General features: G+C 36.8%; 2 protein-coding genes and 1 long non-coding RNA gene across 4 annotated transcripts in view; 2 read left to right on the top strand and 1 right to left on the bottom strand.

Annotated features, from left to right (window-relative positions):
• The window catches only part of LOC115918233 (glutathione S-transferase theta-1-like), a 10,187-nt gene extending 7,163 nt beyond the window's left edge, over window positions 1-3,024 (top strand). Inside the window, exons 3-5 of the mRNA XM_030991987.1 lie at window positions 1-108; window positions 1,361-1,528; window positions 2,806-3,024. The exon at window positions 1-108 is cut by the window's left edge and continues 49 nt beyond it. Coding sequence (XP_030847847.1) covers window positions 1-108; window positions 1,361-1,528; window positions 2,806-2,955 — 426 coding nt within the window. The 3' untranslated portion in view covers window positions 2,956-3,024. The remainder of the gene's footprint in view (window positions 109-1,360; window positions 1,529-2,805) is intronic.
• A 9,649-nt stretch (window positions 3,025-12,673) lies between these two features.
• Window positions 12,674-57,094, top strand: LOC100890906 (deleted in malignant brain tumors 1 protein). 2 transcript variants are annotated; one of them, XM_030991988.1, is made up of 9 exons: window positions 12,674-12,811; window positions 17,170-17,478; window positions 23,897-24,205; window positions 27,881-28,192; window positions 42,570-42,878; window positions 49,076-49,384; window positions 51,699-52,064; window positions 53,948-54,304; window positions 55,049-57,094. In XM_030991988.1, exons 1-9 carry the CDS (start codon window positions 12,730-12,732, stop codon window positions 55,195-55,197), a joined length of 2,502 nt encoding a protein of 833 aa, XP_030847848.1. In that variant the 5' UTR covers window positions 12,674-12,729; the 3' UTR covers window positions 55,198-57,094. The 2 variants fall into 2 exon arrangements, with proteins under 2 accessions (XP_030847848.1, XP_030847849.1); XM_030991989.1 differs by lacking the exon at window positions 42,570-42,878 and having other exon boundaries at window positions 53,948-54,305; window positions 55,047-57,094.
• LOC115926745 lies at window positions 35,774-36,648 on the bottom strand. The gene is made up of 2 exons (XR_004065246.1): window positions 36,488-36,648; window positions 35,774-35,836 (listed from the first exon to the last, which is right to left on the bottom strand). It is a non-coding gene; the product is annotated as an uncharacterized LOC115926745 (long non-coding RNA).
• Window positions 57,095-60,948: the final 3,854 nt, after the last annotated feature.

The following is a 60,948-nucleotide window of genomic DNA, read 5'->3' on the forward strand; positions in this document are numbered from 1 at the left end:
GATCATTGGTACCCTAAGGACATGAAGTCTCGTGCACGTGTGGATGAGTACATCGCCTTTCATCATACAGGCACTAGGGGCAAGTGTGTTGCTATCTTCGTGGCTGAGGTATATAGAAACTATACGTTGTGACGTATCAAGTATCAAGTATCAAGTTTATTTGTCTTCCAGAAATCACATGTTAATACATGGCTCACATATAATACAGTATAAAAGTACAATTTAGAGGGGGGAAAAGACGAGGAGGCATTGGTTGAAGCACAGCTTGTTAGGTTGAGGCAAGTCAAATGCCCAATAGTTCATTGCCGGTTAATCGCTGGGAAATTAAGTTTTTCGAGCAAAAGCTCTGCATATTTATTGATGAGCTTACTTGATCGTGATAAACATTGATTTTTTGCAAGAAAAAACTTTTTTTATCGGCGATAAACTGCGTTTTTTCGATTTAATGGTCATTTTGGCCTTGGATGAACGTCCTCAGAGGTTATGTTTTCTTTACAATGCCATATTTCCCGTCTTTCCCTGCCGAACCATTTCCACCCCCGGCCATGAACCATACCTTCATTCCGGCCGGCCGGCCACTACCCTTGTCTCCCCTCTCTCTCTCTCTCTCTCTCTCTCTATCTTTCTTTCCACCTCACTCCACCTCTCTTTTTCTCTCTTATCTCTCTCTCTCTGTCTTCTTCCCGGTCCCCCTTAATTTATCTTTATCTGTCTCTCTGTCTGTCTCTCTCTCTCTCTTTCTCTCTTTCTCTCTTTTCATTCTTTCTGCCGAATACATTATATCTTCTCAAACAATCCGAACTTCTCTGTAGTAAAAAAAAACTTGTACTCAGTACTACTGACATCCTGTACCCCCCTTTTTAGCGAAAACTCTGTGTTTGATCAACCTATTGAAGCAATTGTTGTGTTTTCACTGCCCCTCTCCCCGCCCCTCCTCCACCTTCATTTGCCAAATACACTGTCAATGACTGTATATAATGAAAAATATTTTTTTTCAAATCGTTAAACAATGTTAAATCTGAGATGCATGGCCATAGGTGTTTTCAGTGTCTGTGATATGGAGTAATAATGAAGCCCTAAAAGAATTGCGCTTCAAAATGATCCTGAAGTGACTCAAAACAGTAAAAATCTTTGAGTGACCGGTTTTACCATCAGCCAGGCGATCGGCTTGTAAAAGTCATGGGGTTTCTGACTAACCTAAAAGTTTATAATCGTCATTGCAGCATGAGCTAAATCCAGAATTATGTTTTAGAATCCGAGAAAATGTTACCGAGTCACTTTAAGGAAAGTGTTTTGCCACGCTATAGAAATATTGGATATAAATTAACAAATTGTAATGTTTTTATTTCTTGGTTGGTAGGTACTGGCTCCTGCTTTTAGTGGGAAGCCAGTGGATCAGGAAAAAGTCAAGACTGACGCAGAGAATCTCAAGCAGAGTCTCGACAAGATCGAGAGGAGTTTCCTTAAAGATAATGACTTCCTCTGCGGCAAGGAAATATCAATCGCCGATATCATGGCTGTGTGTGAGGTAATGTATACCTTTGTAATTTAAAGGCCTTTCTTGAAGTGTGTAGTAGTCTAGTGGATACGTCACGAAATTATGGATCTGACACTTACTTTCCGGTTCGAGTCCCGCCGCAGCACTAGCTTCCTTTGAAAAGACAGTAATCTACATTTGCTACCCGCTACTCAGGTGTAGTAAATGGTTACCTGGTGTCTCAATTAGGGCAGTTGGGCTAAAGCAATATATGTTTGGTATGGGGTCATGAATTTGATTCAAATGAACGTATTGGAAGCACACGCGATTTTACAATATTTAATGACCGTTGAGCAGTTGAAATCGAGTCTGTGATGAAATTATAAATAATAAACTCTTTATGTTGTGTAGCTCCCTCTCAATACTGATATTACTTTAGCTTTAAAACAATATTCCTTGACTACAATCGACTGATTTGCAAGTCCCGTTTGGAAAGTATATATCAGAACTGCATATTCTGATATCGATCTGGTCGCAGCTACCATGGAATGGTCTTTTAGGCGCTATTTTAAATTTACCGGTGCTATATTCAATTTCAATCTCAATTATTAGTATTAGTATTAGTATAAACATCATCATCATCATCATCATCATCATTAATAATTTACCTGATATTGCAATCAAAAGGATCGCCAGTGATTGTTTAGGAATTAGGGATAAAACCCCCTCCCTTCAACTTACATATCAACAACTCTGGAACAACCTGCAATTATTAGTCGGCAAGACAGATTTCCAAATTATACTAGTAAATGTTTTCTACCCGACATTTTCTCGCAAATTAGTTTTTCATTAAATAAATCGAATTGTTTTAGCACATAGTTCATTCAAAAAGTGATAACCAATGAATGCATCGAAAACGGCGTAAAAGCCAAAGTTCGCCAGTGGGGGTGGTGGCTGAAATGACTTGACCAATTATCAATTTTCCAACTTCTAATCTGTATTGTAAATTGAAATAGTAATTTTGTCATTAAAATATGCTAGATCTGTATTTGTAATTCAAATAAAGCACCTCACTGGTAGCGGTTGCCCAAATACGAGGGGGTGGGTGCCTTGTGTCAGGTGGCGGTTAATATGGTTAATTTTAAATATTCGGGGCAGCAAACCCCCCCCCCCCCCCCCGATATCCCGCCCTCCACGTACGCCTGTAATGATAGACCTGTCAGAAACTCACACTTGGCAGAAGATTCACAATCGTGTTTTTTGTTTTAGTATTTTGTCTGTCATATAACATCTTCTTTCTTTTTCTTGTTGTCAAACTTTGTCTACAGTTTATGCAGTTCACTGTGAATGGTCGTGACATCTTTAAAGACAACCCCAAGATGAAGGGATACATGGATAGAGTGAAGGCTCGTCTCCAACCAGCTTTAGATGAGATCAATGCTAAGTTATATGCGTGGAGGGATTCGCACGCGAAGTAGACTTTCCGAAGATTGAGATTATGACCCGTTCTCCTTCTGAAAACAAAACTTCATTTCGTACTGCCATCATTAAGACCCAATTCGCACAACGATCCTGACATCAGGTTTCAGCCAACATCGCAATTGTATAAATGGCGAAGTTGCAAAGCTAAGCCCTGCACCGTAAGGGCTCATTCAGACATGACGCAAAGAGCACCCGCAAACAAAAACCGCCGTTGTTTTTTGAGTTTACAAGAATGGCAACTTATAGTACGCACAACAAAAGATTTGCGCCTATTCACTGAACTCCGTGTTATAACCTGCAGGAATGTGCTGCGTATATAGGCATGATTAGGCATCATATACCTTATCGTGTCATATCTGGATAGGGTCTAACAGTGTATTTATAATACTATTGAATTGCGACGTTCAGATTGTAGTGCAACTGGTTCTATTTGTGGTTAGATCAGGGGGTGTTTCACAAAGACCAAGGTTGACTTTAAGTTGGACTTAAATATGGCAGGCCGCTCATGCCACTGTTTTCTCTCACCAGTATAATCGTAAGATACGATTATTTCCTTCAATAATGAATCATCAAAAAATTCAAATTCTTTAGATTTGTAACCATGATTTGTACGCCCCTTGAGATACCAATACCAGTAAAGGATGAGAGCAAACAGTGGCATGAACGGCCTGCCATAGTTAAGTCCAACGTATTTAAGTGGATCTTAGTCTTTGTGAAACACCCCCTGGGTGTATTCATATACTACTATTTTCATAATGGCATTAGATTTATTCAGTCTGTTCCTAGCTTCACTCATACAATGCGATCTTAGTTTCTTGGAGGTTTTATTTTTCATTTTCTACTTCCCTTAAACACTGTAAAATACATGTAGAATGAAATAAAAATGTAATAAACTTGACTATAATACCAACGAACATAGCATGTTGTTACAATTTAATATTGGCGTCATTTCGATTGTGCTATCCCCCACACTTACAAAGCCTGTGAAGACAAATAGCGCATGAGCCAGTAATTCAACTAAATGGATCCGGCTGACGCATCAAATGACAGATCGTGTGCAGCATGCATTACCCAGTACACAGTCAAACACCTCTAAATACATGTTCATTTTCACTGAATTTGGTAGACAATCTTGAGTTTATAGTATTAATCCTTATTCTTTAATAAAGTCTATACTTGAGAAAACAAAAGATGCGTATTACTTTATTATTTACATGTCTTTCCCATGTGAACAATATTTGTCTAAAGCTTTGGAAGGAGAAAAGCCGATTGCATCTAGCGTGCCACTTCGAGACTTGCTTGCCCAGTGTATTTGGCTGACTAGAGTCACAATTGTATCCCGTTCAATTTTTTTTGTTTTGTTATTAGGCCTTTGATCGAGGTCTAAAGATATGCATAGACCTTTGTATTTTGTGTATAAAAAATCAACCAACATTTTTGTCCAAAGTATAAGGTAGGAAAGCTTGGAGAATATTGGGAGCTCTAGAGACTCGATGAGAAAGATTTCTAAGGGGAAAATGGAGTGGGGTATGGGGAGCGAGAGAGACTTAGAAAGTGATGTTAATAGAACTGGTGATTTTGTAAGACAGCAAGAGAGAGAAAGAGATTGAGAGAAATGAGAAATAGACAGCGAGAGAGAGAGAGATATCGATGGGAAAGAAAAATAGAGAGAGAGACAGACAGAGTAAAGTGATGTGAGATTCAACGAGAGCCGTAACGGGTTCTCCTATACGAACCGAAAACACATCATTCCATCAATACCAAGCTTGAACTGTATGGTATACAATTTCGTCAACGTAGTCGACTTATTTACATTGTAATATTTTCAGTGACCTATAACCTGGTTTCGATGGGTGCGTTATGGCATAGGCATAATAATACTGAACCAACAAAAGCCGTTGCTTCGAGGACGTAGCGATCATAGATTGGGTAACCTTTAGTCTGGGAGCCTGTCCTGAAATAGTCTCTACATCAGACAATAAGATTCTACCCCTAAAAGTAATACTTAAATGATTCTTAACTTTACCGTTGCCCGTTGGATTTAGCCCCAAGATGACCTGAACAAAGTGGCAATGCCGAACGATTTCACCCCCATGATCTGAAGCCCACGCAACTATGCCCAAAAGGGAGTGACTGTACATTACTATACTCGAAAAACTGACAATTTTCTGTTTGGATATTGAGCAAAAAGGATTGGCAAACCCTTACAAAAAAAAACCATGGTAGTACCATGGTAGTACCATGGTAGTGCCATGGTATGGTACTGTACCATGGTAGACGGTATATTGGCCACGGTACATAACCATGGTACTACCATGGTAGTACCATGACAATTATTACGGTAGTACCACGGTATAGTATACTACCACGGTACTGTACCATGGTACTGGACCACAATACCGTGGTATATACCATGGTACTGTTCCACGGTAGTATACCACGGTACTGTACCATGGTACTGGACCACAATAATACCGTGGTATACCATGGTACTGTACCACGGTAGTATACCACGGTACTGTACCACGGTACTGTACCACAATAATACCGTGGTATACCATGGTACAGTACCATGGTATACCACGGTATATATTGTGTTCCAGTACCATGGTACAGTACCGTGGTATACTACCATGGTACAGTACCATGGTATACCACGGTATATATTGTGTTCCAGTACCATGGTACAGTACCGCGGTATACTACCGTGGTACAGTACCATGGTATACCACGGTATTATTGTGGTCCAGTACCATGGTATAATTTACAAATCTACTACATAATTAAAGCACTTTCAACACAGTATTCCTCATAATATTTGCCAGCCCTTGTTAATTTAATTTTGAAATAGCATGCTAGTGGTCTGCAAAATAGATGCAAAAATGACAGGAGCTGGCATGTCCACTTTCAACTCAATTATCCATTCAGCCGCTTATCTCGCAAACACGATCTGTTAACAAAAGACATCACAATAATGTTGATCATTATTGTTGAATGATCATATGACGTATCAAACATCAAACAATGGAAACAATATGTTTACTTTAAAAAAACGTTTATTCAAACGAGCTAAAATCTAGCTCGCGTAAAATATATAAAACAATTTACAGTCGAAAACTGAAGTCTATTTCTATAGCGAAGACTGCCGCTTGTAACATCATTATACAGGACACTAAACATTTTCAGCACACAACAATATTTTAAAGTGGTAAGTCTATTTCTATAGCGGAAGACTGCCGCTCATATTCAAATTACATAGTACATTATAAAAAAACTGTCCTTCCAGCGGAGGTGCGAGATTCGTTGACGATGTCGTACTCGAATTCAGTCGAAAGATGAAATTTGAAGAAACAATTGGTGACTAGGCCTTCTTGGCAGATCGTAGATGATGTCGGTGATCAATGATCATAGTACAGTTCCAAAATGAATGATGAACGACAGTCAAGAGTCGGCGATGTCGATCGGATGTGGAGTCCGTGTTCGGCGATGGTGAAACGCGGTATAGAGTTTGACGTCGAGGGTGATTGAAGACAGAACGATAGGTTAGGTCATCATTAATCGGAGTCAGGATCAGACCTGCAAACGACGAAACGCAAATCGAAGAAGGTTAAAAGGAGGTTCTTACCTTTAATCAAAGTTTGATGAGACTAGTGTTCAAAGACAGAAAAAACGTCGATAATGCCAATATCCAATTGATTATTAGAGTTCGCAACAATCTTCAAAGTTCAAACGCGAAAACGGAGGTCGACGTCAAAGACATGGTGATGGTGGCGTTGATGTATATTGGTGAAGATGATGATAAAGAACGAGGTCGATATGGAAACTACTCATTTGTCATGTTGCGTCTATATCTGTAATTTAAAAAAGACAATTTTGAATTAGAGTCTATAAAAAATTTAAAAAATTAATATCAACAACTGTCAACATAAAATCACACAGTCACAGACGCAGACATGACATCGATTAAGCGTAATTCGTTAATATGCTGGGTTTTTATGCAGTATGTTCTAAAAAGAATAAAACATTAAATCCTGCGAGCAATGATACTATAATCACAGCAGAGTTAATGTGTATGTAAATGGACAAATTTTGCTTCGAATGATATCTGCCCCATAAACCCATCAAGATCCTACATCAAATTACGTACATGGGATCATACATGTTCAGTCTTAATATCCTGTCGGAATGTGTTTTAAGTCCCAGTTAACACTGTCATAAATAACTATCTAGACATCGAGTAGATCTATGTACATAAAGTAAATAAGGTAGATGATTCTTAAACTTACCCATACTGTTGTAGATTAGCAGGAAAACTCAGTATTCAGCATTATTTTGCAGAGAAAACACCAAGATTCAGTCTAGCTCCTGTCTAGGCAAAGCTACATTGTGAATTTATAATGCACACAGATATAGTGTAGCTTGTGCGTGCACTATTCCCAATGCAAGCTTTGTACAGCGATCCTTTGACACGTACACAGTACACATAGCTAGCCATTCAAAATATGCGGGGTTATATTGCACAACGGTTCCACAGGATTGGCTGTGTGTAGTACGTGGTGTGTGTGTGTGTGTGTATGTGTGTATATGTATATGGGGCCTGTAGGTATGACCTTCTTTATGATATTTCAAGCTGTTGCACAATTTCTAATGTACACACCATTGATAAATGGCCAAATGAAAATAAGTTTTCAACTCCTGCTTTCCCCTAATAATAATTGCAGACGTTTTAACTACATTAATGAATTTGTTAAAATAATAAACTTAAGTCAGATTGCTAGATGTATTTTTTAATTGTCAGTTTTTCATTTCAACTAAAATCTTAGAAAACTTAAGGACTATGAAATTACATAATTGTACTGGATTCACGCGATATCATTTTTTTAAATACATTTTTTTCTTTCTACAATTCTTATATTTTTGTTTGAATATTTTTTTATATTCATAACAATTTTGTTTTTAATGATACTTATGAGTTTTTTTTTTTTTTTTTTTTTTTTTTTTTTTTTTATAATTCTTTTCAAATATTTTTGAACAATAATTATTATAATTGTTTTGATTTTTCTTCATGATTCTGAAATATTTTTATTTTCATTTTGTTATTAATTCTTATGTTTTTTTTTTGGTTTCATGCGTCCGCTAATTTGTTGTTGTTTTTGTTTTCAAAATTTAAAGTCCATTCTTTGAAACAGATTTTGTGGGTCGGTGGAATTGTGTGCACGAGGTAACTTTGAGTAGGTCTGTAACACACTCGGTTATACTTCGTGTGTTTAAACCATGCCAACAGTTACCTTGAGCAAACGATTCGGTATATCAATAAGTTATAAGGAAACTGAAAAAGAGCAAAAACAAATGACAAACTAGTGTCAAACACAGAATCATGTTAACCATGGTAGTACCAAGGTTAGTACCATGGTAGTACCGTGGAAGTCCGGTAGTACCATGGTAGTACCATGGTAGTTCCATGGTAGAATCATGCGTACCATGATAGTACCACGGTTATTATGGTAATACCATGGTAATACCATGGAAGTACGGTAGTACCATGGTAGTACCATGGTAGTATGGTAGCACCATGGTAGTACCATGGTAGTACCATGGTTATTATGGTAATACCATGGTAATATCATGGAAGTACGGTAGTACCATGGTAATACCATGGAAGTACGGTAGTACCATGGTAGTACCATGGTAGTACCATGGCAGTATGGTAGTACCATGGTAGTACCATGGTATAATTATGCCTACCATGGTAGTACCATGGTTATTATGGTAATACCATGGTAATACCATAACAACCATGGTAGTACCATGGTATACCATGGGTTTTTTTGTAAGGGAACGCCCCTTGAGTTCAGAAGGAACCTCACAAAATATTCCTTTAGGAAGGGGGCTGTCCTGCCAAAACCACCTCAAGAAGTGTACACCCCCACGCACACATCCTTTTTTTAATTGTTTTTTTCTTTAAGGCATTAAAACATTACTTAGCGATAAACTTCCTCAAAATTATTGTATTTACATGTTCACCAGGGCCCTGTCTTACAAACTTACAATTAATTTGCGATTGATATAAATCGCAACTATGTACATAAGAGATAGGAGACTGCAAACTTGCGATTGACTGGAGGACTTGCGATTGATTTGGATCATTCGCAACTCTTTGTAAGACGGGGCCATCGAAACTAGATAAGGGAATGTGTGCTTATTATTGATTCTATGTTAATCGTACCGTGTTCACTTTTTTTAACCATATTGATATGTGCCCCTGTGATACCAGCGTGTGTGTGAAAGGTCGCCCTCTTTTATCATTTTTCAAATAAGTACAATAAATAGATAACATTTTCGAAGTGTCTTCCTTTGCCGATGTTTATCAAACAGTAGGGAAATTTGTAAATGTGACTTTCTGCTTGTGTACCTGCATATGTTCACTCGGAAAATCTTATGCAAACATTCAAATTAAAATATAAAAAAGGGTTTAGATTATCATCGGGAAGTTAACATGACCCAACACATAGATTATGGCACATGAATATATGAAATTAATATTAAGTATAAGTAGTGTTACTCCTTTTACTCATTATTCATACACTTATCATTTGTTGTGAACTGAATGAGTTTCGTCAAATTTGTAAGAATTGAAAGAATAGCAACACGTGACACTTCAAGACATACCCAATTTCAGGGGTATATTATTCGGGGATTTGTATTTTAAAAAAGCCATGTTTAAAACCATTCATACCCTAGGTTCATAGTACTCTTTATCACTGTCTATGTTTACCTAACGGTGTGTCCCTCTCTTTCTCTCTTGCCTGTCCTCCTTTCACATTGCTTTCACGCTCTTCGTCTCTCTCCACCCCCCCCCCCTCTTCTCTCTCTCTCTCTCTCTTTCTCTCTCCTGCCTATTTTAGTTTTTTTCTTCTCTATCTCTATCTATCCTATATCTCTCCTTCTCCAACTCCCTCTCTCATTATTTTTCTTCAATCCATATGTTTCCAAAACAACTAGTGTTTCAAACGGACAAACTGATGTCAATAGAAGAAAAATGTTGAACAATAAGATAACAGAAACATAATTTTAGTAGACACAATAGATCTCAAAATCTATTTTACGTGTCTTTTCAACACACCATGCAATGTAAAATATTTCTTGGAAAATATTTTAATATAGGCCTACAACAAAATTTGGCAAATTCCTTTAGAAAACAAGTAACAACATACGAAAGATAATCAATAGTCGTACTATCAAAAAACAGTAAAATAATTAAGGGAAATCTGATTTGTTCGACAACATTATATTTTAATCATACTCCTCTTTTTCAGAAAAATGTAATAAAACTACTGTTAAAACAACCCAACAATTCACATTTTTTAATGAAGAATTAAAGAAGTATTATGCATAACAAAGTTTATGAAATTAATGTAAGTAAATATAATTTGGAATAATTATATGTAGGAGTGTGTGTGTGTGTGTGTGTGTGTGTGTGTGTGTAATTGGGTTTTTACAGACGTGTATCAATCAGATATGATTATTTACGTCTGGGACCGACCTTTAACGTCTCTATCCGAAAGACGTACGAATGTTGATCACTACGTTTATGTCTGTTTTTTTCACATTGTCATGTAAGACTCTATCTCGAAATGATTTCCCTAATTTATTTACAATAAATTGGATATCATTCAGATTTGTACAATGTTTTTAACTGTTGATAGTTATTTAATTTCATAATTTATTTTTTTTTTCCTTTTTTTTTTCTACAAAATGTATTTCCTTTCCCGTAAGATGTTACTGTACTGTAGTAACATGTTTGATATCATCGAGATGTAGTTTTAATCTTATGCACAAGTGGGTCGGGGTTTAACTTTTCATCATACCTTCGTATTTCGTGTTCCAATAGAAACGTAATACTTAACAATGGAGGGGGCGATAGATAGTTGTCTTCTTACCTTTTTTTGTATCTGCTTCTGTTTAGACGATTTAACATGGCTTGAAGTTATGCAAAAATAAAGAAATTAAAAAAAGGACTACCTAATCGTTTATTCGTTATACTTTTAGACCCATATATATTGTACACACGCAGATACAAACCTATATGTACCTACAGCGTCATAAGACGGACATATGTAGTGGGAAAAAAAAGTCATTAAGTAGACATGGTCATTAGCAGGACATTTTCATGTCCTGTTAACGATTGGAAATTAGAATTACTGCCCTTAACGTACCTTGCAGGCAGAGGAAAGGTATAGACCTCCCAAGAAACAATATGTTTATTCATTAGTCATTAGTTTAATCAGTTATATCGTTTTGAATCGTTAGGGTATACCTCTTTTTTATGATATCCTGTTAAAGTACCAGTTAGGGTTATATATAGATTTCCTGCTAATACAATTTTACCAAAACATGACAACGAATTTTGAATATTGATGTATATCAAAATTATTAAACCGTGTAACATCATCAGGTAACCTAGTTCTACCTACTGGTGCTATAGGTTATTCATATTTCAATTTTATTTTTAATTTTTTATAACCGTTCTCTGTCACTATTCAGTGTCTTTTTTTAATCAAACATACCCATATCTTCCTTCGTTCCATATGGAAAATGATGAATTTCTGTTTGTGCGTTGAGTAGTTAAGTAAATATTATGATTTCGATGAGACGTTACGAAGAGAAGGACCCGCTACTTCGGTATTTTATGTTGCATTCCATCATGTCTGACTATAAGCTTGGCAAACTTGACCGAAATTGATAAAAGTGGACGAATTATGAAAATAATTCAGATTTGTCATGCTCATATTCGCCCTATAATAATAATAATGAAAATTTATAATGCGCCATGTCTGTCGAAATTGACACTCCTGGCGCAGTTGTGAGAACATTGTATAATTGTGAGCAAACGTCTATCCAGTAATTTAAGAAAGAAAGCAAAGAATACATTAGTTTAAGTTTAACACACTTCAGGGCATAATTTTGCGACAATAGAATTACAACATCAATTTTAACATACAAAGCAAGGTTACCCCCGCTAAAATATTGATTGATTGATTGATTGCTCGATCGATTTTATTTATTTACCTACAGCAACAGCAATACATTTTAAACAATAATTTACATATACAAGAAGAGAAACTATTGGTTGGTAAAAGGGGCCAGATAATAGCACATGTCCTAGTCGAGTCTAACCCCTTAAACAGCTATACAATGTATTTTGGTACAAATCAGTTAAGAGAACGTAACAAAACAAAATATAATGAATTTACTTTTACAATCAATACTTTAAAAAAAACACGAATCAGTACTCGACAATGTCTTACAATATACAAACTAATAATGTAAATTACAGGTAAGAATTGAAAAATATTGGAGATATTGTTGTTAATATCCAATACAAAGTATATTACACTAATAAAAAGTTATATAAGGGTAGTACAGAGTAAGAAATAATCAAACAAACTAATATGTTGAAGTAGAAATGTTTTTAAATGATATTTGAAATGTGGGTGGGGTTCTCATTTCAGTGTTAAGGAAAGAGTGTGTTCCACAATTCGAGTCCAGAACTACACATACACATACGTAAATATCCACAATGAAATACGACATTCTTCTGTTTGACGTACCACTGCGAATATTTACATTATGACGCATTATAACGGCCATTTATGATTACAGACTTATGCGAAAAAGAAGGTATTATACATATACGCGTATGTGCTCGTTTGAGCTTGTTTGGGGCGTGCATTGATGCAGGTTCATTCCATAACATTCTCTGTATCACAATGGCGCCGGTTGGGTGTGTGCGATTTGCTTCATGGTTAACATGTCTTCTTGCAGTCTTGCAGTTGAATAGCTGCTACGGTCGTAAGCCATTTTCAATAGGTTTCATATCTTATGAATTTGTACAGTTTCATTTGAATATTTTTTATTTGCTATAGTAATCATATATTACTTGACCTTACAACAATCCTTGTTTTCAATTTTGATTTTGAATATTTGCAGTATCTTGACCAGCCACATTTGATTATTCATAATTTCATATATCATTTCCGGCAGTTTATTTGAACTAGTAACAATTTTTACTACCAATTTTAATATTTAGTATATTTACAGTACTCTTGTCCAGCCACTTATGATTATTTGTATTCATATACATATTATTTTCCGGCAGTACTATTCTATTGCTTGCTTTTTTTTTTAATATTTATCTTGATCCTGTTATTTCTTGTTTGTTTTTAAATATGTCTTTTGGTGTAACAATGTCATTTTATGTCACAAATTATATGATTATTTAATGTTTTTACATTGTTTCACACGGCCCCAATGGAAATCAATCTTGTTACTGTTTGGGCTTTTTTAACCGTGTATAAATAAAGATTTCAGTTCAATTCTAATAAAGGGACTCGGTAACATTTTTAAGATGAGAGATAGCAGTGCTAAGGTAGTGACTTCAATGCTAGATGTACATTTAAAGATAATCTGAAAATTTGAGTGAAAACGGACCATTATTCATGGTACAAATAGGGAAAAACTGATCTGATCGATTACTTAATTCTCCTAACTATATTATTACAATTTAATTACATTTTAGGTGAATGGAAATCGTCACAAAGCAATAAAATGGCTCTACATTCCATTCCAGACATTTAAGTGTTGACAGATTGTTTATAGCCTGTTTTATGTCCTTTTTTCATGGAAAAACGGTCGGGCAAATTCAAAAAAGGTTGGGAGAATTTACTGTTAATCACTGTTAGAGGGTGTCATACATCGACCTTTTCAAAGAAAACCATAGATATCTTCGTGGTTTGAGAATTTTTTCAGGATTTTTTGCATGTCAGAGGGTTAGTACAGTAGAAGGAATATAATAACATTATATACAAAAATTAAGCAATTTTTTCATCAACCTTCAACAATGTTACCAAGTCACTTTAACATGTGAAATGTTATTTGATTTGCAAATACAATTTATTTTGGCCGTCGTCTTAAGCCAGGAGATATATTTCGAACGTAACATTTGTTTATGATGAAACGTCTGATTTAAAAACATGTTTAAGAGAATGAAATGTCTCTTTTATAATTTGTGGTACTTATTACGCAATACATATAAAAACCTGTTAAGAAGAAGGAAACAAATCAATGAGTGCTATGACAATTCAAATCTTCAAAATAAATTACAAACACTATTTTATTTGTTCTATTTTATTTCTGAAACCCGTCATCGTGAAGAAAAGAACTCTCAATAAATTTTTATTTCGATTATTTGTATTATTATTTGTATATTGCCGTGACGGAGGAATATCAACATTAAATTATTTGCTCTATAATTATATATATATATATATATATATATATATATATATATATATTACCAAAACACCACAACGAATTCCAATATTAATGTATATCATAATAATTAAATCTTTTTACATCATCAGGTAACCTAGTTCTACCTACTGTTGGTACGTTGTACCTATACAACGAACATATCGGTTATTCATATTTTCGTTTTATTTTAAATTTATAATTCCATTCGTTATCATTCTACAGAGTCTCTTTTTTTTAATCAAACAGATCTCAAACAGATATTTAGAATTATCTGATATATTACAAAAAGAAGGATTCGTTACTCCGAAATTATACATTACATGTCATTCTGTCTGACTACAAACATGACGATCTTGATCGAAATTGACAGCAAATTGACAAATCCATAAAAATAATGCAACTTTTGGATGCTCATATTTACCCTATTCACTCCCTAAACTTAAGTAAATATCGAAAATGAAATAACAAATTCTTCTGTTTGACGAACGACTGCAAAAGTTTACATTATGACGCATGACAACGGCCATATTTGATTGTATGGATTGATGGAAGAGTGCTCAAGAACTTTAAGCCTGTTCGAAAATTTCCCCGTCCTGCAATTAGACGGAGTGACAACGTACTTTAACCGAGGAGAACGTACTACAAACGAACTGATTACCGTACTATGAACGGAATTGCCGTACTTCGATCCTACTTCAAACGTGTTACAACGTGCTGTGGTCGACTATCAATTAGGCCTACTAGCAGCATAAGCCCCCCCCCCCCCTTCACACCAAACTAGTACTCACTACGCTCTGGAACCGTCCTAGAAAATCGTAAAAACAGGTTATAGTCGGGGTAGAATGTGTAAATAATGTCTACAATCCGGTCCTAGATTGCAGGACGGGGAAATTTTGAACAGGCTCCAAGTTCTAGAGCACCCTTCCCGTCCAAGCCAGTCCGAGCGCGTCCATGAAGTTATTAAACAGATCGTAAATAGTTGCTACTTCGTTCACTCCGTTCCCACACAGTTTGAGCCAGTTTGGCAACATTTTAAAGAACGTAGTGAGAACTAGTTTGGTGTCGTGGGGGCTTCACTTGAATGTCTTGATCTGCAGAGCTTGATCGTATTGGGAACGAGGTAGAACTAGTTAATAACGAGTTTAAACTGACAACGGACTGGCTTGGACTGCCTGGAAGTGGCAAATTTACCCGATCTGAACTTGATATGAAATGACTGTGGACGGGGCACGGACGAGATGGACGTTTTGAGGACTGTTTATGAACGAACTAGGATCGTATTATAGACATGATTAACGCATTTTACCCCGACCACAACCGATTTTACGATTTTCCAGGACGGTTACAGAATGTAGTGTGAACTAAGTTTTTCAATAGCTTTCATATCTCGTAAATTTATATCCTTTCAATTGATTATTTTTTTATTTTTGTTTTGAATATTTGTAGTATCTTGACCAGCCACATTTGATTATTCATAATTTTAAATACAATTGTCGACAGTTTTTTTTTTAACTGGTAACACTTCTTATAACCAATTTGAATTTGCAGTATATTTACAGTACTCTTGTTCACCCACTCATTATTTTTTGTATTCATATTAACTTTCTTTTCCGGCAGTACTATTCTATTTTTATTTTTGTTATATATGTTGATCGTGTAATTTCTTGTTTGTTTGTTTTGTTTTGTTTTGTTTGTTTGTTTGTTTGTTTATCACACATGATATGTTAATTTGATGTATTTACATTGTTTCACATGGCCCCAGTGGAAATCAGTCTTGTAACTGTTCGGGCTTTTTTAACCGTGTATAAATAAAGATATCAATTCAATTCTATTAACATGTGAAAATTATTTGATTTACAAAGACAATTTATTTTGGCTGTCCTTGTCTTAGGCAAGGAGATATATTTCGAACGTAACATTTATTTATGATGAAACGTCTGATTTTAAAAAATGTTTAAGAGAATGAAATAACTGTGTTTTATGTTACTTATTACGCAATACATATGAAAACCTGTCAAGAAGAAGGAAAACATCGATGAGTACTATGACAAAATAAATTACATAAACTATTTTATTTTTTCTATTTTATTTCTGAAACCGGTCATAGTGAAGAAAAGAAACTCTTTTTATTTCGATTATTTGTATTATTATTTGTATATTGCCGCGACGGAGGATTATCAACATTAAGTTATTTGTTCTATAATAATATATTTATATATTACCAAAATTATTTATCATTCTGCAGTCTCCATTTTTTTAACCAAACAGACATCCATACCTTCGTTTCATGATTTGATATGGAAAAAATAATCTTGTTTGGAGACCATCACCATCAAATAAAAAAATGTGCATATGAAATGAGAAGATAATTTGATTTATCTGATATATCCCAAAGAAAAGGATTCGTTACCCCGATAATATACATTACATTTCATCCTGTCTGACTAGAAGCATGACAACCTTGACCGAAATTAACAGCTAAATGACAAAATCATGAAAATGATGCACATATGTGATGCTCATCTTACCACTCCCTACACCTCAATATCGAAAATGAAATTAACAATTCGTCTTTTTGACGTACCACTGCGAAAGTTTACATTTTGCTCTCAAAACAATAACTTGTACAGGTCCCTCATTTTGTAATAGCTTGGACGTAAAAATCACAAAGCTTACGTCTATGAAACAGGGAGGCACTCGTTTTCACACAACGCAGGCCTCAGTCATCCGCCTTGGTTGTATTCGAGCCCAACGTGGTTTGACAGGCAACTAAGCCAACTCGCCTCCTCGCTATTATCTATGCATGCGTGCAAAACATAGCTTTTAACAAGCTATGCCAGATGTACCTCTCATTCAGTTATTTTCTATGATATTTCCCTGCTCTTTATTTCATGTAGAGGCACCCTATAGTGTACGACTTGTGAATGGTACATCGCCCGGTGAAGGAAGAGTAGAGGTTTTGTACAAAGGCCAATGGAACACCATCTGTGATGATTTCTGGAATCTTGAAGAAGCACAGGTTGTATGTCGTCAGCTTGGCTATGGCACCGATTTTGTCGTAGCTAGGGGATCTGCCTACTATGGTGAAGGATCAGGACCGATTCGACAAGCCCAGTGCTCTGGTCTGGAGTCTAACTTGGGCTCCTGTTCTCTGACTTCAGGGGATTCCGAATGTAGCCATAGTGAGGATGCAGGAGTAAATTGTGGTAAGCTTATACTTCCTTTTCGCATGACGAGTAATTACTACACTCAGCAAAAAAATAACAATGGCACTCTATATTTTTCTAAATTTTTCAATTAAACCCTCAAAAAGATATAATTAGATTTGTAATTAGATTACAGGAAAAATTCATACTCAACCAGTATTAAGTTTTGGGTTTGTCCCATAGAATTAATGTTCGGATTACGAAATACGACTTTCTCATGTTCGCACATTTTAATAGGTGACGCATTATAAGCTACGGTCACAAAGGTTCGTACGAACGATGCGTTCGTACGAATCTCCCTGTTCGTAGGAATTCCAGAGTTCGTAGAGATTCGTAGATGGGGTATATTTTCTTACGTCGTTCTAACGGACTTCGTACGAACGCCGTTTAATTTGTTTCTCATTTTTCGTAAGAATGCCTTGGGTTCTTCTTACGTCAGACTTACGGCCATTAAACAAGTTGTTTGCTCTCGCAAGATGATCCTACGTGTAACTGACGGCATTCTCAAGGTTATTCGTAAAAAGATTTTACGATTTTTAAAATATTTTGTCAGTTTGCAAAAAAGCGCTGCATAAATAGAAAAACATGTGTAAGTACACCTAAAAAAACACCTTACGAACGCCAGGAGTAGTTCTTACGAAAGCTATACGAATCTCTGTTCGTAAGGCGTTCTTTAGGATGCTGTAAGAGCCCGCTGTGAACAACTTCAGGCATTATTAAGATCATTGTAAGAAATTTGAGGCTTCTAAATTTGTCGCTCGACCCTACAAAATGTACGAAGAACTTGCGTGGTTCTTACGATGAAATTACATCGTTCATACGGCCGCCATACGAAGAGAGGTTTTCGTTTAAAGAGGTTGAATAAAATCTTGGACAAGACCATCGACCAATCTGCGAACTTACGAACGGTCTGCGAATGGTCTACGAACGCTGGTTTCGTATGGCCTAGTAAGAAGATCTTACGAAATGGTCTGAAAATCGTTCGTACGGCGTTCGTAGCAGCCCGTAACGTAAAGCTTTGGTCACAAATGACGTAACGAACTGCTACGAGCGCCGTACGAACGATTTTCAGACAATAGAAATTCGGGAAGACAATCGACAAACAGGGATATTCGTACGAAATAATCGTTCGTACGAACCTTTGTGACCGTAGCTTTATTGTGACCGTTGCTTTAGACTCGAACCCACCTTGGTTTGACAGGCAACTACTAACGGTCATAAAAGTTTGTACGAACGATGCTTTCGTACGAATCTACCTGTTTTTCCACTATCTTCCCGAATTTCCATTGTCTGAAAATCGTTCGTACGGCGTTCGTAGCAGTTCGTAATGGCATTTGTGACCAAGGCCTTAGGTCTTGGTCACACATGCCATTACCTTGCGATGACGTTTGGCACCACCCAACTTGCTTCCTCGCTTAAGCCTCGGTCACAAATACCCTTACGGGCTGCTACGAACGCCGTACGAACGATTTTCAGACCATTTCGTAAGATCTTCTTAAGAACGCCGTACGAAACCAGCGTTCGTAGACCGTTCGTAAGATCGCAAATTGGTCGATGGTCTTGTCCAAGTTTTTTTTTAACATCGTACGAAACCCTCTCTTCGTAAGGCGGCCGTACGAATGCCGTAAATACACCGTAAGAACCACGCAAGATTTTCGTACATTTCGTAGGGTCAAAGGGACAATTCGAGAAGCTTAAAATTATTACAATGACCGTAAGAACGCGTCAAGTTGTTCATAGAGGGCTCTTACGGCGTTCGTAAGAACGCCTAACGAGCGGAGATTCGTATGGCCTTCGTATGAACGACTCATGGCGTTCGTAAGGCGTTCGTAAGGTGCTCGTAAGGTGTACGTATACAATTTATGCAAATTTTGAGTTTTAGCGGTTATAAAGCCAAGCGCGCGAAGTTCAAATCTTCACTCTGTTCATAGTCAAAGGCGACGGAAGTGGGGGGGAGAGGCGGGGGCAGGGGGGGGGGCACTCGCCCCCAACCAATAAACGTCTTTTTGCCCCCCCCCCCCCCCAAACAAAACAAAAGCCCCACCCCCTCCTCCTCCCCTTCCCCCAAAAAGAAAAGCAGTAAAGGAGTAAAAATGGTTTGTATTTTTAACCCAAAAGAACATAACAATAATAAAAACCTGAAATAAATCACATATAAAATTCCATTCAAAGAAAAGGAAAGATAAAAGGAATTTAAATTCTTAAACATTCCGCATGCCACCTATCTTTGTCAATGGGGGATTTTATAATAGCGATACGAGCATATCGTCGAAATATTGTGAAAGGATGGGAAAGCATTTGTGTTTTTTGTTTTAGGGGTGAGAAGACATGAGCCCCTGAACGCTGGCGTACTGATAGGGGGTGGGGGTGGGGTGTTATTTCGTATTCGATACCAGTGATTTACAAATGTTACTGAAATGACATAATTTTCCGGTATTTTTTTCTCAATCATTATGTAAGTCATACCTTTTTATGCGTTTGTTGGAAAATTAGAAATTCCCAAATTTACAGGCGGGCGAAAAATATGCTTATTTAAAGTCTTTATGTCAGGGCCTGCAGAACAGCTGGGCTCGGGGGCTCGAGCCCCCTCACTTTTTGAAAACGTATGTTAAAGAGAAAAAGAAAGAAAGAGAGAAAAAATAAGTGACCTGTCAATGTCATAAATAAGGTATCAAAATATACTGATCTGACCGTAACTAAAATGCCTAATAAAAACCACAGAGCTTACAGGGGCTCCTCCTTCGGACCCCACTAGGGGCCCTAAAGCGGTTCCCTGGATGCTTATCTGACCATAATTAAATACCTAAAACCCCTGAGCTTCCGGGGTCTCTGCCCCCTGGACCCCACCAATGGCCCTAAGGTTGACCACTGGATGCTCATCTGACCGTAGTTAAATATCTAAAAAAAAAACTCTGAGCTTCCAGGGGCTCTGCCCCCTGGACTCCCCTCCAATTAGTGACATGCCAGTGTCACAAATAAGCTTACCTAAAGCTTATCTAAATATGCTTATCTGACAGTAATGTAATGCCTAAAATCCCTGAGCTTCAGGGGGCTCAGCCCCTTGACTCCTTGCCGGGGCTCAAGCCCTGGACCCCACGTCAATATACGTGTAAGAGTGGTGGTGATGCAGAAATTTCTTCTGCCCCCCGCCTTCCAAAAGTTTTGGGTTTGTCCCATAGAATTAATGTTCGGATTACGAAATACGACTTTCTCATGTTCGCACATTTTAATAGGTGACGCATTATAAGCTACGGTCACAAAGGTTCGTACGAACGATGCGTTCGTACGAATCTCCCTGTTCGTAGGAATTCCAGAGTTCGTAGAGATTCGTAGATGGGGTATATTTTCTTACGTCGTTCTAACGGACTTCGTACGAACGCCGTTTAATTTGTTTCTCATTTTTCGTAAGAATGCCTTGGGTTCTTCTTACGTCAGACTTACGGCCATTAAACAAGTTGTTTGCTCTCGCAAGATGATCCTACGTGTAACTGACGGCATTCTCAAGGTTATTCGTAAAAAGATTTTACGATTTTTAAAATATTTTGTCAGTTTGCAAAAAAGCGCTGCATAAATAGAAAAACATGTGTAAGTACACCTAAAAAAACACCTTACGAACGCCAGGAGTAGTTCTTACGAAAGCTATACGAATCTCTGTTCGTAAGGCGTTCTTTAGGATGCTGTAAGAGCCCGCTGTGAACAACTTCAGGCATTATTAAGATCATTGTAAGAAATTTGAGGCTTCTAAATTTGTCGCTCGACCCTACAAAATGTACGAAGAACTTGCGTGGTTCTTACGATGAAATTACATCGTTCATACGGCCGCCATACGAAGAGAGGTTTTCGTTTAAAGAGGTTGAATAAAATCTTGGACAAGACCATCGACCAATCTGCGAACTTACGAACGGTCTGCGAATGGTCTACGAACGCTGGTTTCGTATGGCCTAGTAAGAAGATCTTACGAAATGGTCTGAAAATCGTTCGTACGGCGTTCGTAGCAGCCCGTAACGTAAAGCTTTGGTCACAAATGACGTAACGAACTGCTACGAGCGCCGTACGAACGATTTTCAGACAATAGAAATTCGGGAAGACAATCGACAAACAGGGATATTCGTACGAAATAATCGTTCGTACGAACCTTTGTGACCGTAGCTTTATTGTGACCGTTGCTTTAGACTCGAACCCACCTTGGTTTGACAGGCAACTACTAACGGTCATAAAAGTTTGTACGAACGATGCTTTCGTACGAATCTACCTGTTTTTCCACTATCTTCCCGAATTTCCATTGTCTGAAAATCGTTCGTACGGCGTTCGTAGCAGTTCGTAATGGCATTTGTGACCAAGGCCTTAGGTCTTGGTCACACATGCCATTACCTTGCGATGACGTTTGGCACCACCCAACTTGCTTCCTCGCTTAAGCCTCGGTCACAAATACCCTTACGGGCTGCTACGAACGCCGTACGAACGATTTTCAGACCATTTCGTAAGATCTTCTTAAGAACGCCGTACGAAACCAGCGTTCGTAGACCGTTCGTAAGATCGCAAATTGGTCGATGGTCTTGTCCAAGTTTTTTTTTAACATCGTACGAAACCCTCTCTTCGTAAGGCGGCCGTACGAATGCCGTAAATACACCGTAAGAACCACGCAAGATTTTCGTACATTTCGTAGGGTCAAAGGGACAATTCGAGAAGCTTAAAATTATTACAATGACCGTAAGAACGCGTCAAGTTGTTCATAGAGGGCTCTTACGGCGTTCGTAAGAACGCCTAACGAGCGGAGATTCGTATGGCCTTCGTATGAACGACTCATGGCGTTCGTAAGGCGTTCGTAAGGTGCTCGTAAGGTGTACGTATACAATTTATGCAAATTTTGAGTTTTAGCGGTTATAAAGCCAAGCGCGCGAAGTTCAAATCTTCACTCTGTTCATAGTCAAAGGCGACGGAAGTGGGGGGGAGAGGCGGGGGCAGGGGGGGGGGCACTCGCCCCCAACCAATAAACGTCTTTTTGCCCCCCCCCCAAACAAAACAAAAGCCCCACCCCCTCCTCCTCCCCTCCCCCCAAAAAGAAAAGCAGTAAAGGAGTAAAAATGGTTTGTATTTTTAACCCAAAAGAACATAACAATAATAAAAACCTGAAATAAATCACATATAAAATTCCATTCAAAGAAAAGGAAAGATAAAAGGAATTTAAATTCTTAAACATTCCGCATGCCACCTATCTTTGTCAATGGGGGATTTTATAATAGCGATACGAGCATATCGTCGAAATATTGTGAAAGGATGGGAAAGCATTTGTGTTTTTTGTTTTAGGGGTGAGAAGACATGAGCCCCTGAACGCTGGCGTACTGATAGGGGGTGGGGGTGGGGTGTTATTTCGTATTCGATACCAGTGATTTACAAATGTTACTGAAATGACATAATTTTCCGGTATTTTTTTCTCAATCATTATGTAAGTCATACCTTTTTATGCGTTTGTTGGAAAATTAGAAATTCCCAAATTTACAGGCGGGCGAAAAATATGCTTATTTAAAGTCTTTATGTCAGGGCCTGCAGAACAGCTGGGCTCGGGGGCTCGAGCCCCCTCACTTTTTGAAAACGTATGTTAAAGAGAAAAAGAAAGAAAGAGAGAAAAAATAAGTGACCTGTCAATGTCATAAATAAGGTATCAAAATATACTGATCTGACCGTAACTAAAATGCCTAATAAAAACCACAGAGCTTACAGGGGCTCCTCCTTCGGACCCCACTAGGGGCCCTAAAGCGGTTCCCTGGATGCTTATCTGACCATAATTAAATACCTAAAACCCCTGAGCTTCCGGGGTCTCTGCCCCCTGGACCCCACCAATGGCCCTAAGGTTGACCACTGGATGCTCATCTGACCGTAGTTAAATATCTAAAAAAAAAACTCTGAGCTTCCAGGGGCTCTGCCCCCTGGACTCCCCTCCAATTAGTGACATGCCAGTGTCACAAATAAGCTTACCTAAAGCTTATCTAAATATGCTTATCTGACAGTAATGTAATGCCTAAAATCCCTGAGCTTCAGGGGGCTCAGCCCCTTGACTCCTTGCCGGGGCTCAAGCCCTGGACCCCACGTCAATATACGTGTAAGAGTGGTGGTGAAGCAGAAATTTCTTCTGCCCCCCGCCTTCCAAACGTTTTTGCTCATTACGCCATTGCCCCTGGAAGGTGAGCCCCCTGGAATGTTACTCCGTAAGAAAGACGTAAGAATCTATGCCCTATCTACGAATCTCTACGAACTCTGACATTCGTAGGAACAGGGAGATTTGTACGAACATTTGTGACCGTAGCGTTATATCTATGCATGCGTGCAAAACATAGGTTTTCAACCAGCTATGACAGACCTACTTCAATCATTCAAATATTTGTTTTGATATTTCCCTGCTCTTTATTACATGTTGCAGAGGAAACCTATAGTGTACGACTTGTGGATGGTCAATCGCCCAGTGAAGGAAGAGTAGAGATTTTGTACAATGGCCAATGGAACACTATCTGTGATGATTACTGGAGTCTTGAAGAAGCACAGGTTGTTTGTCGTCAGCTCGGCTATGATACTGATAATGCAACACCAAAGAATTTAGCCTACTATGGTCAAGGTTCAGGACCGATTCTACTAGCCGAGTGCTCCGGTTTCGAGAATACCTTGAATTCCTGTGCTCTGTATAAATTGGATTACGTCTGTAGCCATAGTATGGATGCAGGAGTAAGATGTGGTAAGCTTTTACTTCCTTTTCGCATGACGAGCAGCTACACTCAGCAAAAAAAGAAAATTGATACTCTCTTATGTTCAAAATGTTTTTATTAAGTCCTCAATTAGATATAATAAGATATTTATATCGAATTAAAGTTAAACGACATCAATTAAGATCAGGTTTTACACTTCCACGTGACTGTGTAGAACAGGTGTCACATGCATATTCACCTGTTCTACATATTTTTACATAATAGCAGTGAAGGGATGTTCTTTTGTCCGTCATGTTCATAGTGTTACCTCCTGCATCCATGTTTATCGTCGTGTGCAATCTAAGATTTCTAATTGTAGTCAACATGGGCAGTTGAGTACGTTAACACGCATGATCAGTCGGCGTTCGTCGTATTCTCGTCCACTCAATCTAAAAGTCCCTATTAATGAACATGTGCATCTGTAAGACATGACAATAGAACCAAAGAATAAAAAAAACATTGAGAATTTGTATTTGTATTTGTATTTATTAACATTTATTTCCTTCTCAACAGCACAATATAAAACACAATGTATATATACATGATATATGTAACAATTATTTCAACATAGAGTATACAGTAATTAATTCAGAATGATGAGTTCTTGATGTTATCCGTTGTCTCAGGACTGCATGACTTTGACTAGCACGGTCACAATGCTTCTCCTTTCCACCCAAGATTATGGACAAGCCATAGGAACCCTCCAATGCTCATCAACATTGTAACTGCCAATTGGCCAATTATTTGGGGCAATTTTTTTTCAGAGACCTATCAATTGTTAAATGGCAATATGATTCACATTGCGTATCATCTTTATGAGGATTAATTTGTGATTATTTTGAAATATTTAAGATAAGTTTAAATTGAAATATTAACTTCAAAATCTTAACTATGTGTCGTGTCCAACTTTCTTCTCTTTTTTGCTGACTGTCTTTCAGCAAAAAGATAGGGCCTATGATTATAACTATTTTACATACGTGTACACTAAAACTATAGATAATTTGAAGTGATCGGTGCCATCTTTCTTATCACTCTAAAGGGGAAAAACAAATATTGATCTCAAAAGTGGCATGGGAATATTTTTATTTGGGGGAGACATGAGTAACTGGTCCGCAATTATTTCCGATTAAAAAAAATCAGTGGCACTTTTAATACCCTATGGTATGTCCCATAGAATTGATGCTCAGATTACGTAATACGTCATTCCCATGATCGCACGTTTTAATATTTATAAATAACTTTTGAAAAACTATATTAATATTTGAACTTACCAAGATTTTATTGTATATATTTAATTAAATTCAATTCATTTTTATTTGCACATTTGATAAAAATCACAATAACAAGCTCAAACAATACAAAATCAATTCAAACAAATAACACAACTAAACAGAAGTATCAAAATGTGGGGGACAATCAAATGCCAAAGGCATATCAAAATATTGTCTCTAAGTATATAAGTAATTCAATAGTATTTAGTGGTACAACAGGAAGAAAAGGAAAACAAGGCAAACGTACCGTTTTACAGACTCAGAGTATGTATTATATTTAATAACATTAGATTTGTATATTGTGTTAAACTAGATAAGGAAGGGCTATTCTTTATTTCGGACCTATGACTATTCCACACTTTTGGAGCGCTATATTATTGTGGTACGGGAAAATTCATACTTATATTTTGACATTCGAATGTGGTTGGACTGTCGGGAAAACAATCATTTACAAACATTGGCAGCAGATCTTGCAAGTACGAAAACATAAAACTTGCTAATTGCAACTTGTGTATTATTTTCTTGAACTTTCAACTGTTTCCTTTCACTAATACAGGATCCGTGTATGCTAACGGTGCTGAACCATTAATAATTCGTATTGCTCTTTTTCGTAAAATTGTAAATCTATTGAGATGGGTTGAAGCACAACTACCACAAATAATGTTGCAGTATGTTAAATAATCATAGACTGATAGATAGCAATAAGAATATGGCGAGGTAAAACTTTCTTTAATCGATTTAACACTTCAATGGATTTTGATACTTTACATACTATCGCAGAAATATGATTTTCCAACCTAAAGGGGGTGTAGCAGCATGACGAGACTACGTGCCTTTCCCATGGCCTGACTCGGGGCCAATCGACGCGACCGCAGTATTCACGTGCGTGCAACTTACGCGAAACCGAAGCGTGAGGAGAACTTCGGTCTGCTTCGCGAACGCTAGCGCGCACTGACCGTTAATCAAATCCATTCGTTTACGTGTAGTTGTACAAACGAAGTCGTAGATGGCGCTAACCAGTATTTGCCATGCTAGACCCCTATAATATATCATTCAAAACAATCCCTAATAAATTAGAAGAATATACCAAAGGAATGTGGCAATGGTCAACGATTACAATCATATAAGTTATCTGTATTCTTGCGTTGAAAAAGCATACATCATGTTTTGGAAAGATTAATTTTCAATTTGTTAAATGCAAACCAACCAGAAAATGTTTCGAGCTCAGTGTTCAGAGTGTTACACGGATAAGCCACATTGTCTTCTGATAAAAAAAATAAGTTAGTATCATCGGCGTAAATAATTGCATGGGAAATTTGCTCACAAACTGAATATCATTTATGTATAGAATGAAAAGAAGTAATGGCCCTAACACACACCCTTGTGAAACACCGATGTTTACATTCCTGGTAACGGAGGATTTGTTATTAATTGAAACTTATTGCATTCTGTCATTTAAATAACTCTCAAACAAATCTTGTGCGATGGATGCATTATGATACTAACTAACTAAACATATGATTTTAGTAAATGCGTTACTCACTTAACCTGATCAGCTTTAAATGGGTGGTTGTGGATGATAGATTCTAGAAACAATTGCTCGGTCTTCATATTGATTGTAAATTATCATGGAATATCATATTGATGTTATACACTGTATTTATTTCCAATAAATACGTTAGACAATAGTTTTTCCGGGGACCTGACATTCTCGCGAAGAGATAGACTCCTTACATTTTTGTCGGTGACTAGTTCTAGTCACTCTTATCTATTATGCTTTGTCATTGGTTATAATTAATTTAATGTATAACTCCTCTCTTAATTGGTCGGATGACGTAAGGGTAATTTTATATATCCCATCTTGTAATCTTGGTTTCTTCGTAAGGGTCCTCCTGGTTGGCTGGTAATATCATGTGATATGTAAACCTCGTCGGGTATTTAAATGCCATGTGCGGGATTTTGTAGATAAGTTTTATTTCATTCCGTTACCATGTTAAGATGTGCTGCTAGTTTTACTCGTCGATAGGGCCCTCCAGCCTCTGAGAGAAGCAGCTTCTTTAAATTGTTCTTACTTCCAGGCAAGTATTCATCTCTCCCGTACTATATCCGATACAGGTCCCTCATTTTTTTTAATAGATTGGACATTTTAAAAAAATAACACAGCCTACGTCTATGAAACATGAGAGGGGCACTTTAACACACAATGCAGTCTTCAGTAATCCGCCTTGGTTAGATTCGAACCCACCTTGGTTTGACAGGCAAATAAGCCAACTTGCCTCCTCGATTTTATCCAGGCATGCGTGCAAAACATAGCTTTTCAACCAGCTATGACATACGTATCTCTTACTCAGTTATTTTCTATGATATTTCCCTGCTCTTTATTTCATCTTGCAGAGCTAGGAATCTCTAATGTAAGACTTGTGAATGGTCCATCGCCCAGTGAAGGAAGGGTAGAGATTTGGTACAATGGCCAATGGAACACCATCTGTGATGATTTCGGGAACCTTGAAGAAGCACAGGTTGTTTGTCGTCAGCTCGGCTATGACACTGATAATGTAACACCAATGAGTTCGGCCTACTATGGGCAAGGATCAGGACCAATTCAAGGAGCCCGATGTTATGGTTGGGAGGATACCTTGGAATCCTGTACTCTGACCTCAGTGGATTCCACATGTGGCCATTATCAGGATGGAGGAGTAAAATGCGGTAAGTTTATACTTTCCTTTCGCATGACGAGCAGCTACACTCAGCAAAAAAAGAAAATGGATACTCTGTACTGTTCAAAATGTTTGATTAAGTCCTTAAATATTAATATCGAATTAAATAAAAATTGGTACTTAAACGACATCAATTAAGATCAAGTTCTGAATTTTAACGCTTGGATGGGCACAATCATTTTACAGTTTAAAGGTCTGATTACGAAAATCGCAAAACTAGAGTGAGTAGCCTGTAAAATAGTAATGTACATGTGCATCTGTAAGACATTATGTTTAACAATAAAAACAAAGAATGACATACATTGAGAAGAATGAGCTGTTGATGTTATCCGTAGTCTCGGGATTCCATGATATTGACTAGCACGGTCAAGATGCTTCTCCTTTCCTCCTAAAATCGTAGACGAGCCTAGGATACATTCAATGCTCATCTGTCAGAGACCCGTTTATTGTTACACGACAATGCTCACTCGTGGATAAATAGTATGATTCAAAATTTATATCATCTTTATGAGGCTTAGTTTTTGTTTATTTTGATGAAATGAAAGATTAATATAAATTAAATATTTACATGAAAATCTTAACTATAAATCGTTTCCACGGTTTTTTCTCCCTTTTGCTGAGTGTATTCCAGCGAAAGATAGGGTCTATGATTACATCTATTTTACACGTAGAATTGATGCTCAGATTACGTAATACGTCATTCTCATGATCACACATTTGAATAGGTGACGCATAAGGCTATTAAAGTTGCCCTAGGTTAGTTTACCTAAAGCAGTTGTTCCTATCGGATTCGGTCTATACTTGGTAAATGAAATTCAAAAAGATCGTGAAGGCAGTTGAGGGCGTTGTGGAAGGCGATCAACCGCCCCAGCCCACGAGATTAACAACATCTCGCCGGCCTCCTGACAAAAATTGGAATAGTGTTCACTATACCGACAGCCCATAAGACCTGACAACCCACGAGATCGACATTGTCGATCTCCCGGCCTTTGGTCTACTGGGATGACCCCGGAATGACCTTCTTGTACGTTACCTTGAACATTGATACAAAATATATGTTTATTCTCGAACTGATTCTTATGAAGGTGTAACGTGAGCAAGGAGAAAATGCAAGTGACAACGTTCAGTGATTTCAGATTGCATCCCTTACAAATGAGATCAAACAATGATAACTCTGAATGACATTTTTCCTCGTTTCTGAAAACTTACGAATCTTATGGAGATTGGTATTTGTTGTCAACCCTCTATTCAATTACAGATATTTCCATTGAAAACATATTAGGGACTGGTACAATAATGTTGATATTTCTTGTGGTACTATTAGAAATTATACACTTTTCTCTTCTTTTTTTTTCTTCTTTTTTTTTTTTGGGGGGGGGGGGTTCATAGATTTTTAATCGGATAGTTCCATGTGGGTTTATCATCTATCAGTGAATTCCTCGTGTGTAATGTATATCACTTTTTTCCGTATTCCTGTGATACAACTTCAAACTAGTATTTCCAACATGACAAGTTACAAAAAGCGTGTGAAAATTTGGATTTGCAGTCTCTGAGTGTATTCCAGCAAAAGATAGGGTCGATAACATCCATTTTACACACACGAGCAATCAACACTATGGATAATTTAAAGTGATCGATATCAACTTCCTTATCAATCTAAAAGGGAAAATACTAAAAATTGATCTCAGAAGAGGCATGGGGACTGGCATTGGTTAATTGGGGGAGGCAGGAGTTACACGGTCTCGATTATTTCTGAAAAAACAACTCATTGGCGCTTCCAATACCCTAGGGTATGTCCCATAGAATTGATGCTCGGAGTACGTAATACGTCATTCTCATGATCACACATTTGAATAGGGGACGCATAAGGCTATTGAAGTTGCCCTAGTTTGTTTTTTCGAAAATAGTTTCTATCGTGTTCAATCTATACTTGGTAAATAAAATTCAAATTTCATATTATTTTTATATTTTTGACTCTTTTCTTATCCCGCATTTTGCTTTAACCAGTGTTTATCCTGTTTCATATTCACAATTTTGATTGACACGGACCTGTTTATGCAACTCTCTCTCTCTCTTTGCCCTTTCACTCTTTTTCTGAAGGGGTTCTCTCTTTGTTTCTCTCTTTTTCTCCTTATATCCCTCTTTTTGTACCTCCCTCCTCTTTTTTTTGTGTGTATTCTTTTAAGAATTATCATCTTTCTTTAATCGATCGGATGGTTCTTGAAAGTAATATCACCCGTGTGTTAAGTAAGCCCGAAATAACAAAGTAATAAGAAGGCATTTCCAAGCATAACTGAATGATTGTCACAAAATGTTTTAATTTTGAAAGTAAGAACATTATGATTATCGCAATAAACATCTGTTTAAAAAAATGTATAATATGTAAACTAATTAGATGTATGCCAACTTGCCCAGCCGTTGAGTTTCGTATCAATTAGATTCATAGAATATTTGATTTCATATCATTAGGTATAAAGACACCAACAGGACAAAAACAACTTGTCTTTTCATCCGGGATAACCATCGCCCAAACTCTTAGTTTTAATATAATTTGTTTTCGATGTTGCCATAACAAGATGCAGGCGCGTACACAGGGGGGGGGGGGGGGGTAAATCCCCCCTTTGATATTTTTCTGTGTGTAAACCCCCCCTTCCCCCCCCCCCCCATAACCCCCTAAACCCCCCCCCCCTCCCTTTTGACTTTTTTTTTTTTTTTTTATTTATTAAAAAAAAAATTTTTTCCCATGGCTGACCTAAAAAGCTGACCTTACCCCCCCCCCAACGGAGCAAAATGTCAATTTTTCAAATTTCGAGACCCCCCCCCCCCCCCCCCAAAAAAAAAAAAAAAAAAAAAAAGTGTCCTCTTATTGCAAGTTATGTAGTCCCCCATAGAAATTATCTATGAAATAATGAACAAATTTAATTTTGAAATGAATCTACTACTAACGTGCTGACGACATGACTACAACTTATTCAGAATTAAAGGCCTTAAAAATAAAAGATGAAACCTAACTTCACTTAACCTTGGCATAAAATTATTTTTATTTTTCTCGTTTTTTAATGGCAACACTTTTCGTACATAACTATAGGAGGCTATTCAGTCAATATATTAGAAGATCTTCTGTTGCGCAGCAGGGAGTGATATTTTTCGAAGAGTTGCTCTATTTCCATGTTTTCGTTCAAAAAAAATACCTTTCCATATAGTTCTCTATTTTTAAAACGAATTCTATCGTATGCAGTAAATCCATAAACTATATACAAATAATTGAAGAAATAGTTTTACATACAGAATGGTTAAACAAAATAATAATCATCACGACCGTAAACTTTTTGGCAGATAGAAACAAAAGATGAATGACAAAATTAGTATTTCAAATATTGAAGATAATTCCAAACATTAAATACATGACCGTGTTGGTGGTGGCACGTTTCCAACACTTCCAAAATTTTGTCTGAAGTGAAACCATTTTTGTTTTAATTTATTCTTTTTGAGTTTTGTTTTGTATATATATTTTTTCATTTCATAATAACGTTTTACAGTTAATACAATTATATAAAATGACGGTAGTCGATTTCGTAATTTGGCCGAAAAATATTTCTCGTCTTACAACCATCAGAATATAGTTAAGTGCATTAGTATTATTATTGCTACCACAAAGTCCAAACAATTCATTGTTTTTCGTAAATATTGGTGTGAAAGGACTTTAAATAATTAGAGATATTAATCCATTGGAAAATGTGAGCCCTTTTAAAATAAAAAACTTTGAACTAGTTATGTTCTATTATATTTGCCTTTACCCTCATTATGTCTTCGATTACAAATTAAACGGTTGCTAATCATGGTCATGATCATTGGAAAACTGCTTCCAAAAGAATCAGAAGTGACACATGTCAGTAAGTATTGTTATATTGTTCTAAGCCATCGCTTGAACTTATTCTAGTAGATTGTAAATTATCATGGAAAGCGCGTAATAGAATGATAATAACGATTGCCTTAGTAAATTACAGTAGTATGCTGCAATACTTGATTAAATGTGCGCTAAATACTTGTTCATATTATATCTTCTCATATGATTATATTCTATATGTATATTTCGCATTTAGGGAACACTGTCTGTTGCAGCCACAATGGGATTGATCCATATTACTTTGACTTGAAGTTAACGCCCTTGTGACCCCAAATAGACGTCATGTTAAACGTGTCCGTTAATATTGTTGTACATTGTGTCACCAGAATTCCATCATGAATAATGTGACGTATTAGTCATTCATTATTAATAATATAACATGGCCTGGGCTTAATCCTATTTTCTACTTTTATAAACTTTTGTTATTACACTGTCGCTCAATTTTCAATAATTTATTGCATTTAACCCCGGTGCCTAACATTTAACAAAATTATGTGTGCCCATGCCTTGAGCCATAATGCATGGCCGTCCAAAGGATTTTTTTATGTTAGGGACCGGGGTAAAATGCAATAAATTATTGAAAATTTATTGCATTTTCTGTTTTTTTTTTAAATTTATGGAAACTGCCCCTTACCCTAGCCCCCGCTGCGTACAGTCATGGTTCAGTGACAAAACAATGGCCTCGTAACTGTGAGGCCCCAGGATCAAAACCGTGTCGATGTGCTATATTAGTGCCCTTTTGTGGGGCATTAATCCTCATTACTGTCATTTATGACTTAAGGGCATAGGTCCCCTAGTTGATAGGCATAGTAGCAACACATGCTTTAGCAGTCACGCAAAACACACATTGGCAAATTATTATTCAATAAAATCTGAGAATGTATACTATTATCTAGATCTATTATTTTTTTTTTTTTTTTTTTTAATAATTCCATAAATTGGAATTAAAAAAAAAATCCACCTTTATGATCGACAGTGTATCTATACAATTCAATATACTATAACTTCCTTTGTTAATAATCATGATTGTTAATAAAGCGATATTTAAACAAGTTTATATTTCAAATTTCTTAATTCATTCACGGTTTCCTTCCTTTAACTCAAATATAAATAATATTTTCATTAATAAAACATAATTTAAATTGGACGGACCGTAAAACTTCTTTCAAAAATTAACTCTTCAATTTAGACATTAGCAAAGCCATTTACTTAGTGAAATGATATATATACCATACTGATATTCATTTCATTCAATTTATCCATGTGTTATATGGTCGGGGAGAATTCTCGAAACATTCGAATAACCTGTGTTAATATAACTTTCAGGAAATAATTTTTACTACAATTTTTGGTTATTGCAAAGTTTTAGCTGCGCCTATTTTACAATTGTCATAAATCAATTCCCATTGTTATACATAATGAATATTATCCAAAATAATAAAAAGTGCCTTTTGGGATTAGTATATGTTACATTATATCTCACTGCATAGTTTAATATCGCCTTACTCGATATATGCCGACTTTTAATAAAAGTAGTATCATGACTCATGAGTCATTTGTTTAATGTTCAGTATCTTGATTAAGCCGACATCACCTGGAGATTTTTAAACGGATTTTAATGTTACATTTACCAATACTAGTCTGTATGCGCCAGCGTGTGCGAGTAGGTGCATGTGAGTGCGAAGGTGTCAGTGTGTGTATTTTTTCGTATTCTCCTTCCATAATTTTCATGTTTTCATTTATCCACATAATTTAGAAGAAGAGTTTTTCATCCGTGAACCAAGAGAAATTCATTTATTTATATTTTTATTTAAAGACTTACACTTCCATTGGGGCCAGGACCCGTTTCACTTCTGTTGTCATCACATTTGAATCAATTGCGTATTAACCGTGACACGCTGAATCTTGCTGATAGGTTGAATACCCTCCCCCTCCCCCCCCCCCTCGCAAAGATTTACCAAAAATGCCTCTCACCTCCGTCCATCCAAAAATCAAATTCTCCCCCCCCCCCCCCCATTTAGAGGAGACCAGGACTGGTTGTTCAAGTATTACATTACATATTCGTAGTAGGCCAATGATATTATCCAATAGCTTTCTGCACGAGATAAGTTATAGGTTCACAAGCCTACTTTATTAAGGACTGTGCTGAAACATGCGTGCGCAATCCCGTTTTGGCTCGAGGGCTATTAAATCCCAGCGCGTTCTTGCCATACCTCATTTCCTTTCAACGCTTCAAGCTATGCAGATCAAGACATTCAATTATATTATTGCTAATTGATGCTCGTTGTATCACATTCCTAGTGGGATCGAAGTACGGCTATTCCGTTCGTATAGTACGTCCATATCGTTTTAGGTAAGTTGTTACTCCGTCTAAAGCTATGGTCACAAATCAGAGCAGCGACCGACCGATCAGCAGCCAGCTCGGTCGCTACGGGAATTGAGGCATCGCCCGGCGATTTTTGGAGAAGTCGAGCAGGCTGTAGAGCCCCAGCGATGCCTGGGCGGTGACCTGTCGATTCCCGTCGGTCGCCGGTCAAAACTGGGCGAAATCGCGGAGCTTTTTCGCGCGGTGTCCCGGTAGTGACCGACCGGTGACCCTCCGATCGCCGGGCGGTCTCCCACCAGCCACCGGCTGATATTAAAGAAATTGCCCGGCGGCCGGCCAGTGTTCGGCAGGACTCAGAAATACGCCCGGTGCCTGGCCGTTCGCCGCCCGGGCACCGAACTAATCGAGCGTTCGCCGCCGAGCGATTTAGGTCAAAAATCGAAGCCATCAGGTCAAAGGCTGCCGACCGATTTTGGACTCGCCGCCCAGTGACCGACTGATCTCCCAGGGGTGACCGGGCGGCGACCCTCGACAGCCTTTGACCTAGGGGGTTCGATTTTTGACTTAAATCGCTCGACGGTGAACGCTCGATTAGGTCGGCGCCCGGTCGCCGAGCGTAGTCTGGGTGGCGAGTGAAAGTGAGCAGGCGCCGTACGAATTTTAATTCCGCGCTAAAACTTCAGCAGCGACCGAGCGATGCCTTAAAAACGAGCGGTGCCTGGGCGGCCGCCGCTCGGTGGCCGGGCAAAATTGGCTAAAACCTCGCCGCTCGGCTGCCGAGCAGGCTACTTTTGGGTAATGTGACCATAGCATAATTGCAGGACGGGTACAATTTTGAACAGGCGTAAAGCTCTAGAGAAGTCCGAGCCCGTCCATGAAGTTCTTAAACTGATCGTCAACATTTGCTTCTACGTTCACTCCGTTCGCACACAGTTTGAGCCTGTTCAGCAACATTTTCCGGAACGTATAGTGAGAACTAGTGTGGTGTGATCGGGGCTTCACTTGAATGTCTTGATCTGCACAGTTTGAAGCGTGAAGTTGAACGGGAATAAGGAATGGCAAGAAGGCGCGGGGCCGTTATAGACCTCGAGATCGTACGGGATTGCAAACACTCTAGGAGCGCGTTCGAACGCACTAAGATCGAGATGAAGACGAGTTGAACTGTCTCTGAACTTGTGGTCTGGTTACAAACTAGTTAGAACAAATTGCGAACTAGTTAGAATGGTCCATGGTTTGGACGTAATGGAAACGACTTGTAAAACTAGTTAAAAACGAGTTAAAACTGATTGTAACTGTTGTCGATCACGAAAACCCAATAAATTCAGTCAGACACAAGCTTTTACGGGAGTTGTCAATCTTTATTTTACGTCTCCGTATCCATCCATGTAACTCCGTGAAAACTGTATGACAAAGAAAAAATTGCAAGCATAATAAGTAAATGTGCAAATGAATCTAACCACAACTGCAATGCTTCAATACGTTACGAAATAAGGAAATGAGCATTTATATCGATTACAGTTTCTATCGATTACAGAATCATCTACGCAAAATAATCTTGGCTATAAACCCTTGCCAATCGATATAATCATTAGGTCATACAATTCATAAGGCTTCTATGGCTCCTTGTAACCTTGACAGCCTAACTAAATTGAATCAACTCCAATAACGAAAGAATAATGACTTTTCATTGCCCCACATATGCCTTTCTATGTAAGTAGAAAGTGTAGATACTTCCAGACCTTCCTTGTAAATTTCATTTATCTTTGTCCTAAATTACCCTAATACAAGTACTTTCATAACTATGATAAATGAAACCTGTCTCATACAGTCATAAGTCATATATATCAGTCATTACTCTTCACCTTATACAATATTTCATAAATGCGGTTTTACCGTTCTACGTAAATTCCTACACAGTCGCACATTACACGTGTACATGAACGTATCGCTACATACAGCCAGACTTGGCTTTATATCCAAATTAATCTTCATAATCCTTTACATAACAGCACTTAATTGCAAGCAAACATCATATATATAAATATACTGACCTCTGTGCCCTTTTGTGAACTGAATATCCCTCAGAATACGATTTTTGACAAATCAAAACATTCGGTAACAAACAAACTCAGCTTGCTCCATCGAACCAAAAATCAGCTGCCACTAGAGGGCGACAAATTTCTGAGCAAGTCAACGTCATCTACACTGATTATATACCCTACTTAAGAAATCCAGCCATCTGATTGGTCGAAAGTGCAGTCGTGGTTTTAGCCATTGTGTGCGGGTAAGCCTGAATCCGATGACCGGGGTAATAATAATATGTTGTAAAGCGCTGTGATACACATGTATGTCTGTAAGAGCGCTATATAAATGCCAATATTATTATTATTATTCCCGTAAATAAACGAAAAATGCCAAACCTATGTAATAGTTCTAGAGTAAATCAATAAAATCCCGGCAAAATTCCAGTTACCGGGAAAATAGTTAAATCTTGCTGAAATACCCAATGGTTTACGTGTTAAAATCTGGTTTGAGCAAGCGCGGATACCATACATTGTGTTTGTGTGAATTGGTCGCTCGCGCTAGCTTAATAAGACGTACGATGTCGATCGTTCTACTAAATCCGGCCAAGATTCTACTTATAGTTTCCAAACAACGCAAAAATGGCTGAAGAAACTCTTTCTAGATTTCAACAAATAAAAAGTATAAACAAGGTAATATGTTGGGAACAGAAATAATTTTATATGATATTTGAACTGTGAGTAGGAATTCTCATTTCGGAGGTGAGGAGGGAGGGTGTTCCATAGTTCAGAGCCATAACTTCACATACGGTACATGTACACATAAGTAAATATCGAGAAAAAAAATTATGATATTTTTCTGTTTGACGTAATACTGCGAAAGTTTACTTTATGAGGCATCATAACGGGCATAAATAATTTTACAGGCTTATATGAAATAAAGTGGTAATATACATGTACGTGCTCGTTTGAGCGTGTTTGGGGCGTGCATTGATGCAGGTTCATGCCATAATGTTCTCTGTATCACAATGGCGCCGGTTGGGTGTGTGCGATTCGCTTCATGGTTAACATGTCTTCTTGCAGTCTTACAGTTGAATAGCTGCTACGGTCGTAAGTGATTTTCAGTAGCTTTCATATCTCATAAATTTGTACCGTTTCATTTGAATATTTTATATTTTTCATAGAAATCATATATATATAGATATATATATATATTACTTGAACTTACAACAATTGTTACTTTCAATTTTGATTTTGAATATTAACATTATCTTGACCAACCACATTTGTTTAATCATAACTGTATATACTATTTCCGACAGTTTATTTGAACTTGTAACAGTTCTTATTACCAATTTGAATTTGTAGTATATTTACAGTACTCTTATTCAGCCACTCATGATTATTTGTATTCATATACAGTTTCTTTTCCGGCAGTACTACTTTATTTTTTTTTAAATATTTATGTTGATCCTGTTATTTCTTGTTTGTTTTAAAATATGTAATTTGATGTAACAGTGTCATTTTTTTGTCACACATTATATGTTTATTTGATGTATTTACATTGTTTCAGATGGCCCCAATGTAAATCAGTCTTGTAACTGTATGGGCTTTTTTAACCATGTATAAATAAAGATATCAATTGAATTCTATTAACATGTGAAATATTATTTGAATTACAAAGATTATTTATTTTGGCCGTCGTCTTAGGCCAGGAAATATATTTCGAACGTAACTTTTGTTTATGATGACACGTCTGATTTAAAACCATGTTTAAGAGAATAAATATCTGTTTTATAATTTGTGTTACTTATTACGCAATTCATATCAAAACCTGTCAAGAAGAAGGAAAAATGAGTACCAAGACAATTCAAATCTTTAAAATAAATTACATACGCTATTACATTTGTTTTCTACTTTATTTCTGAAACCGGTCATAGTGAAGAAGAGAACTCTCAAGGATTTTTCTTTCGATTATTTATGTTATTAGTTGTTTATTGCGGTGACGGAGGATTATTGACATTAAGTTAATTGTTCTATAATTATATATATTTTACCAAAACACGACAACGAATTCCAATATCAATGTATATCAAAATGATTAAATCTTGTTACATCATCAGGTAACCTAGTTTTACCTACTGGTGTTACGTTGTATACATGTATAGTATACAACGAACGGTTATTCATATTTTTATTTTTATTTTAAATTTACATTTGCATTCTTTATCATTCTTCAGTGTCTTTTTTTTTCAAACAGATATTTGAATTATCTGATATATTACAAAGAGAAGGATTAGTTACTCTGATATTTTACATTACATGTCATCCTGTCTGACTACGAGCATGACGATCTTGACCGAAATTGACAACAAATTGACAAAATCATGAAAATTATACAAATTTGGGGATTTTCATATTCATCCTAGTCACTCCCTACACTTAAGTAAATATCGCACACAGTTTGAGCCCGTTTGGCATCATTTTCGAGAACGTAGTGAAAACTAGTTTGGTGTGATAGGTGCTTCACTTGAACGTCTTGATCTGCAAAGCCTAAATCGTTGAAGTTGAACGGGAATAAGGAATGGCGAGAACGCTCTGGGTTTTTATAACTCCCGAGTCAGGACGGGATTGCACACGCTCTAGGAGCGCGTTCGAACGCACTAAGAACGAGATGAGGAAGAGTTTAACTGCCTCTGAACGGGGTGGTCGGGTTAACAATTAGTTAGAACAAGTGGCGAACTAGTTAGAATGGGTTTGGACGTATTGGGAACGAGGTAGAACTAGTTAATAATGGGTTTAACTGACTTCGGACTGGCTTGGACTGCCTAATCTACCCGATCTGAACTTAATATTAACTGGCTGTGGACGGGGGACAAACAGAATGGACGTATTGAGGACTGTTTACGAACGAACTAGGATCGTATTATAGACATTTATTTTTACACATTCTGCCCCGACCACAACCCGTTTTACGATTTTCTAGTACGGTTCCAGAATGTAGTAAAAACTAGTTTGGTGTGATGGAGGCTTTAAGCATGAAGCAAATCGCACACACTCAACCGGCGCCATTGTGATACAGAGAACGTCATGGAATGAACCTGCTTTAAAACACGCCCTAAGCACTGTCAAACAAGCACATAATTACATGTTCATGTATAATACCATTCTATTTTAAATCAGCCTGTTTAATCATTTATGGCCGTTGTCATGCGTCATAATGTAAACTTTCGCAGTCGTTCGTCAAACATAAGAATTTTTTATTTCATTTTCGATATTTACTTAAGTGTAGGGAGTGAATAAGGTGAATATGAAAATCCCTGACAAGCCCCCGACACACCAAACTAGTTCTCACTACGTTCTGTAAAATGTTCTCAAACGTGCTCAAACTGTCTGCGAATGGAGTTGAACGTGGTAGCAACTGTTTACAATCTGTTCCATAACTTCATGGACGGGTTCGGACTGGCTATACGGAAGGGTGCTCAAGAATTTTGAGCCTGTTCGAAAATTTCCCCGTCCTGCAATCAGACGGAGTGACACCTTACTTAAACAGAGGAGGCCGTACTACAAACGGACTGATTACCGTACTATGAACGGAATTGCCGTACTTTGATTCTACTTGAAACGTGTTACAATGTGCTGCGGTCGATCATCAATTAGGCCTACTAGCAGCATAAGTCCCCATCACACCAAACTAGTTCTCACTACGCTCTGGAACCGTCCTAAAAAAAAATCATAAAAACAGGTTATGGTCGGGGTAGAATGTGTAAATAATGTCTATAATACGATCCTAGATTGTTCATAAACAGTCCTCAATACGCCGACCTAGTCTGTACCCCGTCCACAGTCAGTTCAAATCAAGTCCAGATCGGGTTTGCCATTTCAAAGCAGTCCAAGCCCGACTTTATCGGTTTAAACCCGTTTTTAACTAGTTCTACCTCGTTCCCAATACGTAGGAACCATTCTAACTAGTTTGCAACGTATTCTAACTAGTTTGTAACCCAACCATCTCGTTCAGGGACATTTCAACTCGACCAAATCTCGTTCTTTAGTGCGTTCGAACGAGCCCCTGAAGGCTGGAGGGCTATAAAAGTCCAGTGCGTTCTTGCTATTCTTTATTTCCGTTCAATTATACTGCTGCTAATTGATGCTCGACCACGTCACGCTGTAACACGGTCCTAGTAGGGCCGAAGTACGGCAATTCTGTTTGTAGTACGTCCATTTGTTTGCAGTAAGTTGTCAACCCGTGTAATTGCAGGACGGGGAAATTTTGAACAGGCTCAATGTTCTAGAGCACCCTTCCCGTCTAAGCCAGTCCGAGCCCGTTTATGAAGTTATTAAACAGATCGTAAACAGTTGCTACTTCGTTCACTCCGTTCCCACACAAATTGAGCCAGTTTGAGCCAGTTTGGCAACATTTTACAGAACGTAGTGAGAACTAGTTTGGTGTCATGGGGGCTTCACTTGAATGTCTTGATCTGCTGTTAATATCCAATATAAAGTATATTACAGTAAAAACAAGTTATATAAGGTTAGTACAGAGTAAGACATAATCAAACAAGCTAATATGTTGAAGTAGAATTTTTTTTAATGATATTTGAAATGTGGGTGGGGTTCTCATTTAAGTGTTAAGGAAGGAGTGTGTTCCAAAGTTCAAGTCCAGATTGAACTACACATACACATACGTAAATATCTACAATGAAATACGACATTCTTCTGTTTGATGTACCACTGCGAATATTTACATTATGACGCATTTTAACGGCCATTTATGATTACAGACTGATGCGAAATAGAATGGTATTATACATATACGCGTATGTGTTCGTTTGAGCGTCTTTGGGGCGTGCATTGATGCAGGTTCATTCCATAACGTTCTCTGTATGACAATAGGGACTTTTAGATTGAGTGGACGAGAACACGACGAACGCCGACTGATCATGCGTGTCAACGTACTCAACTGCCCATGTAGACGACAATTAGAAATCTTTTAGATTGCACTCGACGATATACATACATGCAGGAAGTAACACTATGAACCGGACAGACAAAGAAAGAGGTCTACCCTTAACAATAGGCCATTTTCGTAATGTAACCAAATTTAATGCATAGGTCTTTGTGAAGTGCCTCAATACAAATTATTTCATTCACCTGATAGGAATAATAGTATTTCAATAGTCAGAATGCAACTGCATATATTAAGTGTTGCTAGGTAGGTCAAGCCATAATGTTTGTCCAACCTGGCAACAACTAATGTATGCAGTTAGGATTCTGTCTATTGAAATACTATTATTCTTATCAGGTGAATAAGATAGTTTGTATTGAGGCACAAATTGTATATTGCGGTGACGGAGACTTATCGACATTAAGTTAATTGTTCTTTAATTATATATAAATATATTTAAAAAAAAACAATTTATACTTCCATTCTCTTTCATTGTGAAGTGTCCTTTTTTTTAAATAAATCAAACAGATATCAATACCTTCGTTTCATGATTTGATATGGAAAAAAATAATCTTGTTTGGAAACCATCACCATCAAATTATAAAATGTGCATTTGAGATGAGAAGATAATTTGATTTATCGGATATATTCCAAAGAAAAGGATTCGTTACCCCGATAATATACATTACATGTCATCCTGTCTGACTACAAGCATGACAACCTTGACCGAAATTAACAGCAAATTGACAAAAATCATGACAATGATGCAGATATGTGATGCTCACCATACCACTCCCTACACTTAAATATTGAAAATGAAATTAACAATTTTTCTTTTTGACGTACCACTGCGAAAGTTTACATTTTGCTCTCAAAACAATAACTTGTACAGGTCCCTCATTTTGTAATAGCTTGGACGTAAAAATAACAAAGCTTTAGTCTATAAAACAGAGGAGGCGCTCGTTAACACACAACGCAGGCTTCATGCAGTCATCCGCCTTGATTAGATTCGAACCCACCTTGGTTTGACAGGCAACTGAGCCAACTCGCTTCCTAGATTTTATCCAGGCATGCGTGCAAATCAAGCGTTTCAACCAGCTATGACAGACACACCTCTCATTCAGTTATTTTCTATGATATTTCCCTACTCTTTATTTCATGTTGCAGAGGAAACCTATAGTGTACGACTTGTGAATGGCCCATCGCCCAGTGAAGGAAGAGTAGAGATTTTGTACAATGGCCAATGGAACACTATCTGTGATGATTACTGGCATCTTGAAGAAGCACAGGTTGTTTGTCTTCAGCTTGGCTATGCCACTTCGAATGTAACACCAAAGAGTTTAGCCTACTATGGTCAAGGTTCAGGATCGATTCTACAAGTCCAGTGCTCTGGTTTGGAGAATACCTTGAATTCATGTATTCTGTCTTCAGGGGATTACGTCTGTAGCCATAGTGAGGATGCAGGAGTAAAATGTGGTAAGCTTATACTTCCTTTTCGCATGACGAGCAGCTACACTCAGCAAAAAAAGAAAATTGATACTCTCTACTGTTCGAAATGTTTGATTAAGTCCTCAATTAGATATAATAAGATACTTATATCAAATTGAAGTTAAACGACATCAATTATAATCAGGTTTTACACTTCCACGCTTGGATGGGCACAATCATTTTACAGTTCGCACTGGTCTGATTAAGAAAACTGTAAAACCTAGAGTAAGTACTATTTCTAATATTAATGAACATGTGCATCTGTAAGACATAACAATAGAACCAAAGAATAAAAAACATTGAAAAGGATGAGTTCTGGATGTTATCTGTTGTCTCAGGACTGCATGACTTTGACTAGCATGGTCACAATGCTTCTCCTTTCCACCCAAGATTATGGACAAGCCATAGGAACCCTCCAATGCTCATCAAGATTGTAACTATAGATAATTTGAAGTGATCGGTGCCATTTTTCTTATCACTCTAAAGGGAAAAACAAATATTGATCTCAAAAGTGGCATGGGAATATTTTTATTTGGGGGAGACATGAGTCCGTAATTATTTCCGATAAAAAAAAAACTCAATGGCACTTCCAATACCCTATGGTAGGTCCCATAGAATTGATGTTCAGATTACGTAATACGTCATTCCAATGACCGCACGTTTTAATATTTATAAATAACTTTTGAATAACTATATTAATATTTGAACTAACAAGATTTTATTGTATATATTTAATTTAATTCAATTCATTTTATTTGCACATTTGATAAAAATCACAATAACAAGATCAAACAATACAAAATCAATTCAAACAAATAACACAACAAAAGAGAACTATCACAATGTGGGGGACAATCAAATGCCAAAGGCATATCAAAATATTGTCTCTAAAGTATATAAGTAATTCATTAGATATTTAGTGTACAACAGGAAGAAAAAGAAAACAAGGCAAACGTACCGTTTTACAAACTCAGAATATGTATTATATTTAATACGATTAGATTTATATATTGTGTTCAACTAGATAAGAGGGGCAATTCTTTATTTCGGGCCCATGACTATTCCACACTTTTGGAGCGCTATATTTTATTGTCGTACGGGAAAATTCCTACTTATATTTTGAAATTCGAATGTGGTTGGACTATCGGGTAAACAATCATCTACAAACATTGGCAGCAGATCTTGCAAGTACGAAAACATAAAACTTGCTAATTGCAACTTGTGTATATTTTCTTGAACTTTCAACTGTTTTCTTTCACTATTCACGGATCCTGTATTAAATACAGGATCCGAGTATGCTAAGGGTGCTGAACCAGTAATAATTCGTATTGCTCTTTTTCGTAAAATTGTAATTCTGTTGAGATGGGTTGAAGCACAACTACCACAAATAATGTTGCAGTACGTCAAATATTCACAGACTGATGGATAGCAATTAGAATATGGTGAGGTAAAACTTTCTTTAATCGATTTAACACCAATAATAAAAATACATAACATTTATTAGGCGCTTAATACAGGTGTTTCTAAGCGCAACATTGTCCGACTTAAAATTACCAACTAAAACTTGTAATAAACACAAAAAATATAATATAAAAATATAAATCATGCATATAATAATAATAATAATAATAATAATAATAATAATTGATTCTTATTGAGCGCTACTACAGACAAACTGATCAGAGCGCTATACAACAGAAAAGAAACATACACATCATAGCAATTAAACAAGGAACAGTAATTGAGATATTATGAACGAAAAAAAAATTTAGCTACTCAAAATGTACATTATGGATTCAAGATGGAAAGAGTTGGGTTTTAAGTTTCTTTTTTTTTAATAACAAAAATAAAAATGAGATCAAACATAAGGTCAAACATAAGATCAGACAAACAAAGAATAAGATGGTGTGCACCTCCTTTGACCGACTCACAACTGCAGAATAGCATTCATGAATTAAAAAGGTGCGTTTTCAGCAAGGACTTAAACTGGTCAAGAGAATGAGTATTATGAATATGCGCTGGTAATTTATTCCAAAGGATAGGGGCATTTACTGAAAAAGCTCGATCGCCATATTTTGTAACAGAACGAGGTCCAAGGGTTAACTGCAAGGTTGATGATGATCGAAGAGGTCTTAAAGAACTAGAAGAACGTAAGGAAATCAAATCTGAAAGATATTTATAACACTGCAATGGCTTTTGATACTTTACATCTCCGAAATATGATTTTCCAACTTAAAGGGGTTGTAGCAGCATGACGAGACTACGTTTCTTTCCCATGGTCTGACTCGGGGCCAATCGACACGACCGCAGTATTCACGTGCGTGCAACTTACGCGAAACCGAAGCGTGAGGAGAATTTCGTTCTGTTTCGCGAACGCTAGCGCGCACTGACCGTTAATCAAATCCATTCATTTACGTGTAGTTGTCCAAAAGAAGTCGTAGATGGCGCTAACTAGTATTTGCCATGCTAGACCCCTATAATATATATCATTCAAAACAATCCCTAATACATTAAAAGAATGTACCAATGGAATGTGGCAATGGTCAATTATTACATTCATATAAGTTATTTGTATTTTTGCGTTGAAAAAGGATACAACATGTTTTGGGAAGATTAAGTTTCAATTTGTCAGATGCAAACCAACCAGAAAACGTTTTGAGCTCAGTTTTCAGAATGTTACACGGATAATCCACATTGTCTTCTGATGAAAATAAGTTAGTATCATCGGCGTAAATAATTTCATGGAAAATTTGCTCACAAACTGAATATCATTTACGTATAGAATTTTTTTTTAAAGTAATGGCCCTAACATAGACCCTTGTGGAACACCGATGTTTACATTCCTGGTAACGGAGGATTTGTTATTAATTGAAACATATTGCATTCTGTCATGTAAATAACTCTCAAACAAATCTTGTGCGATAGATGCATTATGATACTAACTAAACGTATGAATTTAGTAAATGCGTTAATCACTTTACCTGGTCAGTTTTAAATGGGTGGTTGTGAATGATAGATTCTAGAAACAATTGCTCGGTCTTCATATTGATTGTAATTAATCATGGAATGTCTACACCGATTTCTTATGTACATTATCATTAAAAAAATGTAGGTGTTTTCAAAATACTTACACATTATTTCCACCCTTATTCTTTACGATCATTATTAGGTGATACGTACGTAGACGTATCACCTTTTGATTTCGTCAAGATTTTTCTTTTTATTCTTCCTCGAATTTGTTCGCAGGATATCTCAAGACTGAATAAAGCCATTGTTATTTAACTTGCCATGATCATAGATATTAGTCTAACTTAGAACTGCGTGACTTTTCAGTGACTCAAGGTCATCGTGACGTCATCTAGTCGCCATTTTGTGAAAATCAACTTATGATCATATCTTCATAACTGATAGTCATTTCTCATTCGTATTTATCAGGATTAAGATCAATATCTGTCCGGTCAATTTCACGCCAATAAATGCGCGCAAACATGCGCGTACGCGTACCTGCGCGCGTTCATGCGCGCGTAAAATTTAAAATTGCTCAAAATCATCTTAATTTTTTTTTTGCATACGTTTTAGTGTATTTCTCTCAATATTCATTGATTTTCTTCGAAATGTTGATATGTTGTAGTCAAGGCAATTGTCTACAAGATCGGTTGACACTAATTTTCATTTTAATGACGTCATCATTGTACAAAATTCAATTAAAGGCCACATGTCAGAATTTTCTGAATTTGCGTGTTATGTCTACAGAAGGTGAATTTCGTTCACACCATGAATCTACATGACATTAATCTTTGAGCACTATCTAGCTTATTTGTGCTCTGTTTTCTTTCACATTTTGATATGTTATAGCTCATAATTTTCTTAACAATTTGATACCATGTTTATTTCATTAACACTATTAGTAACGGAATGAGCGTCCGTTTAAAATAACTGTTCGTACGCGCGAGTTTTGTAATACATAGCATATATTGGCAAAAACATGCCTATAAAAAGTTCATTATAGTTTTTTGGGATGCCTAGAGACTCCGCATTTTGTTTTCATATTTGGATAGAGTATGAGTCGGAGATGTGATTTCATATCTCATTTGGACATTAAGTACATCTTGACGTCATCATAATGGCCTTAAAGTCAATGTACAAAAATGCATATTATGATGTCCTTATATTTTTGGAAATTTTAGTGTATTTCTCTCAATATTTATCGGTTTTCTTCTAACTTTTGATATGTTGTAGTCAAGGCAATCGTCTACAAGATCAAAACACATTACTTTTCAATTCAATGACTTTATCATAGTAAAAATAGCGATTTACGATGACATGTCAGAATTGTCTTAATTTGCGTGTTATGCCTATAGAAGGTGAATTTTGCCCACATCATAAATCTACATGACATTCATCTTTGAGCACTATCTAGCTTATTTGGCTTTATTTTCTCCCAAATTTTGATACGGTGTAGCTAAGAAAATTAAAGGCGACATGTCAGAATTTTGTTAGAATGCTTGTTAGGCGTATGGGAGGTGACTTTTTTCTGAAATCCTGATTCTACAATTCTCTATCGAATACCTAAAGAGGGCGCTATACCACTTTTAAGATATTTGATATAGCGCCTTTTCCTTGCAGGCATCATCATTTTAAAAAAAAATCATCATCATCAATATCGTCATTAATGTATTTATGAAAATTATCATTAGATCATCATTGGCACACAAAATAGCAAACGTATCACCTAATTCGTCAAAGTGACGAATTAAAGTCTAGTTATCTAGTTTATTGCTATACCATACTTGACGTATGGATCATTGGCGTGGGGAAATTGTTCTAAAAGAATATTGTAGTGGTACGCTGATTTGGGCAACACATTGACATAAAGGGGGCGCTGGAGCAATAGAGGATTCGAGTTGGGTTGATCAATAATTGTACATTTATTAGTTTGACTTGGTATACATCTAAAAGTTGAATAGCATTAATTATCTTTCCAATAGTGTGCCGGGAACGGGTAAACAACACCTGGTCTTGAATTCCTGCATTAGATTGCAGTGTTCATTTCGATAAGCACGTTGGAAATGAATTCCTGAAGATGTACAGGTGTTCATTGCCAATAAATACGTTAGACAAAAGACTGGGGACTTTTTCCGGGGACCTGACATTCTCGCGAAGAGATAGACTCATCCCATTTGTGTCGGTGACTAATTCTAGTCACTCTTATCTATTATGCTTTGTCATTGGTTATAATTAATGAAATGTATAACTCCTCTCTTAATTGGTCGGATGACCTAAGGGTAATTTTATATATCCCATCTTTTAATTGGTTGTCTTCGTAAGGTCCTCCTGGTTGGCTGGTAATATCATGTGATATCTAAGCCTCGTCAGGTGCCGGAGTATTTAAATGCCATGTGCGGGATTTCGTAGTTGAGTTTTATTTCATTCCGTTACCATGTTTTGGATGTGCTGCTAGTTTTACTCGTCGATAGGGCCGCCCAGCCTCTGAGAGAAGCAAGCTTATTTAAAATGTTCTTAAATAATTAATCCTCGTTTGTAACTACAGGAGCTTCGGCTGACTTTTATAATTAATAAAGTGGACTTCAACTGTATATCCGAGCTTTTTTCTTTTTTATTTAGTTTCTGAACTTGTCGTCACCGACTCATTACGGGTCCATTACAATATTGAATCCATTTTGAAGATACAAAAAAAATCCATGAGCACATTAAGCCTAAGCACATTTTCATGCACACACACACTCTATATTCAATACAAACTTTTGAAAATAACAGACTTCTTTTTACATTGAACTATTCATATATCAACTAAATAAAGGCGATCGGCAACTCTTTTTAATTCCCATATTTGTAATAAGTAGGGAAATTCATTCTTACTCTTCCAGGCAAATATTCATCTCTTCCGTACTATAACCGATACAGGTCCCTCATTTTATTTTTAAAAAATAACACAGCCTACGTCTATGAAACATGAGAGGGGCACGTTAAACACACAAGGCAAGCTTCAGTAATCCGTCTTAGATTCGAACCCGTCTTGGTTTGACAGGCAAATGAGCCGACTCGCCTCCTAGATTTTATCCAGACATGCGTGCAAAACATAGCTTTTCAACCAGCTTTGACAGACGCACCTCTTATTCAGTTATTTTCTATGATATTTCCCTGCTCTTTATTTCATGTTACAGAGGCACCATATAGTGTACGACTTGTGAATGGTCCATCGCCCAATGAAGGAAGAATAGAGATTTTGTACAATGACGAATGGAACACCATCTGTGATGATTACTGGAATCTTGAAGAAGCAGAGGTTGTTTGTCGTCAGCTTGGCTATAGCACCGATAATGTCGTGGCAAGGAGTTCGGCCTACTATGGACAAGGTTCAGGACCGATTCAACAAGTCCGGTGCTCTGGTTGGGAGGAAACCTTGGAATCCTGTACTCTGACCTCAGGGGATTCCTTATGTCGCCATTATGAGGATGCAGGAGTAAGATGCGGTAAGTTTATACTTTCCTTTCGCAAGACGAGCAGCTACACTCTGCAAAAAAGGAAAATTTATACTCTCTGCTGTTCTAAATGTTTGAATAAGTCCTCAATTAGATATAATAACATATTTATATCGAATTAAAGAAAAATTGGTACTTAAACGACATCAATTAAAGGTAAAGACCAGTATTGGAAACGCCTCAATTTCAAAAAATGAAATGGAAGCTCTCATTACCAATCATGTGAAAGAATATGGTTTGACTAATACATGATGATAAAAAAATTGCCGGGAAACCGCCTACTAATTCATTTATTTGGTAAATTTGTTTCTCTCATTGTCTGTGAGAGATATAGGGTAGTCCCATATACATCTTTCTGTGTATAGTGCTTGTAACTTTACGAAGAATGGGCCAAATTTCTTATCATTTTGATGATTCCAGAACCTTGCAGATGCTAGATGCTAGATGATCAACCTTTTCTGATTGATTCCACAACGTTTCTTTCACAATGCAAATGCATGACCATAACTGGTCTTTACCTTTAAGATCAACTTCTGAAATTTAACGCTTGGATGGTTTAAGTGGCATGGGGACTGGCATTGGTTAATTGGGGGAGGCACGAGTAACACGACCACAATTATTTCTGAAAAAACAACTCATTGGCACTTCCAATACCCTATGGTATGTCCCATAGAATTGATGCTCGGATTACGTTAAATACTTCATTCTCATGATAGCATATTTGAATAGGTGACGCATCAGGCTATTGAATTTGCCCAAGTTTAGTTTACCTAACGGAGTTCCTATCGTGTTCGGTCTATACTTGGTAAATGAAATTCAAAAAGATCGTCAATGTAGTTGAGGGCGTTGTGGAAGGCGATCAACCGCCCCAGCCCACGGGATTAACAACATCTCGCCGGCCTCCGGACAAAAATTGTAATAGTGTTCACTAGACCGACAGCCAAAGAGACCTGATAACCCACGAGATCGACATTGTCGATCTCGCGGCCTTTTCGTCTACTGGGATGACCCCGGAATGAGCTTCTTCTTGTACGTTGCCTTGAACATTGATCCAAAATATATGTTTATTCTCCAAATGATTCTTATAAAGGTTTAACGTGAGCAAGAAGACAATGCAAGTGGCAACGTTCAGTGATTTCAGATTGCAACCTTACAAATGAGATCAAACAATGATAAATCTGAATGACATTTTTTCCTCCTTTCTGAAAACTTACGAATCTTATGGAGATTGGTATTTGTTGTTAACCCCTTATTCAATTACAGATATTTCCATTGAAAACATACAAGGGACTGGTACAATAATGTTGACATTTCTTGTGGTAATATTAGAAATTATACACTTTTCTCTTCTTCTTTTTTTTTTGGGGGGGGGGGGTTCATATATTTTTAATCGGATAGTTCCATGTGGGTTCATCATCTATCAGTGAATTCCTCGTGTGTAATGTATATCACTTTTTTTCCGTATTCCTGTGCTACAACTTCAAACTAGTATTTCCAACATGACAAGTTACAAAAAGCGTGTGAAAATTTGGATTTGCAGTCTCTGACATAAAATCATTAGCTTGCACACATTGATTTAAACTCTTAATGAACAAATTGAATTTAGACTAAATATGTAGAACTGATCAATGATCTTGAGTTTTTCTTTTCCTTATGAACTGAAGATATTCTAGCCACTTTCATGTTACTTGTTACTGGTTGTTTGTATGTATATATGTGTTTTTATTGTACTTAAGTTTTTCTGTCTTGATTTCTCGTATTACCTGTTACAATTGGTGGAAAGCACCTACCCACATTTGTGAACAAGAAGGAATACATTTTAAAAATAAAAAATACGTTAGACAGATTTCGTTTAATATATTTCACAATGATTCGCTTATTGGAGGAAAGGTTGCACGTCCAACCAACTTGATATGAAACAATCCGTGCACTTGTTTAATTTATCATTAAGCGAACCTGTTTTAATATTCCAGAAAAGTAACAGGTTTTGAGGAAGTTAGTGATTGTTCGAACTTTGTTGGGGGGACTTTTCAATTGTTAAACAAAAAATCTTCAAATGTACCTCCTTGTTTTACCAATGATATCTCACCAGTATTCGCATTGTTTTATTCTTATATGCATGCATCTATGTATTTTTGTATGGTTGTAGCGGTGTCGAAGTTTCGTGCATTAAAAATGTAGACGAGTTTAATACCTGCATGCATATGAAGCATACATTATAGCTTTTTAACCAGCTATGGCACACACACACATCTGATGGAGCTTTCTTCTCTTATATTTCCCTCTTTTCCACTTATTGCTGAAGGAAGCGACATTTTCACAACCTATGATCCATTTCAATGGCCAACGACAACCACAGGTGATGAAATCTATAACATACGGCTCATGAACGGTCCATCGCCCAGAGAAGGAAGAGTAGAGATGTTTTACAATGGCCGATGGAACACCATCTGTGATGATTCCTTTAATCTTGAAGAAGCGCAGGTTGTTTGTCGTCAGCTTGGCTATGACACTGATAATGTAACACCAAGGGGTTCAGCCTACTATGGTGAAGGATCTGGATCGATTCGACTAGTCCAGTGCTCTGGTTGGGAGTATACCTTGGGTTCCTGTTCTCTGACTTCAGGGGATTCCGTATGTAGACATTATGAGGATGCCGGAGTAAGATGCGGTAAGCTTATACTTCCATTTTGCATGGCGACGACTACACTCAGAAAATAAGAAAATAGACACTGTGTATCGTTCAAACTGTTCATATAAGCCCTCAATAAGATATAATAAGATATTTATATCAAATTAAACAAAAATTCAAACAACATCAGTTAAGATCAAGTTTTGAACTTTAACGCTTGGATGTGCACAATCATTTACAGTACGAAGGTCCGATTACTAAAATTGCAAATATGTAAGACATTATTGTTTAACAATATAAACAAAGAATGAAAAACATTGAGATGGATAAGCTCTGGATGTTATCAGTAGTCTCAGGACTGCATGATATTGACTAACACGGTCAAGATGTTTCTCCTTTCCACCTAAAATCGTGGACGAGCCTAAGATACATGTCCCTGCTCCAATGCTCATTTACATTTGTAACAGGCCAGATTGCAAATGTTTGCAATTTTCTGTCAGAGACTCGTTTATTGTTAATTGGCAATGCTCATTCGTGGATAAATAGTATGATTCAAATTGCGTATCATCTTTATGAGGATTACTTTTTGTTTATTTTGATAATATGAAAGATTAATACAAATTAAATATTTATTTGAAAATCTTAACTACTATTGGTTTCAACTCTTTTTTCTTCATTTTTGCTGAGTGTATTCCAGCGAAAGATAAGGCCTATGATAACATCTTTACCCACACGTACAGTCAAAACTATGGATAATTTGAAGTGATCGATGTCCTTATCACTCTAAAAGGGAAAAAACTATAAAAATTTGATCTCAAAAGTGGCATGGGGACTGGCTAATGGCTAATTTGGTTAATTGGGGGAGGCATGGGTAACACGGTGGCGATTATTTCTGAAAAAACAACTCATTGGCACTTCCAATACCCTATGGTATGTCCCATAGAATTGATGCTCGGAGTACGTAATACGTCATTCTCATGATCACACATTTGAATAGGGGACGCATAAGGCTATTGAAGTTGCCCTAGTTTGTTTTTTTGAAAATAGTTTCTATCGCGTTCAATCTATACTTGGTAAATGAAATTCAAAAACACCATCAAGGTAGGTGAGGGCGTCGTGGAAGGCGATCAACCGCCCCAGCCCACGAGATTTACAACGTCTCGCCGGCCTCCTGACAAAAATTGTAATAGTGTTCACTATACCGACAGCCCACGAGACCTGACAACCCACGAGATCGACATTGTCGGTCTCGCGGCCTTTTTCTTATGTTTTTCTTTGTTATGTCTGTCTCATCGGCTGTTGAACAAATTAAGTTTAGACAAAATATTCAGAACTAATCAATGATCAATGTTCTTCTTTTCTTTTTGAACTGAAGGTATTCTAGCAACTTTCATGTTACTTGGAAATGGTTGTTTTTATGTATATACGTGTTTCTATTGTACCTGTGATAACAAGAATGAATAAATTTTCAAATGAAAAATATGCTGGACAGATTTTTGTTTAATATAGTTCACAATGATTCTCTTCTTGGAGGAAAATTGCACGTTTAACCACCTTGGTTTAAAACAATCTGTGCACTTGTTTAATTTATCATTTAGCAAAATAAGAGGTTTGAGGAAGTTATTGATTGTTCAAACTTTGTTGGGGGGATTTTTCAATAGTTTAAAAAAAATCAAATGTACCTCCGCGTTTTACCAATTATATCTCACCAGTATTCGCATTGTTTTAGTCTTATACATCTATGTATTTGTGAATGGTTGTAGCGGTGTAAAAAATAGAAGTTTCGTGCATTAAAATGTAGACGAATTAATATCTGCATGCAAATGAAACATACATTATAGCTTTTTAACCAGCTATGGCACACCCACATCTGAAGGAGCTATGTTCTCTGATATTTCCCTTTTTTCCACTTATTGCTGAAGGAAGCGACATTATCACGGCAATTCCATGGCAACCGACAACCACAAGCGATGGAATCTATAACGTACGGCTCATGGACGGTCAATCGCCCAGAGAGGGAAGAGTAGAGATGTTTTACAATGGCCGATGGAACACAATCTGTGATGATTACTGGAATCTTGAAGAAGCACAGGTTGCTTGTCGTCAGCTTGGCTATAGCACTGATAATGTTGTACCAAGGAGTTATGCCTACTATGGTGAAGGTTCAGGACCGATTCAACAAGTTCAATGCTACGGTTGGGAGTATACCTTGGATCACTGTACTCTGTCTTCAGGGGATTCCGTATGCAGCCATAGTGAGGATGCAGGAGTAGAATGTGGTAAGCGCCTTATTCACAGTCAATTAATATCTTACCGATGAGTTGTCTTGGTCTGCTGGATTATGTTCATGGACTATGAAGCACAAGGTATAGGGTTCAAATCCCTGTCACGGAAGTAATGTCCTTTGCCCTGATATTAAATCTATATGTGTCTCTCCCCACTCACGTGCAGAAAATGGGTAACCCGTTAGTAGAAATTCGTGGAACGCTCATGTTCCATGTTATATTCATGATAGCAACCATGCAGGGCCATGGTCAGGGATAACAGTACAAATTTCTGATGAAAAATATCATCATCAAATAATATTATTATAATTGTTATTACTATTATTATGATTATGATTTTTATGGGCATTATCATCATTATTACTATTATTATTATCATTATTATTAGTATCATCATTACTTATATCATAATTTTTGCTATTTTTATTATTATCATTACCATCATTATCATTATCGAGGTAAATTTTACTCAGAGTTCGAGGATTTTGTCATAAAATCCACTATGTTTGAATGATTATTCTTTGTCTCCTTTATTCCCCTCTCGTAAATATATAAATGACCATAAGATAGGATATATGTAAAATATTAACTACCATACTTCATGGTCTTCCCTCCAAACAATCACCCTTTTTTTTTTCTTCGTCAGTGAGAACGAGTTTATATTAAGATGAACGCCTAAAGAGTCTCTCTCTCTCTCTCTCTCTTTCTTTTTTGCTTGCTATTCACTCCATTCAACAGTACCAACATATTCAACATCATCCCGGGTAATCGGTATGATGTCATTTGTCGGAGTCTCCTTGTTTATTCTGACCCTCATTGCCATGGTTGCCGTTTTGTACACCTGCAGAAAACGGCAAAAGCCTACTCCAGTTACGGTAGTGCTTTAGCCAATGTCTACCGCTTCCGCTACGCCTCCACCTGCAACAGAATCCTCTATGACTGCTCCCCTCCAGGTCAACCTGCCCGCATAAAGATCCCCTCTTGATGAAAGATACTGGAACCGAAAATGCTTTAAAGCACGACTGCTCTAAATACCAAGTGGCATTTGCCCTTACAGACATTTCTAATTTTGTCTCTATTATGTGCTTATTTTTTGTTATTGTATTCTATGCTTTTCCTTCACAAATTAATCTTTAGTTGCTCTGTTTTCCTCTTTTTCTTGTAATGTTTTCTCTTTTCTTATCCCTCATTTTTCTATAACCAGTGTTAAACCTTTTTCATATTCACATTTTTAATTGACACCGGCCTATTTACGTCACTCTCTCTTTCTCTCTCTGCCCTTTCACTCATTTTTATTTCTGTGGGGGTCTCGCTTTGTTTCTCTCTTTTTCTCTTTATATCCCTCTTCTTCTACCTTCCTCCTTGTTTTCTGTTCTTATATTTTGAAAAACAACTAATTTTGTTAAATAGATCGGATGACGATGGTTCGTGAAAGTAATACCAACCATCTTTAAATTAAGACTGAAATATTATAGTAATAAGGAGGCATTTCCAAGCATAACCGAAAGATTTCCACAAAGATTTTTAAATTTTTAAATAAGAATATTATTTTCATCGCAATAGATATCTGTTTAAAAAATGTACAATGTGTAAACTAATTTGATGTCCTTGCACAACCGTTGAGTTCCCTATCAATCAAAATTATAGAATATTTAATTTCATATGATATGTACAAAGACACAAACAGGAGAAAAGGAACTTGACTTTTCATCCGGGATAACCATCGCCCACACTCTTAGTTTTAATATAAATGTCTTCGAGATTGCCATGACAAGCTGTAGCGTGGAAGCCTTGCCATGTCATCACTCATGGCAGTCTGTTTGGAAATATGACGAAATAAACAAAAATCAAATATTAGGTTTGAAACATTTTAACGCCACTTCGGACGTATATATTTATGACATTCAATGTAATAAGTTGTGTCTATTATTGTCAATCCATCTAATGATATAAAATTCATACAAACTCATGTTTTTCAAGGGAATTCGATATAATCTTCCCAGATATAATTTTTTTTTCTACAGACTGTCTAATGATTTTTATGAAGTGTTTTCATATTTTTCTGTAAAATTTCAAGCTAGATATGTATGACCATGTACTCATTGTTCCAAATAATATGGAGACAAAAGCTAGGTTCAGCCCTTTAATATCTTGCAGGTTATATAGTCCCCCATAGAAACTTTTTATGAAATAATGAAAACTCAAATTTGTTCCCGTTTTTTAAGGGCCACACTTTTCGTACATAACCAAAGTGTCTAATCAGTCAAATATAAGAAGATTTTATCTTGCGCAGGAGGGAGTGATATTTTTCCTAAGAGTTGCTCTATGTCCATGTTTTCTTTAAAATGGTGTAAAAGGACTGTAAATAATTAGGGATAATGATCCAGTGGGAAATGTGAGCCCTCCTATTAAAAACAAACAACTTTTAACTTTTGTATTCAATTATATTTGCCTTTACCCTCCACATGTCTTCGATGACAAATTGGAAAACTGCCTCCAAAAGAATCAAAAGTAACACATGTCAGTACGTATTGTTACGCTAGGCCATCGCTTGAATTAATTCTTTTAGATTGTGAATTATCATGGAAAGCGCGTGATAGAATGATACGATTGCCGTAGTAAATAACAGTAATATTTGAATAAAAGTGCGCTTAATGCTTTTCCTATTATTTCTTCTCATATGATTATATTCTATATGTAGAATTTCGGGATTAGTATCCGTTACATTATATCTTTCTGCATAGTTTTATATTACTCGATAAATGCTGGCTTTCAATAAAAGTAGTACCACGTCTCATGTGTCATTATTTTTTACTGTACAGTACCTTGAAGCCTACATCGCCTGGAGATATTTAGACGGATTTTAGTGTTACATTTATCCCATACTGGTCTGTGTGCACCAGCTAGGAGATCGATGCGTGTGGGTACGCGGGTGTGTGTGTGTGGGTGATCTTTTGAAAATTTTGCTTATCAAGAGGGAAGACGAATATCCCCTTTTCCCCGCATTTATGCCACTGGTTACAATGATTAAAGAAAATCATCCTCTTAATCACTTCAAAATACGGATTAGCATATTAATTCGCAGAACAGCAACAACCATAAATATAAAATAATACATACATTCCCATACATATACCTGTACAATAATCAATCAGCATTGGCGTAGCTACCACCAAAAATGAAAGATTCTATGCAAATATCCCCCTCCCTTCCCTCACCCATATTGATAGGCAAAAACGTGAGGGAAAAATTAAGACTGAAAATAGTAAAATATAGAAAACAGAAGAGGGCCAGGGAACACTGAATGAACATAATATGACACCATTACCTCTCTTCGTGGCCTTTTATCTACCCTGTGAGACCTGGGGGTGTTTCACAAAGATCCTAAGTAGAACTTAACTCTAAGTTGGACTTAAAAATTATGGACGGCCATTGGAGTCTTAAAATGAAATATATTCAAAAGCAGAATTCAAGTATTTTAGACTTTTTATAAATTCCACATCCAGAACATGAAATCTCCATGATGATAGAAAATATGAATGATTTGAATAAACAATTAATGCCTTTCAAAATAACTTTTACAAAATATTTTCAAAGATGCTAATGGCTTTCCATAATTTTTAAGTCCAACTTAGAGAAAAGTTCAACTTAGGATCTTTGTGAAACACCCCCCAGTTCCTACTAACAGCTGAACCCAAGCTACACCACTTCACATTCACAATCATATCTAAATACAAAAGCAAACAAATATGTGTTCATCGATATCAAAGCCAGAGACATACATTTCACCAATGCCATTTCGGGATTTCTTCCAAAGTACGTAGAAGAATAAAATATACATTTTGACACATGACTTTGGTTCGTTCAACTTTTATTTTTAACTCTAATGATGTACATGTACTTCATGATAATCCAGCAAATGTAAACAGGTACATTGCATTTTTTTAATCAAGGGTTTTTATGACTCAATTATGAAAAATTCTTTATTTGTTAAAATTGGGCATTGAATGCTCAATTTTATCTAGTAGAGCATTTTCATATTGGAGTGATAGAATTTATATGTAGCAAAGAAAACAAAACAAAGTACTTGTTTTTTTTATTGATAGATCATAATTCTTTTGTTTAACCTTCATTAAAATACATGAACTTTAATCAGTGATGTCTACACGGACCGATGACATAAGACCTTTTGACTCACGGGCAACTACAAAGTCTATTAAAGGTGAAGCCACTCCTCTGTGATGATCCTTTGAAATGCTATGTGAGCCCAGATGCAGCCAATGTGTGACGAAACTGACAGACATTGTTTCGTGAGGGCAGTCCATATAGAGATTTAAAGAACCCAATATTAGAACTTTACCTGGAGCAGAGTTCAAATCATCAAGGAGGTCATCAAATTTTGACAGAAAGGTTTAGGATAGATGAATAATTCCCAGGTGGTTGACCATAAACTACAACAAAGTCAATTTGGCGAGATCTGTCAGATGCAAAGGCATATTCAAACGATCAATTGCCGATTTGGGGGAGGAGGTACACATTAAGGTTGACTTAGAGAAAATCCCATGCCTTCTCCTCGACGACAATTCTTCAGAGGAATATTAATGAAAGGGTAGCCGATGGAGTTATTTTCCCAATTCAAACATTATCCTCTTTACGTAGTAATGTTTCAGTTAGACAAAAAAAATCAATGTCATTCTCAATAGCATAGTCACACAGAAAAGATATTTATTTCTGACTGATCTAACATACCAGTTACATGTGCAAAGCATACCATCCGATTTCATAATCAAGCCACTTGCAATGGATGACATTTTGCTTCATCGAGTGCAATGACCTGCACGCCGCCCTCTTCGGAGAAGCCAAAGGCCATTTTCTTTCATCACATCATATGCATATGTGGGGACTTTAACGTTTTTAACAAATTTAACAAAGGGTTGTTCTGATCAAGCTACATTTGTATGTAGTTAAAGACTACAATTTTCTAGTTTGCATAAAGTAAAATTAATACTTTCAAATGATACGATGTTGTCATGCATTACAGAGTCAAATCGTTTCGTAAAACGGTGTGTTAAAACCAACCTGTTCCATTTTTTTGTTAAATTATGAACATGTTATTAGATAAGTACGTTTTATAAGTATTTATTATTATTATTAAAAACATGGAGGTGGTACTTTGATGATTATATAGAGACATCCCCATAATCTAGCTTATATATTTACCCCGCCCCAGTGGTGACAAAAAAGTTTGCCCCCTCCCCATCAACTGAGAGTCAAACTGATGAAAATTTACTTTGGTGGTAGAAGTTGGCGGGGATGGGGGGGGGACTTGGGATAATTCATAATTCAATTCAAATTCAAATTCAAATGTTATTGATTTAAAAAAAAAAATTTACATTACGAATTTCAAAATATAGTGTAACATAGATATAAATAGGCTATAAATTGAATGAAAATAACCAGGAATGACAACAAATAACCTTCTACTGCATGTCTCTTCTGGAATATAATACAGGGATAAGAATCAATTATTTTACTGGTAATACTTTTTACAATTTGTTTTTCTTTTCAATAAAAAGTAAAAAGAAAAAAGAAAGATCACAACATAACGGTAAGACAATATATATATATATATATATATATATATATATGCTTTATGATTACTAACCTCTCCTACGAGATGACTCCGACAATAAGACTCTATGGGAGACAGTGAGCATGGGATATACAGTGCGTCCCAGAAAAAACGTAACCGAGAATTATCGATGTTTTATCATAACTTAGTCTCATTCATAATTAAGAAATGACACATACACATACACGCATGAGTGATTAACATTAATTTGAAGAGAGGAAACCAAAAGGTCATTTGGCGGACGTTATCCGAACTTCAAAGAGAAAATCACATTTCTGGAAAGTTCGTTTTCTGCCCTTTCACATGACACCTCAATCAAGAAAAATGAGCTAGGTATATCGAAGTTCTGTTTGTTTAAAGTATAAAGTTATGCTTGCATTTCCATAATTTGGTTAAACGAATTCGTTTTTCACTGGCTGCCTGCCGTAACAACAAACGGAGTTGACTAAAGATTTAACTCCGCTTCGTTGACAATCAGCCAAGCATCAAGTCTTTCGTCTTCTTTGTCCATGGCTAATCGTCAACGAAATGGAGTTAAGTCTTTTGTCAACTGTGCTTGTTGCTACGGCAAACAATAAACAATTACTCGTTTCTTTAATAGCAAACTGAGTCCTTAAACTATGATGATGGGCCTGCTTCGTCTACGTAATGTCTCTTCCTAACATATTTTCAAAGATAAAAGGTAGGATAAACCTACGCCATAGCCGTGGGGTGTCCTTCATCCAATATTTCCCTTTGTTATTAACATTTTGTTTATTGCTTAGGCCTATATAATTTGTATGAATAGCACCCCTACTCCTATAATGTAAAGTGACCCTCATTTCGTATTATGAATAGCGACCCTCTCCTCGTATTATGAATAGCGAACCTCCTTTCGTATTATAAATAGCGACCCCTACTACTATTATAGTGACCCTCAGTTCATATTATGAATACCGGCCCTATTTCAGTTGGCATGCTTGCTAGTAGGCTTACAACGGCAAACAGTATGCATTATTTTAACCCG

The sequence above is a fragment of the Strongylocentrotus purpuratus genome, unplaced genomic scaffold (assembly GCF_000002235.5).
Source record: "Strongylocentrotus purpuratus isolate Spur 01 unplaced genomic scaffold, Spur_5.0 spur5_scaffold_2, whole genome shotgun sequence".
NCBI classification, from domain to species: domain Eukaryota; kingdom Metazoa; phylum Echinodermata; class Echinoidea; order Camarodonta; family Strongylocentrotidae; genus Strongylocentrotus; species Strongylocentrotus purpuratus.

Excerpts from the sequence above, each read along its gene's own strand:
- LOC100890906 (XM_030991988.1), top strand. The coding sequence starts at position 12,730 with ATGGCGCCGGTTGGGTGTGTGCGATTTGCTTCATGGTTAACATGTCTT. Across the intron at positions 28,193-42,569 it reads GGATGGAGGAGTAAAATGCG|AGGAAACCTATAGTGTACGA; the intron begins GTAAGTTTATAC and ends TTCATGTTGCAG. Across the intron at positions 54,305-55,048 it reads GGATGCAGGAGTAGAATGTG|TACCAACATATTCAACATCA; the intron begins GTAAGCGCCTTA and ends TCCATTCAACAG.